Below are 62523 nucleotides of genomic sequence, written 5' to 3'. Positions count from 1 at the left end.
ATGAATGAAAGAAGAAAGAAAAAGCGAATTGGGTTCATGACGATGACTGAACTTGCTTTTTCAAAATGGCTGCTCTTGTTGCTCATGTCATGACGCAACATCCGTACACAACGACAAGTTCTCATTGGTGATTACACAGAGCACATGCACGATGTTCTCAGCTCATTAGTCCTTCAGCTGAGGTCATTTTCAAATAACTGGCACCACACGGAATATTAGAAATGAACTAGCCAGGGGTGTGTGAGCCGATATGTTTAACTTTAGTGAGCAGACGCTTTCATATCTCAGACAGGCTGACTGTAAACATTACTAGGACGAGAGAGAGGCCACTTCAAGGTCTTGAGCAGCAGAAAATAGGAATCGCTCAGAAGATAGAAGAGCTATGCGATAAAAGAGTCCAACATAAATAATCATCATGCGCGCCGGGCCCAGACACAGACCGCCGAGCGGCGACGCATGACGTCTACTGTGCTGCGAGATATCCAGCGTGTGGAAGAATGTGCAGCACAGACTGAATGTGTATGTGTGTGTGTGTGTGTGTGTCTTTTGGCGTTACAATGCATCCCGTCCGACATGGCTGCAGAGCTGATAAGCCCGTCTTATCTCTGTTGCCAAATAACTGCTGCCCCCAGAGTGACTGAGAGGAGAGCAGACAGTAAACACAGCGATGGACCAACACTGAAAATAATGCCTCCATTGTTCCCTCTATTTACACCCTCCTCCTCCTCACACACACACACACACACACACACACACGCACACACACACTTCATAGCACTCCCCTCTGTTTGTTGCTGAGAGTAACCGCAACAGTGTCACCCGTGTTGCTTTCACACTACTCCGTCTTCTTCTCTTTCTCTCAACTTTAAAAGGTGCTATTAATACAGCATATGCCCCCCCACACACACACACACACACTTCAACTCCACAAACTGGCAGCACCTGAGAACCAACCCCCCCCCCCCCTTCTTAGCCTCACACTCCTTTCTCTCATGTACGCCTCTCAGACTTGTGCCATCTTTCTGTCAAGCTGTTACAGGAGCTCAAACCTGGGGGGTGCCAGGGTTAACAGGAGCGTGCCAGCACACATGCAAATCAGCAGCGTGCATGTGTGCAAACATGCAAAAGTACTCTGGGCGCCCGAAATCACTTAAAATGTGGGAACTCCCTCATGGCAGGAGAAGCAAAGGCGGTGTTTGAACACACATACTGTCTTTATTTTTCTAAAACGGAGAAGTCTGAAACTTTTCTTTGACGCGAGACTACGTAACTGTTGAGAGGAACGAATTTAAATTTAAACATTCTTCACTACAATGGTGCCATGTGTAACACTTACATCAGCACTATACTGAGTTTTGCCTTCATTTAAGCGTGGGGCTAACTAACAGCTAGCTTAGGCTACCAGCTAGCTTAGGCTACCATTCCTCTGCCAATTAAAAATTTTGTAAAAACTTTATATACATTTTTTAGACTGATAACATTCAAATGACAACAATGTGGCGGACTTGCTAAAGTTATATAACTCGAAGTATTGCCGCCCCAATAGCACATTTTAACAGATTATTTCGGTATTTATGGGCTACAACTTAACTATTTTGGTTGTTTTAGACACAACAGACCTAAAGTTAGCAGTTAGCGTTAGCTTGTGAACACTGGAGCATTTAGCAGCAAACCAGCCAGATGTTTCCTCAGGAGATTGCGTGGATCAAAATGAATGAAAAAGGAGTTAATATTTCACTCGGTGACCAGAAACACGACACGAAAGAATGCCAATCCCGATCTATGTGAGCTGGGTGCATCATGGTATGTATTATACAGTCCATTTTGGTGCAGCTCTGCGATATTATTGTCTCTTCCGTTTTCCCATGTGATGATACCTCTGAAGGGCTATTGTTAGACAGGGAAGAAAACACTGATGATATTCATAGCGGCGGCACACATTTACAATGCAAATTGTGTTATGGTGGCACACAGTCAAAGACACATGACTCCCTGCGTGGTGATAACAAGGTACCTCTCTTCACGGGACACCCATACGGTATGCATCGTAGTACCGGCTCTGTATGCCAAGCTAGCCATTCATGAAGATGTGAGGAGGCACACGGTCCAGCTACACAACACAAGCATCAAAGCACGGCCAACTGATAAAAGCATCTTCAAATGAAGTGGGATTTTGCATTTTTGATCCATGATAGAAATGAAGAATCCATCTCGAGCATATTTAACAGGGATTTATCCTGCTTTGAGCGTTAGCAGCTGTATAATAGAGCAGTAACTTAGTTTCACTTAGTGTAAAAATGCTCCATTAACTGCTGAAGACGCACATATGACACAGCAACGCCACGGGGTTTGTAAATGGTTTTTATTAGCAAAATAAGGGAGATGAGTCTACAAAGGTTCTCCATCCGCGGAGAACATAAACACACATTGACAATTGTGGCAGTTTCTTTCTATGAACAGATCCAGGACCATTATTTGTCACTCCTCTTGGCAAAGTAGTACTGATCTAAACTCACGGACCAGGCTCGCTTGACCGTCTCAGTTTCCATCACCTGACTGAAAGGCTTCGTGGATCCTCGAGCAGCGCCTCCACTCTCAAACCACAGGACCGGTGTCTGAACCTAAAAAACATTTCAGACCTCATCCTCACAACCATCTCTTCTGTGGTTCACTTTTTCTCTCCTCAACACCAAAATCTTGCCTCCGAATACATTAAAATATACATTAAAATGTGCCTACCCTGGTCTTTGTACTTAAAACACTTGAGCGTATTATGAGCTCAATGCCTAAACGAACCATTTTCCAAATGATTGGGAAGAATGGATATTTTGTACAGTTTAAAAACCAGAACCCCGGATCTGCGGGGCAAATGTAACAATATACATTATCAGTATTGTACTGCGTGATCGGCCAGAGAGGCCTTCCATTGCCATGGCTGGTGGGGGGGATGGGGGTAGGGGACTGTTGGTCGCCATTGAGACCCATGTACCTTCAGACCAGAGGGAAATCTTCCACCTCCGGATAGCTCAGTGGTGTGCACATAGAAGATAGCAGGGACACTAACATATGAAAGCAGTTTACCTCTTTATGTTTAGAACACTTCAGCAGGCAACAGAACAAGCATTGGGACTACGGCCGCAGTAAAAGGCATGCGAAGGCACAAGTACCAACAGACTGGACTCAAAGTTTGACCCCTTTCTTCCCTTTCTGGTTGAAGGGAAGGAAGAAAAGAAGCGTTTCCACCAACAACTAAGTTCCCTTTTTCCAGAGACGGCGGCAGAAGGAACGGCAAAAAACATGAGTTCCTCCACCTCCTGGAGAAGTAAAAAATAAAAACTAAATAGAAGGAATTTTTTTTTTCTTTTTTTAAGTGTGTGGAAAAAATTTTGCGGTGACACTTTAACAATGACACAAACATCTTACACAAATGACGCCCAAGACAAAAAAACATAAATAAAGCTGTTAAAAGTGTCGTATAGTACAGCACTGGTCCGTGACTGGTCCTCCCGACTCTTCTCATCTTCCCCACCAAAGATGCACAATAAACTGGCTCCACCGCCTGAGGAGAGAAGAGTAGAGAGGAAGGAACATTAGGGACGGGAGCGAGTCGTTTCACAGGGAAGTTCGGGAGCGCTCCACCTCGCCTCCATTATTTCACAAACATCTAAATGGAGCAGGAAATGTATTGAAGCCTCAGATGAAAGAAAGCAATGATTTCAGCTGTTTAATTACGCATTCGATGGTGATGGATTCCGCTGCATCTTTGCGGCCAGCTACAGAGTGGTTAAGATTAAGGAGGGACGACGACGATGAGGAGTTCCTTACCAAGAAAAAAGAAAAAGGTCGTCTTCTTTGCCATTATCCTCAGAAGAGGCCGCAGTCTTTCAGGTTGTTCTTGATGATGACGTCGGTGACGGCGTCAAAGACAAACTGCACGTTCTTGGTGTCTGTGGCGCAGGTGAAGTGGGTGTAAATCTCCTTCGTGTCCTTCCGCTTGTTCAGGTCCTCAAACTGACACTGAATGTAGGCCGCCGCTTCCTCGTACGTGTTGGAGCCTGGAGAAAAGACGAGGACCGGGAACACAAAACAGGAAGAGGTGTTTGGAAATTATAAGCACATTTTGAAAACAGTCGTCATTTGCAGGTTCTCCTGTTGTTAAAAATGAAACGACTAAATGGGCCACTCTCAGGGCATTTTTCTGTCAAAGGCTGGTAATCTCACCAGCGTATTCTGGGTAGCAGATGGTGAGAGGACTCCTCTTGATCTTCTCCTCGAACAGGTCCTTCTTGTTGAGGAAGAGGATGATGGAGGTGTCCGTGAACCACTTGTTGTTGCAGATGCTGTCGAACAGCTTCATACTCTCGTGCATCCGGTTCTGAGGGGGGGAAGGAGCGCAGTGTCGATCACTGTGCTCTGGTTCCGGTAAACAGAGGCAGAACACAGAGTGCCTGCTATTATGTGATTCCACGAGTCAGAGGCTGGGAGCACTCACCATCTCCTCGTCCTCAGCCAGCACCAGGTCATAGTCACTGAGGGCCACGCAGAAGATGATGGCGGTCACACCCTCGAAGCAATGGATCCACTTCTTCCTCTCAGACCGCTGACCGCCGACATCAAACATTCTGGAGGGAGGACGGGAGCAACACATGTCGTCGGTGTTACACACATGCACGATACACGCAGTGTCTATGAAACCCCAACGCCAAAGTAAATGCAGCCGAGTCGCTGTGGCTGCTCTGCTCTTGTGTTTAGTCATGACAGAGAGTGATAGAGGGGGAAAGGAAACACAAGTTGGTGATAATCTAAAACTATTTTGATAAACTCTAAGCAGCGCAGCGAATACTCAAGTGAGCAGCAAATACTGACTGTGTAACAGCAGAGCGGGAAACTATTTAGCTCTTGTAAAATATCTTTTTAACGGCAGGACTGGAGGGATTGTTCAAGAAAATGAATGTACAATTGTTGCGCAAAACAAAAGAAGTAATCACATGTAACTCATCAAAGTGTGAGCGGTCAGGCCCGTCACAGAGTCATCAAACTGGAACCAGGGTCAGCCACTGCCGCGTCATTCCTGCATTGAATTGAGCAACTTTACAGAAGAACTGTGATGTGTTGTAATACACAGCTGTGACACGCGTGTCATCACGACGGCGCAGTCAGGCCGCCGTCTGAGTAAACACAGAGACACCAGTGAGGCTTTGTATTTGTGTGTGTTTTTATGGACGCCATAAGAAGCATTTCTCGAGCTTCAACGACACTGAAATTAGCTGCCAAACTTCTGGTGTCATGATATCATCAGGCCTGCTGCCTCCACTTCCTGTTTAAAAAATTACACCGAGGGCCACAACTGACTCATCGCTGATGCGCACAACGTTCACAGCTTGTGTCACAACACACAGCTGTATGTGCACAAAGGGAATTTCTATGGTGAATGAGTCAGCGACAGGAAGGAAAGCCAATTAAGCCATCGTGTAAAAAAAGAAAAGAAAACGCTTTGAGGCTCAGCGAGTTGTCGCAGTGAAGCAGTTCTCACTTGAAGTGCAGGTCCTTGAATGTGAAGTGGGTCTCCACGATGCCGGTGGTTTTGACTCGAGTCCTCAGGACATCCTGCTGGGTCGGGATGTAGGTGGCCTGGGATATCCTGTCCAAATCGTTCAAGTAGCTGAGGGAAGGACACAAGGAAAAGGACATGAGGAGGGCAAACAAGGAAACATCAGGCAGAGAAGAGAGCGAGGAAGACAAGGAGGACAACGGCCAACGCATTCCCAGTGACGAGGCACGCTGGGTTCCATATTTCATTATGATAAATTAGGACAAACGGAAATTGATTTTTTTAATTCACGTTTTTAACGAGTGTGAATCGTTTCAGATTTAAAAGAATGCGTTCTGAACAAATGTTACAACTTTTATATCACATCGTTTGGATTTCCAGACTAAGTTGCCAGACCGGAGCCTGGTCTCAGAGTTTAAATATTTGTTTGTTCGGCCTGCGACGTCATGTTTGCTCTGCTGCAGCAGCACAACAAGGAAACAGTTTTTTTCCCCCTCCTAACAAAACACAGAAGCTGCCTTGTGACGATGTCATTTGTTTCAACGCAGAGGGGCTCTTGCACAATAAAGTAGAAGAGGAGCAGATTTCCTCTGGAGTGATCACTTGTTTTTAGGCATTTCACTCGTGTTCCTGTGTTGAAGTGGAAGGCCAGAGACTAAGTTGTCTTTCTAGCCACCGCTCTCTTCGGGCTTGGTGGAGGAGAGTAAATATTGACAGAGTGAAAGTCCAGACAGATGCATGGCGCCCTGAGCGCTCTGCTCTCTGCACTTTGGTTGGAAGGCTTTGGACAACTTGTGTTTGGCAAGTTGAGGCGGCAGCTTTCTGTGCGCTTGGCGGTAACTTGCGGGCGTCTGGTCGCCTGATGTGACTCGTCATAAATCTTCTCAGCAGATGACTCATGATTTCAGGGAACCGTGCAACCGTTACGTTCGGTTGTTTGTGTGTGTGTGTTTGTGACTCACTATGCCGCCGAGTCGTTGAGCTGATATTCGCGGGAGCGGCGGAAGCAGGCTTGAACGCCTCCGTCCTTCCACAGCCGCTTAATTACACCGGCCAGCTCTCCCGTCATGAAGCCTTCCTCTGCGGAGCCCGCCAGCACAAACAGCTGCCGTGCATCGTCCTGGGAGAGGAGGCGCATCAGTCAATATCATAAATCAGCCGCCGAAGTCACCGGACCGCCATTATCACTGACATGGAGCCTGCGACCAAGCTGCCAGTCACGGGGTTAGAAGGACGTTTTAGAGACGGCTGCTGATCACTACATTCAAGACTTCTACTCTAAACCCACCAAATGACACACACACACACACACACTCCCCCCCCCGTCACTCACAGCTCTTGCGGCATCGCCAAAGTCGATCTTGAGGCGGCCCATGGCTCTGATGATGGCGATGATGGACTGGATGGTGTTGCTGTAGACCACGGCCCTGTACTGCTTACATTCCTCTTCTGAGTAGCCGGCCTCGTGGATGATCCTGCAGAACAAAAAGGGGAAGAAAATAACAAAAACACGGTCAGCAGCCGAGACATTTTCCAGCTCTGCAACCCGAGAAGAAAGCTCCTCTTCTCAGGACACATGATGTCTGCTGAATCATGTCTGCTGCTTTTTCAGATTTCTGAGAAACTATGGATTTTCCTCTTATTAAATATCTCTTTCAATGCTCAAGACTTTTCACGCTCGCTGTAACATTCGCAGAAATATCGTCAGGCCACAATATCCCCGACCGCATGTCTCGCAGCTTGAATTATGGTCATCCGGGGAAAAGCCCAAGACTCTGGATGAAAGCACGAGCTGTAGGCACACACTGTAAAAGGTATTATCTAGGAGTTTATTTGACTTCTTACTATACATAAACATAAATTATATATATATTATGTTAAATGCAATGGTGTGTATAAAACAAAGTGGTTTTGGACAAAATGTGGGTCTTTGGAGCAGAGGAGGAAGTGTTATTGGGCTGCAACTCACACTTATTTTCATTCTGGATTAATCTGCCTATTCTTTCTTAAACTAATCGACTGATTGTTAAAAATAAAAAGATGTCAGAATGATGTCTTTCACAGGAATTGGTGACAATAAGAAAAACACAGAATATCACCAGACGTATGCTGTCAAATGAGAGCCAGCTACGCTGCGTCACGCTACAATACGTATAAATCATTTCCCCAAATCAGACAGATACTGTGCCATAATATCTCTCAGCAGATTTACGACATACTCATTGTGTCGTCAAAGCGGTGCATATCAGTCAAAAACAACAACTTCTCAGCAATATTGTAGCTGAAAAGCTGCTTATGAATGTAAAAGATGAAGTGCACCCGACGCGCGTTTGTTTGCTGATGGATGAGTGTATCCTCGGGGGTGCTTATGAAAATTGTAATTCATAAGTAGGGTGGCGTGCGGATGATGCATCGGCAGAGTTCACACTGATGTATTCTGCTGGGTTGTCGTCACGCTCTACTATGCACGGCACCTGTTTGTAATGCGACTCACAGAGGATGATGTAACCCACAGAGGCGCTGGAAAAGCACGATTGGTGTTTGACACTGTTTGTGTTGTGGAAAATGAATACCCTCTTTCTGTGTGTGCGCCATTATGCATATCTGATGAGACATCGTTGATACACTGGAAGATGAAGGAGAAACGAAAGAGGTTTGTGTGCAGAATGAACTCACTTCATCTGCTTGACAATTGTACTTTTCCCTGATTCTCCAGCACCTGGAAAAGACAAAAGGAGAGGTTTATTAGAGAGTTAGTGTTGCCTGAAACAAGCCTTATGTCACTCAGCTCACTTGCATTTACAATGTTGTTACGCAATGATCTAATGTGGCCAAATGGCACGACGAGCAACCACGAGTATGAAACCTGAGCACAAAGGAGAACTGAGAAAGCTCAAGTGTCCAAGTTACAAAAGAGGTCTTTGAACCTAGAAATGTAAGAGGCGAGACATTCAGACCAACGCGGTCAGAGCGACGGCCATCTTTATGTGCGCCGTTGTGAGCGAGCTAACTTCTGCACAGAACCGACTCGCGTCTTCCAACCGTTCTACTCCTGTTCCGTTTCTACGTTCTCGCCTCCGTACAGCTCCTGATATCCCGATTCGTCAGAAGCACCGAGCTCGGTCAGATGACTTGCTTTGTGATACACCTTGCTCTAGTTTCGTGTTACTGAAAACACCACTGTGTGTTTAAAAAAACAGTGCCATAGCAACTCTTTATATCCGGGACATCTCTAGTGAGGCCACGGTCACCTGAGGAGGCTTTGTGGTTGTGAGCGTGTGTGTGTTTGTTGGCCTCAACTGGGACCATTATGCATGATGCTGCTCTTTTCCCCTCAACTGCAACCAATCACTCGGAAGTGTCCTTTTTATTAACTACCGCTATCTGTTACCTCGTGATACTGTCAGCAGAGACAAGATGGTTTGCTCTTGCAGAATAAATCGTCGGCCTATATCTAGTTCAACTTCCCTTGATGTTGCAAAAAAAAAACAATAGTGACCAATATCTGTCTGCATTACTACAAACTTTCCCTCGGCAGTCAGTCCCAGCTCTTGTCCTTCAGGATAATTGGATGGGATTCACCCCGAGGACGTATTATTTTAATTACGCGTCACCTCTCGGGCCCCGGAGGAGGGCCCTGCGCTCCGAGGTGAATCCCAGTGGGACGAGCGCACACGAGCCATTCCCACAACGCCGCAGCCGCTTCACATACCGACGCAGCTCCTCTGGATGCGGGGGACGGATGGATGTCCACTGAAGGCGGGCTGTGAGCTCACGCTTCAGTTCTAAGTAATACCTTTCAGCTAACTCCAGTTGTGTGACTTTTTTTTTTTTGAATGGCTTGGTTTGCTTAATTTTTTTAAAAAGTTTTACACAAACACCGCAGGAAATACAAAGACGTCACTGCAACGAAAGCAACTGGTCACCGTTTTGATTGTTGATTTATTTTCTGAATCATTTATTTTAGCGGCACAAATTATCTTCTTATCAATGTAGACGGAATATTTCGGACGAGACGAGACATTGGAAGACGTCATCTTGTTGTTGTTTTTTCACCGTATTTTGACATTTCACAGACCAAATGCTCAATGACGTCATTGAGAAAACAATCACGAAATCAATCGATTATGAAAGTACCGGTAACCGTTGCAGCCCTGCTCGCATCAATTCAAAGATGAGTTATGATGCAGTTAAAAGAACATTTCCACTTCATCATCAGCTTCACTGAACTGGCAAAGACATCCAAGATAAAACAACTAAGACTGATGCTGCTTAAATTCAATGAAATAATAATGACCTCGTATTTGATGAATCATTGTGGGGAAACTGCAGTAGCAAGTTGTGTCAGAGAAATCTTCCACCGTCATAGAAACACCAGTTTACAGAAACTAAAACCAGACGCACGACTTCTTTGGTAATTCTAAGCGCCGAGTGGTTACAATTGGACGAATAGCATCGATTCTAGTCGAGTATTCAGAGGAAACAACGAGACGAGAGCTCTGTGCTTCATGTTGGCGACTTCGCTCTGGCCTCTCTACACCAGTGATATCATTCGGGTGTGGATCTCGTCAGAGCCTCTAGGCCTGAGGAATACAAAACACATAGTCATCCTGATTTGGACTCACACACACACACTCACACACTCACACACACAGACCTTTAAGGGTTATATGGCACCACAGGCCTGACCCATCAGTCCTCATGAGTCTTTGATACACCCACCCCAATACAGCTTCAGACTCAAAACCACTGGAGCAGCTGGTTTCTGTTTCTGGCGGTTTAAACTATTTTTAGGAAACTCCAAGCTTACCCCTCCAGTGGAAATGGAGGGTTTTTTCTTCTTCTTCTTCTACAGAGAACAAAGCCGTTTCAATCAGTCAACCTCAAACGCGTCTTTTCTCTCGGAACTTCCCCCGGTCGATCTTCCCAGGGCAGCGAGGACGGGGATTTGAAACAATGGCCGTATGGAGATGAATGTGATTACAAATAGCTACTGTAAATGGACTGTGTGGGAACGATACCACTCTACCATGGACTCAAAACACTGGACAAACGCTAGCTAAGACACAGCTAACTAGCACAACCAGGCCTACCAAGAAACAGGCGGAGAGAGCAGATAATGAATCTTCAAATGGTAGTCCTCCCTGGAACTCTCTCGGTGCAAAGCCGAAGAGAAAATATGTGGGAGGACGACTAACAGGCAGAGTCCAGCGCCCTGAGATTTGTGATGCGACTGGCTGGCCTGCACTAGCACACGGGCAGAACTCCTCCTCAACCCCTGCACCCAGATGGCCAAAGCCAGGGACAGCTGAGGAAAGTAAAACCTGCAAAACACCTCCACAACAACCAAGCCTACAACTTCAAAACAGATTTGCTCCATTGTCGCAGGATCCTAAATCTCCATCTGATGACCTGGATAAGCAGCTATCTCCTCAAAGCAGGGTAAGAACTGAGAGTAAATGTGAGAAAGGGCCGCAGGCAAAGCTAGTGACTGGGCCTGAGACTCTGATTGTTGGTGACTATGCTGTAAAAGAAAACTGCAATTTCCTTTCTATCAACTTGCAGGACAGGAATTGAGACGGCTAGCTGCATACAGGGCCCCGACCTTTCCTGGAGAGAGTCATTGGTGTCATTAGCCATTTGTTCAGTGCAAACAGCAGCCTGCTGAATCCTTCATCTCCTCCTCTGACTGGTGGAAGCGGGCCACTGATAAACACCTCAGCCTTGACAGAGCTGACTGTGTTTAACAGATCAATAAAGTCTCGCTTCAGAACTTCAGACTGTTGTTTCACAATATCACAGCTTCCTGTATGCACCATGATGTTTTCCGCTGTGGGATAGTCAGCCACGATGTCCAGGATTTTGTCTCTCATGTCAGAGACCATATCTTTCGGAAAGCAGAGTATTTTGGTGTTCTTGCTGCACAGTTTTCCTGCAATTTCCTGCATTTTACTGCTGAATTTTATTTCTTACACTGTTTCTTTAATTGTTTTTAAATCTCCTTTTCTTTTGCCTTATGTTTTGATGCTTTTAATGGTTTTATGTGAAGCACTTTGAATTACCTTGTTGAAATGTGCTATACAAATAAACTTGCCTTGCCTCTCGATTAACCACATGTCACAGCTAATTATGGGATGCACAAACTTTATCTTTAACTTAATCTAAGATTAGTTCTCATCAGAGTTTTAAAAAACTAGCTTTGAAAATGACTAAATCCAGATGTTAATTCAGGCAGAGCTTTGTTATACAGTTAAAAATGTCGAGTGTTTAAACCAAAACTAGACAGCGTCTGATCAATATGGACCAAATTAAGATGAATACATTTGCGTGCTGGAAAACTTGTTAGCTGAATTAATGGAGCAATATGGGGTAATAAAAGATAAAACGGACAACAAGTAAACAACTGTTTCCACAGTCAGAAGAGGCCGCCTGTTGGTCCAATCTTCCTGTTCAGCTCTAACGGTTCCCTCGGTGAACCGGTGTCTTGAGAGAAATTCTGCATCATCATCATAAAACTTAATTGGGTGAGTCTGCCCTGAACAACTTGATTATTTTGCCAAATCAATGAAAGAAAGTCGGTCAATTGTCAGTCAAAACATCATCCTCGACTACCACCGCTTAACTTCAACACGGATAACGAATTACAAGAGCTCCTGACCCCGTCGTCTCCGCCAGCAGCTGATCAAATTCAGCACTTTGTAACGGTGCTACCGGCTACACGCGCAGGAGGCAAACTATTACTGAAGCGCTTCTGCGACGATGCCGAGCTGCATCATCGGCCCATCGTCACGTGCTGAAACGCTCCGTCTGGACGGAGACTGTTGTAAAAACCTAGTAGGGTGGAAGTAGGGTTCTTGACTCAATTTCCAATCCACATTAGCAGCATGAGCCCAACCCCATCATCATCAATATCATCTCTCTCTCTGGGTTTTCTCCTATTCCGTCACACACATCCTTCTTCCTCTTTTACATTCTCTCTGTGTCGTACAGTCATTTTCCCATTACGATATATGGCTCCTCACTCACTGTCCACTTCCTCTTTCCCCCCCCCCGGGGGATTTAAGTATGAGTCACTCATGAAGGATTCCAGGAGCCTCGGAGCAGTGTGCTTCCCACTAGAGGAAACGATCAGAGGGATTGATCTACCAACAAGAGGATCGATGGCTAAAAGATTGTCTGTCTGTCGCGCTCTCTCTCTCACACACACCATTATTTCTTAAATTGCCAAATGACGGCAGATGTTAGACAAAGGCAAAAGATTATTAATAAAATCTTCGCACAGTTGCGCGACAGCTATAGAAAGAGTAATTAGGCGGAGGAGATTGTAATCTATTTCAGCACGTGGATATGAGTAGTAGGATAATTAGGTCCGGGAGATGACGGAAATAAAACGAGCCAATTAAAGACGAAGAGCTGAGCGAGAAATGTGTTCGGTCTCTGTTCAAAGACACCTGAGCGCCCGGGAGAGCAGCACACTGACTCACAGAGATCCAAATCATTTTCATGCAAATCACAGAGGTTTATTTTTACGTCACCGTGACGATTTCATGCCGCTCACCGGCCTGCGATTACCTTTTAGGAGAACCAGATGGCGAAAGGCATGAACCTGCCGCTAACGCCGAGGCTTTGCTGCTGCATCGCCAGCCCCGTGCTACCACGCCACATGTTCTGCTGACTTTTAGGTTTATTTATGTTGACAGGGTCTGTTTAGAGAACAGTATACTCCACAGTTTGTTGTCTTTTCAGTGTTTGTATCAGCAAGGTAAACAACTCAAACTCAGCCTCCTCCGTCTCTCTGCAGCAGAGCCTTTCCATTTTTAATGCTTTAGTCATTAGCGGTGTTCTCCTCTTACAGCCTCTCTTTTCCTGGTGACCCAGCCCGCCTGTGTGTGTGTGTGTGTGTGTGTGTGTGTGTGTGTGTGTGTGTGTCACACTTCAGCTCAAACAGTTAGATCAGGGGTCTCAAACTCATTTTCACTCCGGGCCACATCAGCATCATGGTCGCCCACAAAGGGCCGGTTGTAAATGTAACTACTCGAAACATATTGTTAAATAACTCTGCATTCACAGTTTAAAGTAGTCTTCAATGTGCTCACAATACATTTACATGTCAAATGTACAGTAACCAGTCAAAGAGCTGCTTCTAACTGTTTAAGTATCTCATAATTTTGACTTTCTATTTCATAATTTTGACTTTCAATCTCATCTTTTTGACTTTCAATCTCATAATTTAGATTTTCAATCTCATAATATTGACTTTCTATCTCATCTTTTTGACTTTCTATCTCATCTTTTTGACTTTCTATCTCAGAATTATGACTTTCTATCTAATAACTTCGACTTTCTATCTCATAATTTCGACTATGGGGATATTTTTATTATTATTAGTCTACCTTAAAAAAAAACAATAATAATAATTTTCTTTTTTTTACTTTTTTTTTTTTGCTGGCGGATTCGCGGGCCACATAAAATGACGTAGCGGGCCGGATTTGGCCCGCGGGCCGGGAGTTTGAGACCCCTGAGTTAGACGGTGACAACCCGAGGGGGGCCACGCGTGGGGGGGCCCCCACGGGCTGGTGCGCAACTGTCACAAAACACCACTCTTGCAAAAAACAACAACAACCCCACAGAGCGTGGTTAAACTGTTTGTGTCAGTGCGAAAGTATGAAAACTCATAATCCGCCCTCCGGCAGCAGAGCAGAGACTCGCCCCGACTTGCTCGCCTTCAACTCAGCAAGTCCCATCTGGCCCCCGAGCGCCTGAGGAATGCGGTCTACCTGTGGGAAGAAAATACGCAGGTTCTCGTTCCAACAACGCAATACTAACGTCACCCTAATGAATACCAATGAGAACGATAGGAACGGGTGTTGCTGTATTGTATGAGGAAGTATTTATCTTGCTCTGGCTCACAAATCTGTCCACAAAGCCACTAACGGCTCTCCTTCTGGGCCTCCTGTCAGAGGTTTGCCTGATGTTGGTGTTGGCTTCAGTCTTTTGTGTCCTGGTAACCCACATTACCCATGTGTGTGCATGTCAACATTCCCCAAAGCTGGACACCTCGGGGCTTGATGGAAAAGTTTCTCACCTACTCTCTCGGTTTACAAGGATAACAGTGTTTCCCCGACGCGCGAGTAACGCCGCGAAATTCTGCACATGTGCTGTGTTTTCTAAATGCAAAGCAGTTCACGTAGCTGTTCCTGAATGCAGGAAAGTACACTTAGGAAATATAAGAGACTTCATTCAACTGTGCCGTTCATAAATCATTCTCGTGTTTCAATGTCAGGATTCTAACTAAATTACACTTCTTTTTCAGAAGTCTGTGTTTCTTATTATTGAACTTGCGCGGAGAACAAGACAAGGCCACAAGGCTTCCAAACATATGGAAACTGTAGAGAAATGCTGCAAGAGAAAGAAAGAAATGCAACCCCTCATTAGGCTCAACAGGACCGTTAAACACCCTACTGGACCCTCCAAAGTTTTCAGTCACAGGCACTCAGGCCTGGGCCCCTGATGTGCCACACAGGCCTATTTAAACTGCACCAGAGGAAATGAGCCATTGTTGAACGGATTTGGGTGAAACAAATGGTCCACACAAGCTGAATGGAACTAATGCCAGCAGCAGGGAAATAGGAAAGAATAAAACGTGCAGACATTTTTGAATTAAACTGATTTAAACACTAATTGGAGATGGTGTTTTATATATTGGGTAGTAACTTCAAGTATTTGTTGTTTTTCTGTTTGGAGAAAACGTTATGTTGCATTCAGTGACACACGGTGAAGTTATCTCCCCCCCCCCTCCCCCTTCCTTACCCAGCAGCAGCAGCTTGACCTCCCTGGCTGCCTTCTCGCCGTCGTCCCGCAGATTCCTGTCGATCATTTTGCTGCGCTCCACCGCCGCCTTGTCCTCCGTGCTCAGTGTGCATCCCATCCTCGACCGTGTCCTTCAGACCCAGATGGTGTTTTTAAAAAAAACAAACAATATGTCTAAAACACCATATATACCCACATTAAGTGAAAAATATACACGCCCTTTTTTTTTTCTTCTTAAATGACAGCTAATCGATGTGTTTCTGACGGAAATGAAGGGATTCGACTTTTCCCAAAAAACGGCGTGTCGCTTCTTCTGCCCGCTGGTTGAAATCCTCCGCGCATCCGAATGAAAGATATTTAGACAGCGAAACAGTTCGTTAACGACGTCTCTTCCACCCGTTCGCCTCCATTCGTTGCGGCGGCGACTGCTAGTATTGTATTTTGCTGCTTCTAGTGGAGAGAGAGAGCTGCTCGGCGTGTTCCGTATAGAGACAATCATCTTCCGGTCTCATCCTTCAAAATAAAGGTGCAATTTCTACAAACCTAATACTAACAAAAAGACTAATATTTGCAAACATTCTCTCCAATATTTCCCATTTTCTTCTCTAAAACTGAACATTTTAATATATAGAATATAAAATATAAAATACTAACTAATATTAAGAACATATGTAAACTGTGCACAGAGCAAATACATGACTTTGATTTGTTTCAGTGTAATTTTTTCAGTATATTATGTTCAGTTCATAGGTTCTCATGGGTAAAAAAAACATACTATTCTGAGGCCTTTATTTTGTAGGTAGACCCCTAAACCGGAAACGTCTCGACAACGGGACGCTAATCAATACATGGGGTTAGATGAAACATCAATATTTAGACGGTCATTTATTTATTCAGTCCTATGAATAGAAAATGTGGCATATCGTCTTTTGTGTACTCGGTGATCTTTCCGAATGAAGAAACAGGATTGTTAAACACACATCTAACATGTAGGGGCAGAGATACAGGAAATAGTTTCATTTTTCAAAACATTACTTCACATGAAACACATGAAAACACAGACTAAAAATGACAATCCACATTTTTTAAAACCCCCAAATTAAGCACAAGGAATTGGAAACAGTTAATTCTGTTTGTAAATAATGGTGGTCAAAAGAACAGAGTGTTAGATGGTGTAAAATAACCTCACAAGTATCATTCATCATTACGTGTTTTCAATAAAGACAATAAATAAAGAAACTGAAGGTGTATGTTTAGTATCTGCCCACACAAAGTAAAATCCAATCCAAATGTTGTAGTTGGACTTGTAAGATCAACAATAAAATCAGTCAGGTGATCTTCAAACTGTTTTGACAAAGAATGTTGATTTGAATAGACAGAGACGTGTCTTTGGCAGAGAGACTGAGTGGGACACACCACATGGACAGACCTTCTGTTCTCAACATGCAGTCAGTGTTGATGGAGTGCTGGTGCTGCTCTCCAGTGGCGATAACATGCAACTTCACAGTGCTGCAGAGCTGCGTATGTGGGCTGTTTGATCAACCCCAGAGCAGTGTTGTGTTTTTAAAAGGTTCCCATGTTAAAGGTTCCCATGTTAAACCCCTGAGGATGTCATAATAATAATAATGATGATAATTATAACAATAACAAATACTTTAGTGTAATAAATCAACACGCAAACAAGAAAATAAATAAACAAATAATTAAATATCTCATTGACTTTGAGTAGCACTTTTTAAACCTGGAAGTACAAAGTGATTTCCATGGACAGCATAAAATGAGAAAAAAACAAACAACCAAACAAATAGAGAAGAAAACTCAGCAGAATACAAGCACAGGGTTAATAAACTGTGTGAAAGATATTTGCTGATGAATCATATGAAAAGGTCGGACGAGTGAAACTATTAAAACATGTAAAGCCGTGTACAAAATAAATGGAGATGTGAGAGGAGTGTTTGGACTTCAGAAGGCTGGATGCAGAGCAAAACGTTTTGTGCCATGCATTCTCTCAGCCATGCAGCTGCACTGTTGCCATCTTTTTGCATTCAGAGGGTTCGATTATTTTGTGAACTTACTGCCAACACAGTTGTGGTTTCTGGGAAATCTAACTCGATGGCAAAAAGCTCTCATCGGTGCACATTCAACATCCCATTTGGACGCCATTGATTGTCAGGGCTTCCATTTGGGATAAACTCTGCGTCAGAGGTTATTGAAGCAGGTTATTGAAGGACTTGATGGTGTGGGAACAAACATCGATGACTTTAAAGATCACCACAGAACACGAAAAACGAAGCCGAAACAAGTTTTGGAGCAAGCCAGAGACTGAGAGACTGAATGAGGTTCAGACAGAGGAATGCAGTTGAGTTGTATGGGAAGGTGATTGTGCAGGAGGCAGTGCTGACGGAGAGAAGTGAAGAACTGATCCTTGATATGCCACATGTTGTCTGTGCAGTTGAGGAGTTAAATGAATCAATTGAGATAGAGAGCAATTTTTTTGTTATCCCTCATGAAACCACGAATTCAGATAAGCCTCATTTATTGTTTAACAGTCTTGGTGCTATGAGGAAATACTTAATCATTTATATGTTCCTCCTTTTCTGTCTCTTGTAAGCTCGGAGCAGAAAGTGCAGAGCAGACAAGTGATGAATAGATGGAGAAGGACGGATAAGAAACAGAGCAGGAAAGTTTCGGCTTAATCCTACGAGTGCTAGATGTTGAATGAAACAAAACTAAAATAGCATGGCTCCATAGGAGCAGAAAATAGCTTTATTTCATGCCCGACCTTTGCATGTGCAAAGGTCTTTCAACCTTTCTCCCCAGCCTGTTGTGGCTGTTATCACCTGCTGAGATAGTCCCTGATACCGGGGACACAACTCTCATCTCAACCTCGAATCTTTATTGTCGTTATGTCACTTACATTTCTAGGAGGTCCATGGGCGGCTGCCAGAGGTGTCTGTGCCTTTACCTGGCCTCTGCTGCTCCGTCAGCTCGTCTGTTGCAGCCCGTCTGCTGCTACTGGTGCTGGTGCTGCTGCTGCTGGGACACAAACACAGAGAAGCTGCACATACTAGCGCCCACCACGAACACAGAGACAGAAGGAGAACAGGCTGCAAGGCAGACAGACGGACGCACACAGTGACGGAGGGAAGCGCACACCACCATGGGCTGCTGTAACAGGAGGTGTGGGCTGATAGCCGGAGCTGTGTTTGGGGCGGTGGTAGCCATCCTGGGTGGTGTCCTCATCCCAGTGGGGAACAGCATCATTCAGGGGACAGTGGAGAAGGTATGTTGCCGAGTTTCACCCAGGGGGGTGGGAGAATAGGGGACTGACAAGTGTGTGTGTACGCGGAGATCAAGGTGAATCAGGAGAAATGAGAGGGAAGAGGAAAGCTGCTTGAAATGGTAAACAAGAAGCTGTGCAGAAAGCCATGTGTGTTTTCATCCTTTGAAAGATCAGCGTCTGGGATGTTAAGAAGAGACTGTGGAGACAATTTTTGCAGTTTTAGACCTTTTTTCTTTTTAAAAGTAACAGAGCATCCACCCTTTATGTGTATCAGTGGGGGCAGTTGGCCTGCTGGCAGTCTTGAGGTTTGTTAAAAATAGTCTGTTTGTCTTCGGGGGTTTAGGAAGCCGTCATTGAGCCTGGAACGACAGCTTATGGCAACTGGATTGCTGCAGCACCAGGGGTGTACAGGCAGTTCTGGTTCTTTGACGTGCAAAACGCCCAGGAGATTGTGCAGAACGGAGCAACTCCAGTGGTGGTGGAAAAAGGACCTTACACATACAAGTAAGGTGGATTTATTGACCTCTTTCATAACATTTTGATGAAAGGCTAAAGGATTTACAGTATAGAAACAAATGTCCCCTCTTACAAAACCGAATATCGAAGTGAGACCTTCTTCCCCTTTTCAGGACAAGATATCTTGCCAAAGAGAACATCACTTTTAACTCGAATCACACTGCCTCCTTCCTGCTGCCCGTGGGCGCCATCTTTGAGCCATCCATGTCAGTGGGATCGGAGGAGGACAAAGTCACCTCCCTCAACTTGGCTGTGGCTGTAAGTGAGTGTCACCTCGCCGTGCGGTGATTCCTGACTCGACTCAGCTCTGCTGTGGTGGGTTGCTTTTTGGCGTGTGACCCTCTCTGATAGGTTGAGTGGCTTCCCAGGTTGTTCCTTTGAATGTTTTTTCTATAGCTTAGGGCTGAAAACTATCCAGAATTTCACAAGAAAACAAGGATGAGAGAATATTTTGGCACTTAATGTAAAAGAAAAGCAGTATGTTTCTTCTTTCGATCCTGTTAATCTGTGCCCACTCAGTATTTAAATGAAGGGTCCGGACCCCCAGGTTGGTAAACAGTGCGCTACCTCATAAAGAGTTGTTTCAGAAGGAAATAAAATGAAATGGCTGGGGGAATCTAAGGTTTATAGTGACTCGGCGCTTTAACAGTGTCGAGACAATATCTGAGTTTCCCGTGCTGTTTTCAATACTTAAACTGAGAAATATTTACATGTTTTTCGGCAAAACTATTGAAATGCTGAATAAAAGTATTTTTCAACCCAGGTTTTACTCTCACAGCATAACTCACTCGATGAATAGGCAGCTAGCTTTGTTAACCGGCAAGTTTCCACAGATGTATGCGGTAAACTACAATAGCGTACTTTTTACTTGGACGACTCAGCATGTTATTCATGATTAGCCAGCTAGCCAGCAAGTTGCCCCGGAAGTTAGCCAGGCTACAATATCTAATGTCGGATGCTAATTCATTTTGACCACTCCAAGAATGTTATTCATGAGTAGCCAGCTAGCTTGGTTAGCCAACAGGTTGCCCCAGTTAGCTCCAATAGCTAATACAGCATGGTCATTTCTTTAATTACTGTTAGCTCTGTCAGCATGTTTGCCATTATTAGCATTGTTTGTGCTGTTAGCACTGTTAGCTGCAAGCTGCCGGCTCAGCCATAGCCGGCAGCGTTTAGAGGCAATAGAATTGTTCCAAATCTCTTATAAAGCACCTTGAAAAAGCTTCTGAATGCAGATGATGTTTGCCGCAATATACTCTGCTTTGAAGGAGTCTGTGTTTTCTCCAATGGAGGTGGCAACTGCAAATGTAGCATGACCCACATTCACAAAAGCCACAATTTCTAAAAAATAACCAGGTTGAAAAATACTAGAATCTGTTGTCCAAACACAAGCGAGAACGTAACAAAAAACCATATCTCTGCACCACAAAAAAACCAACAGCTTACGAATCTGAACAAGTATTGGTATGTAGATTTACCCAGCTCAATGGTGACTGGCGGTGTAAGAAGACCCGAAGTGAACATTAACATTGGTGCAAAGATGCTGTCGTGTTGGAGCTTTGTAATTAGGAACAACCGGGAAGTCATAATTTTAAAATGGGAGTTTGTTAAGGTACAGCGCTTTCTCTTCAATCTTTGATAAGGCTCAAATGACGAGCACTATCAATTTCAATACATCAGTTTGTAAGTAAATATGCGGTATCACAGTCATAAAAGAGGGTTATGGTACGGCTTATCTCCAGAGGCAACCGCAGCAGTTGTGTGCACAGCAGTTTTGCTCGTGCATCAAGATGGAACCATACTGTTGCCAAAATATAAAAGATGAATGTTCGATTTTTCTTTTTTTTAGGCATCTTACTCACTGATTCCCAAAGTGTTTCATGGTGGGCTGGAGAAGCTGATAAATACAAGCAACTCCTCCTTGTTCCAGTACCGTACAGTCAACGAATTGCTGTGGGGTTACACCGACCCCATGTTGAAAGTAAAGCTGGGCCTATTTCCCACTGTAAGTAAAGAGATATTGCAGCCTTACGCTTACACATAGTAAAACACAGAATAGACGGAATCTACCCAGTAACACACAATTTGTATGAATATATTGAATCAAATGTGTTTTCCGCAGGACAATGGCACAGATGAAGGAATCTACAACATCTACACTGGAAAGGACGACATCTCCAAAGTGGGAATAATTGACAGGTGGCGAGGAGAGAGGTGAGTCTGATTGTGAACAAAGTGAAGGAGGTATTGAGTCTGGTTTTGAGGCCTTGATCTTTTAAAATCAGGTGCTACATTTTGACAAGAAGCCAGTTTGAAAAAAACTAAATTGGGATATTTTAGGCTGTTGAATCAAATCAGGTTCATCAAATTGTACGGATTCTGAAGTGAGAATTCAGCTTTTCTTGTAACCTTTAAGGCTGTTCAATCAAATTGTTTGTCTGACAAATTGAATTCTGTTCAACAGGAGCCTTCGTTTCTGGGACGACAAGTACTGTGACATGATCAACGGGACAGGTGTGGCTCACGCAGCCCCCCCCCCCTCATAACTTCACACTCCTGCAGCTCTAAATGCAGATGAGTCACCTCTCTGACCTCATTTCTTCCCTCTTTCTCAGATGCGTCTTCATTCGCTCCCTTTGTGGACAAGAAGACGCCGCTCTATTTCTTCTCATCAGACATCTGCAGGTGAGGAAGAGTTTCATTTTGGGGGATCAATGTCATCTGATGCAGTCTGACGGCTGTGCTATGTCGGGCAGATTTGCCATCTTACTTTAAGAACTGCAGCCACTTGGACTTTCCCCTCAGTAACCACTAGAGGTCAGAGCTTTCCAATGCCAAAACCACAGTCATGTACTGGATGCTGCATTAAGTTGCACAAAGGATTACTGGGTACACGATGTTCAGGGTCTGGAAGGCTTTTGAACTGATCTCCTTGTTGTTTCAGGTCTGTGTCAGCTAGCTATGAGGAGACCAAAGATCTGAAAGGGATTGAAGTGTATCGCTTCACCCTCCAGGCAGACACCCTGGCCTCCCCAACGGTCAACCCAGACAACAGCTGTTTCTGCAGAGACCCAACTACCTCCAAGAATTGCACCCTGGCTGGAGCCCTGGACATCAGCTCCTGTCAAGATGGTCGGTTTGTATTTGCTTCGTTGAGCTCAACATAATCAACGCCCGCCAGAACTTTCTGCTGCCGTGTTATCGTTCTGCTCAGCAGCTTTTTGAATTGTCTGTTTCTTTGCCATCTGAACAGGGACACCCATCTTCATCTCTCTGCCCCACTTCCTCCATGGCAGTCCGTACCTACGAGATGCCGTAAAGGGCCTCAATCCCAGCGTGGAGCACCACGTCACCTTCCTGGACGTGGAACCTGTAAGAGCTTTTTATTTTTGTGGTTTGTGACTTCCAGGGGCAGCAACTCTGATGCTATTTTTTTGTGTGGTATTTATTCTACTAGACAACCGGGTTCACCTTGAGGTTTGCCAAGAGAATTCAAGTGAACATGATGTACGGACCATCAAATGTCATCACGTAAGTTCTGCTTCACCTTTTTAAAAGGGAAAGGTTTGTGGGGAATATCTTTATTCTCTTTCTTAACGCTCATAAAGAAAGAGAATACTGGTGAGTGGTAATTTTCCAAAATTGTAAACTATTCCTTTAAGAAAGTTTGAGTTTGCATGTCATCCGCCTCTCTCTCTCTCTGCATTTCCTGTCTTCTTCTGTCACGTCAAATGAAGGCAAAAAGTTTGAGACACCTTGCCGCACTGAATACCAAGTAATGAACTCTTTCCGTGCAGGGTGCTTCAGAAAGTCAAGGATTATACCATCTTCCCTCTTGTTTGGATGAACGAGGTGAGATCAAACGTGGAGCCCTGCAGTCATGAAGTGTGAAGTCTGTTAGCTTTGGGATGCATGATACTCAGTCACTCTCTCTCTCTCTCTCTCTCTCTCTCTCTATCCACGTCACCAGACGGCTTCGTTGGATGACGAAACGGCGGCGATGATTAAGGAGGAGCTGTTCTCCCGTATCGAGATGTTGGCGATAGTATGGAAAGCCCTGCTGGGCTCAGGTGTGGTCATCTTCGCACTGTGTTCCATCGCCTACTGTATGGTGAAGAGGAAGTGACCAAAGCAAGCTTGTGTGCACGGATGACGCAGCATCATTCGTTGTGTGTGAGCTGCAGGGCAAAGTGCATTGAAGCTGCTACGGGACATCAAACCTTTTGATATAGAGTTGCACTTTTTTTGTAATTTCAGTGTTATTAACAATGTCATACTTCCTTTGATCCCAGCGGGGAGTAAGACTGTGATTTTGTGAAGCTCAAGATCTTTGCTCAGCATTATTTCAATTGAAAACACTAACAATAACTGAATCAGGGATCTTCAGAGAGAGAGAGAGAGAGAGAGCAGACGGAGAACCCTCTTAACTGTGAACCGGTGTCTTTAAAATCAATAAAAGTTGAAAGAGAGTTTTCTCATTGGGTGTTCTATTGTCATTATTGGATTGTTCCAACACGGCAACACAGTCTATCAAAATTGGTCGACAATCCCCCTCGGCCCAAACCACAGCAGAGGCTGAAACAAACCTCTGCATTGTTCACGCTGCAGCAAACTGGGTTTTCTTTTTAAATCAAAAAGAGTATTAAAATGGACTGGGGGATGATCATACGGGGCTCTTGAATGGTTCTTGGGTTTGATTGTTGAGAAAGCAGTGTTTCTGACCAGCAGGAGGCCTCTCTTTGGTTTTTATGGGTTTTAAATGACCCTCTGCAGCCTACGGGGCGACTTTAATTCTACTGTTACGGTCTGAATCCTACATGTCACACATATACCAGAGGGTTTATTGGGATGCAAATTTAGGACAGTTTTAGTTTGAAAAGCTCTTAAACGTCTGCGTAGTATCATACCGATTCCTCTTCCAGAATGCCAAATGTCTTCATGTGATAACGTTTTAAGGAATAAATACTTTTTTGTCAGGAGTTAGAGCAGACGATCCCTTTCTGAACGGTGATTGGTTACCTTCAGACCAGAGCCAGGGTAGCGGTTTCTAGTCTTTGTGCTAAGCTAAGCTAACCAGCTGTGGGTGTGGCTTCATATTTACAGTACAGACATGAGTGGTGTTGATCTTTTCATCGAACTCTCTGCCAGTCAGCAAATACGTGTATTTCCCAAAATTGTGTGACGACAGCGAAGACTGTTCCTTTGAAGCAACATAATAGGCGATCACCGTAGGCCAAAGAATCTATTTAGAGGACAGAGGGACGATAAAGTGGCTGCTAACAGAAGTATTAAGTTCACATATTTGAATTATACTCATAAAAATATCTGACAATAAAAGGCACGATCTTCCTGTAATATTGAGATTCATCGGAACAGATTTATTCAGGCTATCACGACATTAATAAATAGAAATACATATGATTCATAACACTGAAGTTACACCAAGTTGAAGTTGACATGATGCCGGTCGCACAGCTTTATTAAACGCGGAGCAGAGATCTGTTCAGAGGGTACAACGATAGAAAGTCTTTTCTCAAAATGAAAATAATACTGTAACATATCTGCAATTTGCAGATACAGTCATAGCTGGTGAATCACGTTGAAGTTATGTACACAAACATCTGCACAACATTAAATTAAAAAGGATGAAACAAAGAAAATATACTATGTACACGAGCAACGATTAATCTCTATCTACATTAACTACGTCTCTGACAAAAAAAAAAAGTCGATTCACAGAAGTCAATTAATTACCATTTCTGCATTAAAACGGTCCACTTTGCTGTCGATGATGTGGAACAAATATTGTCAGCATCTACCTTCAGATGTAAACTATGCCGTGAACCTAAAATATGCAAATCTGCTCGTTACTCAAATCCAGGCCAGAGTGAAGATGCCTCGACATTACTGGTGCATTTCTATAAACATGCTTCTGAAACGAGAGAAGTATGATACGATATGCAGCTGAATTACAGTGAGGCAGATTCTTGTACATGTACGTCTGAGTAATAGTAATAAATACAGGAGAGATCACGCAGAATTTGACATGCTGCTCTGTATTGTACCACTATTTCTGTTTGGGTAGCATCAGGATGTTAAGTTTGGCCTTTGAACGAATTCCCTTTTCAACATTCACAGCGCTGTAATGTGACACTTTTTACTGGAACCACTTTCCATCTGTGCTTTGTATGAACTGTGCTATTATAGACTGTCTGAGAGGCAGTCAACCCATGAGAAACATGACTGTTTATTGCCCCATGTTTGCCCACGAAGCCATTTCAGTCATTTCACTGAACAGAGACACATTTGTTAGTTTAAAGTAAACACAGAAATGTGAGTAGAATCTAATAAAATACTAATATTATACTTTGAGAAGGCGCTCACTCTCAAGCATGCATCCGTCTCCCTTTTGCCCCCTTTTCAATCTCCTCTATTAACTATGTTCACTTCAAATTACCGCCTCTTTTTGTGAACAAAGAAACAAATCCATTGTGGGCTAATATCCGGCCAGTCTAGTTTCCCCTCTAATATCGAAAATATGATAAGATCATCGGCCACAGCTGCGTCTCGAGGTGTATTACCGTAAGCAATATCAGCTCAGACCGCAGTTCATCAGTGCCACTCACAACAGGGCCACCTCAGCCCGGGTTGCGACTGCGACAGCAAATGAATTGCTCGTGGGTGCCTGTGGGTGTGTATTAGTGGATGTCACAGCCATCTGGTCACAGTACCTCATGCAAGAAAAGGAGATATTGCCGAAAAACAACTCCCCACACCCACCTCACAGTGCAGCTCTGCAGTTTGAGATGAGAGTTGGAAAAATGAAGGTCTGGGTCGGGGAAACAGAGGGAGGTGTTTGTGTCAGTTGCTGCACCTCCCTGTGTCAGACCTCTGGGAGGTGATTGCGCCGGTTGCGGCTCTTCCTCCGGTCCAGCAGGGGCTTCAGTTTGGCCAGGTCCCCCCTGAGAGGTCCAGGTAGCTGAGGCTGCTGCTGCTGCTGCTGCTTCTTCTGCTGGAGGTTCTGGAGCTGCTTCCTCTCTTTGCAGTACTGCTGCACAGCCAGGCTCTCTGCTGGACTGAAGGCTGACAACAGGGTCTTGGGGTGCAACGAGGTGGCCCAGGCCCACGGCGACTGCTGTTTGTCCGTCAGCACGCTCACCATGGCGTCGCTCAGCACTCGCAGGCGGATCTTGGCGACGGTGCGTTTGAAGCTGTTCTCGGTGGTCAGGCAGTAGTAGAGGCCCTGGTCGGACAGCTGGACGGAGCGGATGAGGAGGCCGTGCTCCGTGGAGACGACGCGGTCGCTCAGCTTCACCTGTGGTCGGCACAATTATGTTCTGTCATAATAACACCATGGTTCGTAGTGGAGATGTTGATTATGAATAAATACATATATATCTATCTCATTACGCTATGCCCTTTGAGAGATCTGTGTGCTCATCCCTCCAGTGTAGTTACATGTGATGTTGATTGGAATAAAGGAATGATGGACTCTGGATTTCGACACATTTTCTGGAGAACCTTGATGGACAATTTGCAGATGAAACATTGCAAATTGTTGAAACACTGAAAGAAGTTGAAGTGGCAGTGAATGTGGAGGTGCTGAACGAACCCTCCTTCGTCGCCATCAATCTGAAAACAACGAGACTAAACTGATGCTGACACTCTAAATGAAACACTTTATTCCTTTTCCACCGACTACTTTAAAACCAGCTCGGCCTCGGTTTGGAAAAGACTCCACTGATTACACGCCATAAAACTAAAGTGATTTATTTCAAGGCCAACTTCTATTCTCATGGGGAAACGGCTATAAAACGGCCATTACTCTGTGTCAACTCCGCAGAGGCGAGAGCTTCATCCATAAAAGATTTCTATGCGGACGCACTCTTGCCCGGCATTATTTAATCTTTCGCAGCCTTTCAAGGGGTTAAAGAGGCGTCAAATATTTGTAAAACGTTCCACCGCTGAGAATCCAGCCATTAGTCAAGGTCCACATCATGTTTGACCTGTATCACCGCTCATTACGGCGCTGCGTCTTTGCCGTGTCACTCCTCAGGCGATACAAGCGCGTGAGCTCATCTGATTGCTTTGACATGTTTGACATTCCATATAATGTTTAACAATGTGACCGAAACACCGGCGCAAGGAAAGGACCTTTAATCAGTTTTATCTCAAAGAGATTTTCCATCGGTGCCACGCCAACTTGTTGCAATTTGTTGACCTTTGACCCCTCCAAATGTCAAACTGACCTCTTTCCTCCTGTCATTGTCCCTGTGAATGAGCCAGCGAATGGACGCCTGAGGAGACTTGGGAAGGCACTCCAGGAAGGTGGTGTTGTTTTTCACGCCGTACTGCGTCATCTCCACTGCGTTTCTGTAGGCTGACGCGCACACACACACGCGCACACACACACACACACACACACACACACACACACACACACACACACACACACACACACACACACACACACACACACACACACACACACACACACACACACACACACACACACACACACACACACACACACACAGAGAGAGAGAGAGAGAGAGTCAGGGGAGTCACGTCAGACGTCACTTGCTGACAGACACAAACCCCACAGATGGACTCAAATCTGTCTCAAGTCCCAACTGCGAGAGGGAAATGTTGACACAGAGCTTAGTGCGACACCTGCAGCACGACCGACCGATCCCCCCCCCCCCACACCCAGACTCTCAGTTTCTACAGCCTGACAAAATCTCCGCCAATGCATCGGAGCAACTCAGTTTCGTCTCATTTACCGTGTAGTTTTTGTTGTTGCAGCTAAATGGTTCATCACTCAGCCATGACAGGGTTGCGACTAATTAGCGGTAATGGCCGTATGGCTGGTTCCCCAAGCTCGTTTTAATTTAGAGATGTAAACCGTTCACGGAAATGGGACACTCTGGGGAGCGAATCCTCTCCACTCATTAAAGGAAAGCCTGCCATTACTACTGGGTGAATTTTCGTGATGGATGTTGAGCGGCACCTGGACACACAAAAACATACAGTAGCTGCAGCTCCTGCTCCAACGTACAATCGCTTTGTTTTGGTTGCATTTGGTTGCCATCAAATGTGGATTTTTGTGTCAATGTCTGTGTAAATGTGAATCAGTTGTGGAAGTAGAGTAATTGATTTGAGAAAACAAGCTGAAAACACAACATTGACATATTATCACCTTGTAAATGTATGATCTTATCCTGCTTACACGTAGCAGCATCGGCGTTCATTTGATGTTTCGCTCCACCTGATGAAGGTGTTTTGCCTCCTGAGAAAAATATCTGCCTTTATAGCTGCTTTTTTTTTTGTCAGCTACTTGCTATTTTCGTCTGCAGTCTGGTGCTAGGCAGGTAACTTATGGTGCGTTTATCAGAGCTGAACAACTGCCTGCTGTTGTGAGGTTGACGACGGTGTAATTTGTGGGCCGTAACATCTTAACATCGAGCAAAAAGAGGCTTAAGCTCTGTCGAGCTGAGGGAAAATGCAAAGACGAGTAAAAGAATGCTCTGTGGTTTTGTCCCAATGAGCGACACCTTTCACACAACAGTCATTTCATCATTTGACGTAAAAATATGGATCAGTGCAGCTTTAATTACCTTTTAGATTGAAACCTCTGCATTGAGTGAGTGGATTTCCATGCATGATGTCCTGCCTTCTGCTTCTCCTAAAAAAAAAAAAAGAGGAAAGGAAAACAGCAGTGAGTATAAATACACTACAGCTAAATACAGAACGAATACACAACCTTCCTCCTCACATGTCCGTCTCGTTAAAACCGTGGGTGTAGCTGTCAGTGCCAAAACAATGAGGAGAATCGGACTGTTATTCCTCTCAGCGGCGCACACTGATATAGAACAGCTTGAGGAAAGGAGCACGTAAACAGCTGACGCATTTCACACACGTTGTCCTGCAGGACAACAGGCCGCTCTCTCGTCCTGCGACCGCACCACACCCGACCTGCGTCTGACGGGAATGTCAAGAGACAACGCAGACGCACGCCTCAGAAGAGAACAGAGCGGTATCGGTTCACGAGCGAGGTGTCTGCGTTACGTCTAGACGGACGGAGGGGAACAACAAAAGGCAGGATTAGTGACAGACTTACGCTGAAGTGTTCACTGAAGGATTCCAGTCGTGTGATCTTCTTGGCCTCACACGTTGTGAGCAGCTCTGTTCTGTTCTTGTTCAACATGTTGTCGCACATCATCTGTTTCCCACATTCAGTATGGCTTGATTGATTTCATATTTGTTGCATAACTGATGAAAACTACTTCGGTTGTCTGTTGGACGCCCACAAGCTCACTGGGTTCTCATGGCAAATTGGGAAAAAAAACCGCAGTTAGGAACCCTGAAGCTGTAAATCTTTGCGTACCTTTTGCCGGTGGGATAGAAGCGCGAGCAGCTGAGCCCGTCCCAGGCGCAGTAGGGGTCTCTGGCCAGGCAGCAGTCAGCGCAAGCAGAGCCGTAAGCGTGACAGCGGTGCAGGGAGACCTGCGAGACCCCGAACTCCGAGCTGACGTACAGCTGTTGCTGTAAAGTAAACAGTTCAAATATCAGCCGCCCTGTTTGTCTTCATAAGTGGCCGGCTGACAGGAAAATGAGGCAGAGCGCCGAAACAATTAGGCTTATTATTTCCTGGCCTTTGGGAGGCTTATCGTGCACAGGAGAGTTCTGTTTCGTGCATTACATAGTAGCCACAGACAACGAACAACACATTAAAACAATAAAACTGCACTTAACAAATGAGGTAAGTAGCTTACTTTTTTTGAGGATATTCTCAAGTTTGTAACAGGAGCTTGATTCTGAAAGAAATAGCACATACAAGAACCGGGTTAAGAGCTTTTAGAGTGCACAGTGTTTTCTATCACATTGTTAAAGGAATAGTTGGGAACATGTTGGGCAGAGAACAGCTCATCAGACTTTTATTTTATAGAAAACAAAGCAGCCATCTCGGATCACCTTTTCGCCAGATGTATCTTTTTGAAAACTATTTTGGGAATAAATGTCCTGATTGATGGGCCGCTATGGTGCAGTGGAGGATCAAAGCAGCCGAGGCCTTTACATCTGATCACAGGTTGATCACACTTTCAGTGATGCAAGAAGATAAAAGAGCATGTGCGGAGGTTCACTCGGGGCAACGAACAGACTCCCGCAGTATGTTAGGACGCTGCAGAACATCCATCTCCAAAATGCCACCTTGTTTCTGTCCGTCTGCCCCTGGCCTTTGTGTTGGGGCCAAGCGCCCCCCCGCCCGCCTTTGATTTTAGGGGATGAAAGTAAGAACATCATGAAAGAAAGCGGAGAAAAACAGACAGCTGACCTTAAACACTTCCAGCTCCTCCAGGATCAGATCGGCATGCAGGGATTGATTGGTTGGCAGCACAATCACCTTCTGTACTGCACCTTTGTCTGGGGGCAGAAAGCAGACATGGCTTGAGTTGTAACTACACGCACGCGTTAAACCGCCATGTGAAACAGATATGGGCTACTCAGCCCAGACGGTGAAACTAGAATGCGACGCTTGTGAAAAACAAACAAACTCCAAGTCTGTTTTCCACGGGACAGTTTGTAGCAAAACCAACTGCAGGGGTGAGAATGGAAGCTCTTAAGCCCACGCAAGGGAGGACAAGGGGCAAGCAAAGGGGCAAAATTCAACACAACTATCATCAATAAGGTTGTTTTTTTTGTCCAGGGAGTTGGATCAGCGGAGCAGGGAGAAGGAGTAACAGCTCCTGGAAACTGATAAGATAAGAGCCTGATAAGAGCGTCTCTCCCCTCATCCTTGAGACAAGGCAACATTTACGGCGCTCAGATATGGTGAGACAGCTCTGGCCTCACTTCGGGAATCCATGCGGGAGAAACAGAATGGGGAGGCTGCCTGATAAACACAAGCAGCTGAGAGAGAGAGAGAGAGAGAGAGAGAGAGAGAGAGAGAGAGAGAGAGAGAGCTGCTTTGTACGCAAGCACACGCATAATATTCCGTTTAACCACCATTTTGTGAGAACAGAAACAAGAGATAGAATATGTTCTACACTTGTGCTCTCAGGAACATTTAATCTCATAATCAGTCTTACATAATAAAACCATGCAAGGAGAAAGCGCTCTCTGAAAGTACCACGTCTTATCACACTGTCTATGACCTCTTTATAATACCCACACCCACAGCATACTATGCCCTCTGTTATCTGTTTTTTCTGACTTCCAGCTGTGGCGAAAGGACTGCCCCCCCCCCCCCTCTGACAATCATTCACTTATTTAACACCTGACGAGAGAGGTTGTGTTTTATTGCTACTTTCCTTCAATTCACTGTAGATTAGTTTCCTTATAATAGCCTGGTTACAGCTCCATAACATGCTTATTAGAGCTAGAATAAAAAATGATAAGAGCCAATATTACCTCATATCAGATGCATCTGCGAATAACTTAGCTGACAAGGAAAAAGAAAAAGCAGTAGAAAAACTGCAAAGATAAAAGATAAAAATGCTGCTTGGTACATATTTTGGTGTGGGAAAGGTAATTGTATATATATATTTCAATATAAAACATAGTATAGATAATGTGGCCATAAGAAATTATCTCCACAAAAAGCTCACATTGCTTAACCCCCCCCCCCCCAAGTTGGCTGTACTTTGCTAGAATCTGCCAGACCCGTCTACATTCATACCTGTGCCCAGGAAGAGCACCTGGTAGTTGCCGTCGGCGGCCATGACCTGGTCCACGGCCACCGATGTGTATTTGTAGTCAGCGTTGGTCCGTACCACCAGAGGTCTCCGTCCCACTGGGTAGATGGGGTTGAACATGACTGGGTGGTTTCGTACAAAGGTCACCACGTCGTCTGGGAACTCCTTTGTTGTGTGAATGTCAGGTGTGAAGGATCCACCAGGACACTGGAGAAACAAAGGGGAGTGTAATGTCTCTCACTGACAAAGGTTTGTGCATGTGCATATTAAGATAATGTTAAAACAATATGTACAGATGATAATAATAACAATAAATAATAATACATTTTATGTATACGGCGCTTTTCATGACACTCAGACACTTTACATTAAAATCATCATATATAAAAACAATACACTAAAAACAAAGTACACAATAATAGTCAGTTTACATGGAGTCCCACAAGGGTCTATTTTGGGGCCTTTGTTATTTTATGTATTTGTTACGTACATAAATGTGTGCAGTGCCAGGAATGTTGCAGTTTCTTATGATTGCAGATGGCAAACAAATATTTTCCTTTTCTTTTGGTAATGTTATGAAATTCACTAACGGGCTGATAATACAAGACTTGTTTCAGGCTTGAAATGTTTAAGGAGGTATGGTTTAGATGGATATTTTACGAGACATTTAGTTGTAGATGATTCCAAATTATGATTGAATGAATGGCCCAGAAATGAACTTACAGTTCCGGGCCTTGGGTAAGGGATGCGTCCTTGGAAGGCCACCCATTGGAAGTTGGGCCCCTCTCTGTGAGCGAAGGGCCCGTTGAAGACGGTGAGGATGTCGGCCATGTTGTACACACACACTGCTGAGCCTTTAAACACGGAGCTGAGGAAATGAGACGCATACTTTCAATGAAACGCAACAGTGGGAACCGGCTAAGCCCACAACCTCGAGACCCACCCAGCTAAAGTATTCTGCACTTGTTTATTAAGATCTCTGTTTCTAAGGGTGTGCAAGTTATGGAGTCTGGGTGGAGCCAAAGCCACTCTCCGGTGGGGACAGCTCACCTACACTCCCCTCATTGATCTGATGCGGCTTGGCTAAGTCATTTAAAACCACACTTCTTCACACATAAAAGAGTCTTTGTTGAAAAGGAGAACAGGAGCATATTGTGTGAAGTGGAGACGGAGGAAGAATCAATGTGGCGAAAGGAATAACATCGAGGTAAGAGACCTCAAGGACCTCGCTGTTTGGTTTGGCTGTGTTCTTTGAGCCAGGATACTCTACTGTAACCTTTCTATGATCCTGAGCTAACAAGTGGATCGAGGGCCTGTGGCAGGATCGGGATCAAGTGACCATTCCTTTAAAACTCATAATTTGCCGTGCAACCCTGCTGACTGTGACTTTCGGCTAATCGAGAGACGTTAAATCGGTTTATTCAGTGTGGTTGTTTTCAATTACCACAGCGGCTTAGTCGGCATGGGGTGAACTTTTCCTTCCTAATTTTCTTATGTCAAAGATTTACTGAGGTAGGAGAGTTTAAGAATTGAATTTTGATTAAATGTCCCTAATTGGGTTGAGAAAATACTCATATAATATCAGAATCTCCACGAACAAGGACTGTAATGCGGAGGCAAGAGGGCATTTAAAGCCGAGTTAAAAATACAATAAAACCAAAAAGAGAAAACGGGGGCACAAACAATCACAAAACATGTGTGTTGTATTTGTCTCTTTCTCTTTTACTGGAACTGGAACTGGTTGGTCTAAAGTGTTTCAGGATCATTTTAAACGCGGCATACATACAATACTTATTAAATACTATTCTAAGATGCGATTAAAAAGAGAAAGGTGACCATGTTCCTTCTTGTTTTCTCTGAAACCTGACAAACAAGGCTCATGTTTCCCCCATCTGGAAAATGCAATAATGAAATTCTCTCTGCACTCTAAACGTCCTGCTGTGTAGTATTACTCCATCCTACAATATGTACCATGTAACATAATCTCTATCAGTGCGTACTGTAAATATATCGCTTTCAGCATGATAATGCACTGCTGCTTACAATCACGAGGACAAAAAAATCTAAACGAAGGCCATATGGTGGCGCCACCACGACGCTGTAACTGATAGTTCATCATCTGAATAAGCTGCTCTGCAACATGACACATGACGTCTTCATACAACAGGCTCTTTGACAAGCACATCCCCTCCCACTGATATCCAGTCAGTAATTAACATAACCACTGAGGCCTGCAGGAATGTTACACTTGGCTTCATCGCCGTCGGCCTTACCTTGTGGATGTGAAGACTCCAAACACCAACAGGCCCTTGGGCTGATCGGTTTCCAGCAAAAACACATTTTCTGTAAGGGAAAACACACACGTGTAATACTAATAATGCCTACAACAAATTCCCTATATCCCAGATCACCTCATCCTGCAGGTGAGATTGCCAAAAAAAGTGATGAATGCATGAATTAATAACTGCACATGTTGACAGATTCACTGGTCTGATGAGCTAAATGGAAAAGCAGCTTAATGTGCTCATAAACCAATACAAGGTAACCGAAAACAACAGAACAATTGTTATGAAAGTTGATAAAGGGTTACAGCCGTAATCCAGACCAAACAAAGGAAGTTCCACGGATTGTTTATGGAGAAAGCACTCGCTGGAAATCTTGGAACTAAAATAGCGAGCTTTCGGGAATTAGGATGGTCTCGAGTTTTCTAAAACACAAAGTTTGTTTTAAACTTGTTTAATGGACCATGGAAATAAAATGGAGCATGGAAGTCACGCAACCAATAGAGGCCATATATAACCTGTAAAAAACAACACAATGGCGTTCCTGTTCCTTCACGCTACTCACCCAGTTCGTCAAAGTGAGTTTCGGTGCCGTCGTCCTCCAGAACTGAACACACCATCCTGGCCTTGAGGAAGGTGGTCCATTTGTTCACCAGGCTCCGCTGTCCTCCGATGTCACTCTGTAGACAAAAGCTGCACATAGCAAACTCGAATCCACCAAACATGCATAGCCCATCGACTTAGGCACACGCAAAGGCACTCACCGGACACACTCTGGCCACCATGGTGTGGATGTTCTTAATATTTCCACTGTTGTCCGTCAGCCTCTCACGGAAGAAAAAATACAATTTGGCATCATTGGGGTCTGTTCCGTCTGGTATCAGGTGGGCATCGATGAAGATCGGCTCTGAATGTAAAAAAAAAGGAATACATGGAGACTTTAACAATTAAGAAATAAATGGAAAAAACACGTGTAAATTCATCAATGTATTTATGCATATAAATCCAAAATCACTAGAGAACGTTTGCTCTCACCACTCAGCCACTTGGAGTTGTGCTGGTCTGTTCGCACTGCATTTCTCTTGGTCAGGCTCCTGAAGATGGCAGCATCTGTCCCCATGAAGTCAATATACATGCCCGAGAACAGCTCCTGGTCTGGAAGAAACACACAGCAAGTCAACGATATGCTCACCTATTTTGCAGAACCAAAAAAAAAACAATAATATAATATGGATAGAATACAGCAATATTTGTTTCTTTGACGGATAAATATGTTCTATGAATGGGTTTACAGTCGGTGTGTGTTCTGCTGCTGATGAAATACTCTGTTCTATCCTTTACTCTCACTTCATCATCCATCAGGTCTGGAATATATGTACGGAGGATGTGGGGCAAATTGGGGAAGGATTAAAGGAATGTGGCCCGCATCCAAGCTGGCTCGCTAAGGAGGGAGCGTTGACAGCACAGATGGCCACAGAGGGTCCAAAACATGCAGATGGGGAGACGAAGTGCAGATCTTATCGAGTCCAGACAACACCTCTGATTCTCTGAGGCTCGGAGAAGCCGCATCACTGCTTCACCAGCCTTTCCCTTCTGACCTCGACTCCATTTGGCAGAGCACCTTCCTTCCTGCCCCTCTTGGTTATTCCACCCTCCCTCCCGGGCTTCTCTGAAGGAGATCACTAGCTGGCAAAAGCTGCTGCTGACACGGCCGTGCTCAGGTGACAGAAAGCAGAGCTGAGGCCGTAATGCGTCGCCGAGTGTTAAGCCGTGTCAACAGCAACCCGACACTCCTCGACCAATCAGAGAGAGGAGGACAGAGAGGGCGCGGCCTGGCCTGAAGGAGAGGGTGCTTTGGTGGATTGTGTTTGATGTGTATTGAAGTCGCCTCCTCACTTTTCATTAACTATTATGATACAAACTGACATTTGATGGCTGGGGTTGCTAAGAGGCTGACTACTGACTGGGGCAGATACTGAACCAATGAAATTACAGTGCCAACAGTGTCACTCGGAACCAAAACACAAACAAATGGGCCCTTGCTACTGTAGAATAACAAACAAAACTTAAATTAGTTTTTGGTACGACCGACTTTTCAGGGTTGGTGAAAAGGTGGCGGTAGGAAACACCTACTGATCATGACGGAGACTGTGTTCACTTTCGGGTTGAAGGAGCACCTCCCTTTTCCAGATTCGGTCCTGGAGTCGATGTGAAATACTTGTTCCTGTGACGGAGAAAAGAGGAAGTCAGAGACGGTGGAGACAGTTTTATATGATAAGCCATTCCGTCCAGTAGCTTCGACCACAATACAACTGCAAGTAGGAGCAGACCATGAACGTCCCACTAGGTAGCCCTGCTCACGTTCCCCTCCCTTTTGGTTCTAAGCACAGGATTGGTCCTGCATGAACTGGCCCATGTGGAGCCGTAAAAAAACAGAACATTCCATTTGGAAGGAATTTTCCTGCAAACGTGTTGGATCTCTTCGTCTCAGGTGGAACGGCTGCCAAGTTTAAACCCCTTCCTTGTGGCGGACTGGACGGTCCAAACACCTTTTACAGTAACACTTGGGCAAATTACAGATCGATCCTGTCCCATCCTATGCAGGTCTGGTGGTTTTGCTTCCTTGAATGAAGATGAGCCGACGTCAGCCGAGGAGAATTTTCCAAGAAAATGTGTCTGCTCGCCAAGAGGTTCTGGAGGTGGACTGACCATGTCATTAACCTCTACACTACAAGTTGATGTTGTAATGAACCTTTAAAGCCCCATGCACTCAAACATGTGCTTATTGTTGGTTCACTTCGATGTTTTACCTTTTTTCTTTGAAAGTATGTGCAGAACTTGATGCTAAAAGTCTGTTTTCACATAGATCTAAAGGGATCACACCCTATACAAGATTTAAAGACGACACAAAAGACTACTTAATTCAGTAAGATGGGCATTTATTGCTGTGCATCATTAACTACGCATCTAAGGAGCACGTTTGAAAAACAAGACACAAAAACTGTGACAAATGTAAATAACCTGTTTTCCTGTTGCAGCCACTCCATCCAGTCTAAAAAACAAAAACATAATAGTCTCGGGCACGTTCTCACGGGGCAGCTTGTTACACTTAACAGATCCCTTTTCTTGAGACATGTTTGAGCTCACACGTTGCAAACAGAGCAGTCTGCCTTTCAAACAAAAGCCCCAAATGACAAAAGGCACCGCGGTTGGGCCTGGTTGGGGGCTCACCCGCTCTGACTGTTAGCGCTTGGCAGCAGTCGGCAGTCTTGTGGCTAAATGCAGCGCCCAGAAATCAGCCATCAACCTTCTGTCCCTGACACAAGAGCTCCATTTTCACCCTCTTATCCCGAGCATCTCCTCTCAACTTTGCTCGTATAAAGTTATGGAGTCTATCGTTTCATGTGGTGACACTTCCAAACTCCTCGTAGTACAGTAAACAAATACGCTATTGTTAGATACAATCGCTATCTGACGCCGGCATGAATTTAATTTCAGGCAAAGATAAACTGAGGAGATTATTGCGAGTTTATATGCACATGGTCGTCATCGACTGCATACATTTTCATTTCTTGGGGACTCAGAATTATGGCAATGGTGTACTCCTTCCAGTATCGAGTGCTGTAAAGACATTCTATTTCATATTTTGTTTGGAATCCCTAAATAATTAGTCAATATCTGATTCTTCAAAAAATGAGAAAAGAGAATTTTACAAGTACTTAATCTCTCTCAGAAGACTTTTTGTGCTGACTTGCTCTGGGTGGCAGTATTCTCACTACTCTTTATTACGCATTCAGGGCTGTGACATAAACAGTAAACACTATTTTTTAGGGAATAACAAAGAAAACGAGTTACGAAATATCGTCTCAACGGAGCAGTGAGCACATAAATTACACTAACTCAATTATGGTAACGTAATTAGGTTTACTGTTAAATAACCACAGGGGAATCACTGCATGTTCTTCTGCTCATTATTTCGAGCTTTACAAAACCCACCAAACCCCCTCCACAGTTTGTTTTTTTAATTTAAGGATAAATACTAAGATTTAAGGACCAGATGTTTTTATTTTAACACTCTGAAGATCATGTTAGTGTTGTAGTATCATTCAGCAGCCTGCAGCATATCCTATAGTCAAACACATGGAGCGTTTTGGTTGAGTTGAGTAATGGCTGTGTTGACCACCATGGCCAATGTCCCCAGAAACATGGTTTACGCCGTCAAGAGTTTGTATACATATCGTGAAGTGAATCCGTCAACGTGCTCCCACCTCTGGTCTGCGGCCCCTGTTGATGTACACACAGACGGGACTGTACGCTCCGCTGCCACACATGAACAGATGAGTTCTGTTGAACGGCTGCACCACCCGGATGAAGTTCCCACAGCCATGCTGGAAAGCACCGATAAACAAAGAGAGGCACGTCAAACGACGATAAAAATGTCCAACACAGAGTCGACTTCGGGACATTTCTTCATTTGAGGTGCTGTTCCAAGCATTTCAGTTGTACTTGTCACGGTTCAGCAAACATCAGAATTGCTTTCATGTTATTCAACCTTGAATAATCATTTCATACAATAACAATATAAATAGCAGTTGACATGCACTCTAAAATATAATGACTTTCATATTTTCTTGATCTAGGCTGTGACGCAACACGCTGAATCAGACATAACAGGGGATAAGGTCTACTTCCTGGTGTACAGCCAAGGTGAATACCGAACCCAGAGCTTGTTTATCTCTGCTGAAGTATCCTATTCCATATGAGGGAGTGATTCAAACTTTATCTCACTTCTTGTGATGGGTATACAATCACATGCTGCACAATCAAACAGTCCCACAGCTCACTGGTCTGGTATTAAGGCCAGTGGAAAAAGAGTGTCAGTGGTATATGTCATATATCTAGTTAAAGGCAGATCACTGATCCATTTCTGCTTTCGCTGACTCAAACACGAAGGGCAGCAGCGGTAGCGCTGGACTTTGTGGCTAATTAAGCCTGAGCTTGCAGAAAACGAGCGGAGAAAGGAAGGGAGAGAAGAATGGAGTGGGGAGGAGAGGGGAAAAAACACATCCAGGGAGCCGTCAGGAACTTGGCCACGGCTGCAGGAATGGCAGCTGCTGCAGCTCTCGGTCGGTGCGCGGCTCCAATGGGAGCCATCGACGGAAAACAAGGGAATTGTCACCGTCACACGCCCATCCCTGTTATTTATGTTCTTCCTCTTTATCTCTCCCCAGTTGTCTTACTTTATCCTCACTTTTATCACCCATTCAACTCATCACACTCTGCTCCAACCCTCGCGCGCCCACCGGGCCTGCACCCACACTCAGTTTAAAGTGGAGGCTTCTGAGCCAGCAGCAAACTGACTTAATCAACCTGGTTGGTGCATTTTTCTCCTTCTGTGGCACCCCCCAAACAACGTGCGGTCGCTCTCTGGAGCCCCTCTTGACCGCAGATTGTATCGGAGAAGAGTAACTTAATATATACAGATGTTTAGCGTAAGAGATGCGGCGATGAGAAACCGATGAGAAAGAAGAGCGGCGTCTTGGAGGGAGAGAAAAGGAAATATGTACTGCGGTCGGGAAGAAACCGAGGGTCGGAAAAAGTGACCAAGGACGGTGGAAGAAACAGAAAGCCGAAAGAGAAAGTTTTAGAAGAGAAACTGGCAGAGTTGTGAGTTTAATCAAAAAAAGGGGATGACAGAAGGGAGAAGGGGCCACTGACTGGCTCCACACAAAGATGGCTCCACACAAATATTTGTGGGAACCTGTCTGCAGCGGGTGGGCTGTGACTCAGAGCAGCAAAAATCACTCAGTGGCTGGAAACAGCTTTTTCTCTATTTCTGCAACAGCATGTCGTACGAAAGCCTGGCTCCATGACTTCAGCTGCTGCCAGGGGACGGAGAGATGGTGGAGAATGTGGGACAAACGGGCAGCGCTGATGCTTTTTATGGTAACTTGTACTGTTACTTTGAAAATTAGGGTTTCAATTGATGAAGTTGCACGGGAGATTTCGTCTTTAAAAATACTTCTCCACTCTGCACTGCAGTGTCTATAGGCAACTGTGCGTGTACTGATTCCAGAGCAACCCAATTAGCGGAAAACAGAGGCGGAGGAGGAATCACTCTTCTGAGTCCGACCGCATGCCTTCATTACATGTTGTTGCAGCGAACAAGTGCTGCTCAGAATCAAGCCGGGTTATGAAATCTCAGAGTCAATGAGCTGCGTCCCATTTGCGAGCTTTGCCTCTGGTTTGTTTTTCTACGGCGCTCCCGTGGATCCTCCCACGCCTCGCTCTGGTTCCTGATGCCAGGAGGACTCTGGGGCCAGTGCGTGACCCTGTGGACATCTGCTGCCTGCTACACACATGTGGTTGGGCCTGAAACAAGCTCGCAGATGGGAGAGGGAGGGGGGGAATCCCAGGAGGCGGCACGCACTGTGTCACAGTAGACCCACTTGGGGGAACGGATCTGGGAACAGCTGACGAGACCTTTCGTCTAGATCTTGTTCATCAGCAACTTCACCATTTACAGTACAGGGTCCAAAAGGGACGCTGGTGTGCTGCAGCCAGATGTTCCAGCCCTCTAGTTGAAGGTGCTGGTGATCCTTATTTTTTACTTTTTAAGTCTAAAAAGGCCGAGGGAAATCCAAGAGGAGGGTTTTGAAATGTTGAGGATTCTTACCGTGGGGTCCTTTCCTGCCATTTGGCATTCCTCTATCTTGATCGTGGACGCAGGCCAAAACACCTGGCGGGAAGAAGAAAAAACAGCACATCATTCAAAGTAGTGACAAGTGGGGGAATTGAGTCCAGGAAGCCAGTAACAGATTGAGAGAGACAAGCTGAGGTTTGATCATATCCCATTTAATCACAGGGAAAATCTGCGGGAAATTAACAAAGCAAAAAAAAATGGTTCAGTTTCGATATAAGTTCCTGTGTCAGTGTTTGGAGGCAGCTACAGTCAGTGGAAAATGTGAGAGTTGTCAAACCCGCGAGAGGTGCTTGAAGGTCTGGCTCGATGAATATATCAAGCAATTTACTCCGGGAGAAATGGATGCGGTGCAGTGCTCCCAGGGGGAACCTAAATGCTCTCCCATCTGTTTATGCACTTCATGCCTGTCAATTACACTGACAATAACTCCTTCACTGCATACAGAATCAGCTATCAGAGAGCTCGGGCATGTTTATGCCTCGTTTGAATAACCCTAAAATGGTTGTGATCGAGGCAAATGTATGGTAATTTGCATGTTCCGACACTGTTCAATTTACCAAACATGGTATTTTCTCCTTGCCAGCATTGTATTAAAACAAAACGTCAATCATAGATCCTGATAATAAGCATCTGCTGACCTTAATCGTGCCATGGGTGATGTTGTTCATGTCCATGGAGAGGACATTGTCTTTGCAGCCCACGTACATCCTGTCCTGGTCCTCGTCCATCTGCAGGATCCTGTAGTCCATGGCCTTCTCTGATATACTGTAGTGTTCAAAGGACTGGGAGGCCTGCAGGTCTGAGAGACACACAGATACAAATAAGCATGTTTCCACACTGAGATGAGAGAACTTTTCTCCTGCTTCTACTAAATTTAACTCAAGAGAAAAAGCTACGCTCGAGACCACGTTAGGCTCTCCGAATGAAGTCTCAAGTTTCAAGAGAGATCTCAGAAGAAAACTCAATAAGACTGAATGTTAGGATTTGGATGCTGCGCTTTAATGACGTCAGTTCACACACGCTCTTGTTGCAATTTCATATTGAGGGAAACTGAAGTTTCCCTCAATATGAATATTTAGCTGCTTTTGTTAAGTGAAAATGAAATTCTTCCACTTTCTTAGGATTAGGACTGAATTGTGGTTGTCGCCACACACGGCCAGTTTGTAATACTGCACATGCAAACAATCTCATCAGTGGGCCAGCAATCCTCAACAGCTCATTCGGCAATAGTGACTTAACAGACATTTATTTAAAAGGAAAGCAGTCGAGATTATTACTTCAGCTTTCATCCAGTCATAAAAGAGACGCTATGACTACGGAGTTGTTGAGGGGACATTCAGTATGAAAACAGTCTCTCCTACTCATTAAAAGCGCATATTGTTCGCACACAAACAATTCTCAGACGGTTATTTTCAGCCTATTTGCTCCAGAGATAGAGAACTCTCAACCACACCATCAAAGGCCCTGTTGAAGCTGAACTCATGCATATTTATCACTTTTCCAATCTTTGCTAAGAGCAGGGGGGGGGGGGCAACGTAGATCTACACCCTCCATTTCCTCCGTTGACCCTCCCACAGCTCTCTTTGTACTCCCTCCTCTAATCAACAAACAGGTTGCCTGCGCTTTGCCTCCATGCCTTTGGGCGAAAGTCACATTTTCATTAGTGTGTGACGTACGCAATTGAGGCGGGGGGGGGGGGGGCTTTTACTTGAAGGAAAGTGGCTTTTCTGTGGCACCCCTCACTCTGATCACAGGCTGTTGTTTGGGGCGTTCGCCTCGTAAAAGACTGAAGTGTTTAACTTGAAATAAAGACGAGTTAACCACTTCACTCCCAGGAGAGTTTTTCCCACGATTCTTCACTCTCTACATCCACCGTGTTTACCTAAGTTGCCTTATACGGTTTAAGTCTTGAACTGAGAGCAGGTTTTTGAACATTGTATCATCCGAAGGCTAAAGCATCATGTGGCGCCTAATGAAGAACATGCACACAAGCACGACTGTTTTTACCCGACTTGCCAGGAACAAAATGATATTGTGAATGCGTCCTGTAAAGCAGATGTGTGTTAAATAAAAAGAAACGATCACATCGGCCTCACGCTTCAAAGCTGAGGAGATAGCATCTCAGATAGCTTCACACAGAGAGATCTGTGTAGAGGCAATGTTTTCCGACCGCTGAAAGGGTTTAAGATGATACGCGCCTTGCTCCGCCAGAGTGACAGCTACCAAGGGTGAAAGACTCACCAGCAGCTAATTAAAAACATGCAAAGCTCAGAAAATTTATCTTCCCAATGTACGGCCTTTGAGGGGATTCAGGAAAACCTTTCAGACCACAATACTTTACCGCATATTTACACAAGGAGGTAAGTCTTAATTCAAACAGTCTTCCAGCGGATTCTTCTGGTGCCTGAAGATTGGCAAATGTCATAAAGCGGACAGATGTTTACAATGGACGGTCTGTGCAGGAGTTTTACAATCGTACATTGTATAGCCTATTGCCTACAGGCTCAGTGGTTGAGTTACCTCACTGGGTAGAAGACAAAGAAAACACAGCTTTCTAAAATATGTGATTGGGGTGAAGAAAAAGGCAAGAGGTGAAAGAAGACGCATCTGTTGTGAAGCATTCGCTCTAATAATTATAAAATAGTCGTATGGCCAAGCCTCTTTCTCTTTGCTCAGCCATACTTTAGTTGGTATACGAGGAGTAAATGTCAGCCGTCTGTGGTTTACGTTAGCTGAAGCTTTAACTAGCTAACGTTAGCTCAGCTAGACGCATGAAACTAGAGCTAGTTTAGCTGTAGCTATTTAAGCTAGATTAGTGACTTACGTGTTTGTTGGTCAAACTATTTCCAAAGTCAATTTACTTGATGCTCAATAGTTCATTAAAATTATTGTTGTATAATTATTAATATCATAAAACATCAAATGCAAATTTAGGAATAGTGGCTGACAAAAATAACCAGGCTATGGGCCTTTGCACACCAAGTCTTTGACCAAAATTGTTGCAATAATTATGACCTGACCGGTTAACCACGTTTACACACCGGCTCCCAAGCTTTTGTCCATCATTGTCTTTTTTTTCAGTTTTTCTCACATCCATCAGAGGTGTTTGAACCCTCAGAGCCAACGTAAATGCAAACATCATCATCCAAAATAGCATCTGATAAGTCGATTGATGTCAGTCATTGCACCCACATTATTGATTCAGTTGTGTTTCGTATTGCGACATTTTGGATGGATTAAAAAACTGTGCTTAATGTTGAACTTAAAGCTGAAGCTCAGTTTATTAACTGTATTTCTAAAGGCCAAAGTTTCCTTTTTTCAAGTTAAATTCTTGCTCTCCAAAATAAAGATGACCGAACAACCCCCACTGTTAATTGACTCGGCCATCATGGTTCACTCCTGTCTTTTTATCTCCACTTCTGACAGCGACCCTCCAGAACATTCCACAAGGGGAACAAAGTGTTCAGAGGGGTGTGGTGAAATGACGGTTTAATATCGTGGTGACCTTTGTATTGTTTTCACAGCGGGGGGGAAATAGGAGACTTTCATTTTTTCGTGAAGGTGGAAGGCCAGTGAAGCCCGGTGCTTGTGATGGGACGCAGCAGGGGTGCGCCACATGGATCCAACTGAGAGACGAACCGAAACCCTCTGGAGCCCAACATACCGTTGGATCCGGTGTCTTCTCAGTGCTCTGCTTTCACTCTCATACAAACATACGAGTCATGCCTACACTGCTGCAGCATTGAAGACCAACATCACAAGTTCATATTGCCAGATGGTGCACCTGCTCCATCAGGGAGAGGGTGGGTTGCTCTCAACAATCGTCAAGGTTTTTCAGCGTCATTAAATATTTGCATGGGGACCATCTGTTTACAGAATCAATGCCAGCTCACAAGCTTCAAATGAGGTCTTTGACCGAAACTGCTACGAGTTAAATTCACTCTATCTGTGGCATCTTATCAAGTTTTAAAAAACAACAACAGAAAACAAGAGTTGGAGCACATTGATTTTTGTTTTTGCGTCAGTGCTGAAGAATTTCTCTGGACCACATGCAGTTAGTTAGTCTGGAGTTCATAGGCATTCCTCATTGTTGAGATCACACAACTTCCCCTGACGGAGGAGTGTCACAAGTGTGTGTGGACATCGTTACTCAGCCAAGCAGCATGTTGTGGACAGTGTTGTTTTGTGGTTTCGTGGATGCTGACGGACAGAACAACAGTTAACAGAATAACGTCCGCCTTTACGAAAGGAACAATTATCTGCAGGGTTGATATTTAGCGTAAAGATACAAAGGAGGGGGCCGCACACTTGATAGTAGGATTAGGAAAAGCTGAGGTAATGACAGTGATAAAATGTCTGTTGTTTTGTATTTCTTGCTGCTGTCGTCATTGCGGGTGGACAGAGAAAGAAACTGGAAAGAGAGAGAGATACGAAGCAAGGGTTGCCTTGACAGTTGGTGGGTTTTCTATTATGTATGTGGGCAGGTGGGCCTTGCAGCTCCCTGCGGACCTCACAACAGTCCCCGGTGTCCTGCCTTTGACTTTGAGCTTTGACCCATACTGCCCCAGTGGTCAGATGGCAGACCGATGGTGATACAATGCACCCTAATCCCTGCGATGGACAGTGGGGTTAGCGGAAAGGGCAAGGTGGCGGCTGGAGAGCTGAGATTCCCTCTCTTTGATGTGCTTTTTTTGTGTGTGAAGTGGTCAAGCGGAAGCAGCACAAAAGCCTTTTGTTGGGCAGGGAAACGACAGCCATCATTCAATACTAAACAGCAGGTTGCTTTCTGTGACGCAGACGAGATGCTATTAGCCGAAAACTTTCCTCCTCACATGTTGGAGGATGGGCTGTAATGCTAATGTAGAAAAAAGAGCTCGTAGATCAATGTTTCCTGAAACGATTCGATGATTAATTGATAAAATGATCGAAAAAACCCCAGCTATTTTAATATTGCAAGCTTTCTTTAAAAAAAGAAAATCCTATTGACAACATCAGGTTTATTTTATTAGACTTTTCCTTATGGGGTACAAAAGAAATCATGAAAATGTTCACAGAATAAACTGGACTTTTTGTGTAAAATTGGTGGACTGCCCATTCAACTCAAGCAGAAAATGTCACAATAGTCCCCATTTTCAGCTTCGCAAATTAATTTACAATCATATGAATCAAAGAAAATCAGCAAATCCTTGGAGAGCGTCACAACAAGGTCCATTAGTGGCTGTTCTGGAGCTTTCAATTGTTTCCCCTGACCTTCCTCAGTAGATGGAGTTTGTCCAGTTGTAAGGGAATTGTAGACGGCTTAAACATTTAGATTTGTCAATGTTGTTGGTCGGACAAAAACAACTGAAATGGTAATTTAATCAATACTGAAATCGATCAATGGTTGCAGCCTGAGGTCAGATCTGCAAAGATGTTATGACAGGTGATGAATGCATACTCGTCTTTAAACATGTATGCCGTGTCAATTGATCCCCGACTGACATCCTTTTTTGGAGTTTCAAAATGAAATGCGGTCACTACAGCCTTGAAGAAAAGATATCTGAAGAAACTACAAGCTGTGATCACGTCGGTGGGTAATTCAGTCTTCTGTAAACCGTAGAGGAATCGATTGTGAATGGGCACAGACTCCAGGGTAATAACCCAGAGAAGCAACAGGCCATAGATACTCACAGATAAAATAACAACATCATGCTCTTTCATGTGATTGTGGTGAAAAGAATGAATAGAAAGAAATGTGGGCAAAAGAAAGGGACCTGTTTTTGTGTCCCCTGTTTGTCTGCCAGCAATTAAAGGAGATTGCAGTGCTCTGTTGTGAAGATATAGCAGAGAACCACACCACAGGGAAGCTTCCTTCAGGTTTTCAACCCATAAGACTTTCTGACAGACTTGGCTTTTTCGATCACGCAAACAATCTTTGAGGCAAAGTTCTCCAGCAATGCCTCCAGCAGTAAACAACGCTTCCATGGTTCTGGTTTGGGATGTCCATACAAGGAGTGGTTTGTTGTAAACGCTGCGTCGTAAAAAATTTGAGATCCACTGTCACTGGAAAGTATGTGGGATCTTTATGAGAGAGGACACTGTATCGTTTTGGACCGCCCAGGACTGAGGTTTTGGGAGTTGGCGCCTGACTGACTGAGCTGGTGTCACTTCCGCAGCCTTAGGCTCTTCTGCCAACTTGATGGGAGATAACAAGAGGTGGAAGAACACGAGAGGAAACAGTGTCGCATTGCGGTTCATTTTGTAGGAAACTGAATAAAATCAGCATGGGGCAACAATATGGTATTATTTAGTCAGAACATCCGCTCAGCCCTTGTGAAGCAGGGACCAGCAGCATTAAACAAATCGCCTGGTTGTCTGGAGTGTTGGGTTTTTTGATTAACACCAGTGTCTGAACACAAGCCAAAAGGTCCCTGCACCTAATTAACACTTCAGGGTTGGACAGTGGACCAATTACAAACCAACCTTGGTGTCTCCCCAGGCAAATGCAGCCCTCATCCATTGGCTTTGTACCTGAAAGGCTGGCATGAATAAATTAACTCCATGCTAATGGTGCTTTGCTTTCCATTCAGTTCAAGGAGAACCAGCACTGTGGTTGTCAGGGGCAGCCGGTGGGAGGACCCCCATCACCCGTCTTGATAAATATTGAAGCAGGGGCTTATACCGCCCCCTTGCAATTCATCTCTCCTCACAAGATGGACTGGGTTTCATCACGGAGGCCTGACTTCAAACCTGGTGCCAAATACCATTGCTCTTTGTCCCGGACAATACTAAGGGCTCTTCTGGTTCAGTTCTGGATGGCTGCACTTACCTAACGCAGTGCTGGCCCGCTCACACATACTGCACCAGTAAAAGGCTTTATCCTGGCAACTGACGGGCCCCTCCAGTATAAGTAATGGCTGTTGCCCGAACGAGACGGCCATCCATTCTCCTTGGGGACCAGCCTGATGGTATACAGTAATGACTGGTGGTGTATACATATAGCAGAGGGGACCTTAAGGTGTCTTTCCAGTGCGTGGAGACCACCCAGGGCGTCTGGCTGACAGAGTCGTCCGATTGTCTGTCCAACAGACATATTCCACATTCTCAGGCAGGCACTCAGCACTCTAAATGGAAACAGCATGCACTAACTTACTGTACTGCAACTACTTGTGGACAGAAGCCAGTGTTGGCTTTATATCTACGACATCTCATTCATTTTCCAATTGTTGTCTGTCGCCAATTATCTATATCCAGACATTTTAATGGGAATCATATGGCTGCACAGAATGCCTGAGCTCTTATGTATCCCTTCTCTCACGTTGGCTTCCCAAAGCAGACGCCGCATCTAAATATGACATGAGAGCCAGGAGTGTATTTTCTCCCTTGGCTAAGTGTGCGTGCGTTCGTGCGGAGTGATGTTATCCAGCACCGATGTCAACTGCTGGTTTCATTGCACGGCTGACCTGCTGAGGTGTTGGCTAATTTTCCATGTAGGAGCCGAAACTTGAGATGACAACCTGTCCGTCACGCTGCCCCGCCAGCCAGCTAGTTTGCGTTCCCAATGCTCCAATTAGCACCTGGCCTTCCCTTCACATGTCACCGGCGACCTCTCATTCGCACAGTACCACCAGCCGCCTCGCCTCATGGCCGTGACCTCTCACCTGCCTCTGGTTACTGCTCACCTCCAGCAGACAGTAAATCTCTGTGATTTTACAGTCAGGGAGGCTCTGGCAAAGACTCTCAGAGCAAGGGGGAGGCTTCCAGGAGATACGGGTGAGAGGATTCTCAGAGTTGATGTGTTTACTAGCCAGAGGCAAATGGAAAAAAAAGCTTGACCAGGTGGGACACCTCTCTGCCATCTTGAAGGGTGAAACTGTGTCCCATTGAAAAAGTTACATTTCCCCAGAGACATGATGTCGCTGAGGTCCAGAGGTTGTTTTTGTGGTGTTGAGTGAAGGTAAATGTTTGCTGTAAGGGCAACAGTGACAAATGCACCTGTTAAAGCTTCATCAGTTGGCTGTAGACTCCAAGAAAAAAGGAAAAGGAATCCATCTCAAGCCTATTTTAATATCTTTTCTTTTACATCTAAAACGTTAAGCACTGCACAGCCGATCGAAAAAGCTTCAATAAGTTACTGAACAATCAAATAACATAAGCTTAAAAAAATACACGAGACACGCATGCATAAATAGTTTCACGACAATAGGTCATTGATTTGTGATAATGCCAGCCTACGACTCAAGCATATTTCCAGTTGACCTCGGCTATCCTTGAAGAGACACCGTCTTTGTTGGCAGCGATGGCCATTGATTACCTTTCAACATGTTTTGTCGGGGGAATAATAAAACATTCAACGGGGCAAGCAAGGTCAGACGCAGGAATGGCTAAACAGAGAGAGACGGGCAGAGAAAGGACTGACGGGCTCACAGAGGAGCTGTCAAACATCTCACACGCCGTCAGCCCCGGGGCGGTGTAAGCTGGATCTCAACGCACTCAACGCACTCCCTTACACCCCTGCAGAAAATGTCCATGCTGCAAGACATGATTCGGGGGGGGGGGGGGGACGTTCATTCAGAGGCGAAGAAATAGCTCCCTTCATGCCATGTAAACACAAGTATTCAGGAGGAGACGCACACATGAGCCGCTAACCTATAGCTATTTGTAGCATGCCTCTGTTGCCGACAGATTGGACAGGCCTGTGCTTTGCCCCGCCAGACGTCGACTATAATCACAGAGCATCGCTGATTTCCCTTCACAGGCTTTATTATGTTCACCGCGGGGAAGTGGAGATGCTAATGTGCAGGTCTAATGTGAAACAGAGACAGGAAGCTGTCTTAGCAAAGGATGAACCTTTAGGCACAGACGTACACATCCCGGCCTGCTTCTGGCTACTTGTCAGCATTGATCTTTGACATTTTGACCTTTTGTTGACCCCAAGAGACGACACATGCAGTTATCTGAATTAAGGGTTGTGTTTAACTCGAATTTAAGAGACTTTACTTCTTGTTCTACCGAATTTTGCTACAATGAGATGACTGAACAGAGCTACCAGACAGAGTTTAGCGGTGGTGACATGAAGTCACGTGACCACGGTGTTGTTTCTTTATCGTCTAACTTTTCACTTCTGCTGATTGTATTTACGCTGAGAAAGAAACCAAGTTGGTGCTAATTTGTGAAGATTATCTTGCTGATCAATAAATCTCATAAACTTGTGTTTATTTTCTGCAATAACCAGTGCGAAGAACATTCGGGTTGGCCGACCAAAATCCGTCCTCCCTACAGCACTCTATACTTGCAGTCGATGGTCGGTCGGCACGCCACCAGTTTGGATGGGAGCAGCAACAAAACTTACTTTAGCTCACCAAAAAAAAAGTCAATATCAGTAAGTGTACGCTATATATAGAACATGTTCACCGCTATATCTTGCTGTCAGACAGCACTTTCCAAAGGGGGAACTGAACTGAAATGGAAACTCTCATCAAAGCCAGAAGACTCCATTAACAAAACCAGTATAAATAAGCTTCCCTTTCAGTTCTCCATCAGCAAGTATTCTAAATATAGCATACACTTAAACTTTCTTTTAGGTGTCTAAAATGTGTTTTACTGCTGCCCCAGTCTGCAGGAGTATATTTGCTTTAGTCCTGTGCTGGTACTTTAGTCTGCTTTTTCAAGCTGGGTGCCTGTTGCCCGCCTACTGCTCGTAATACACCGACGATGGTTAAGCACATCGAACAACCCCACTTATAACAATCTGAGCTATCCCTTTACACCTCAGGCAAAAGAAGTCCCTGAGCCTCAAATTATACTTCCTTCAACTCATATTGGATTTAAATCTGACACATTAGCCTTCTTTACAAGAGGTTACTGTAATGCAGGCTCAGAGCGCTCAGGCTGATCGTCTCTCGAATGGATTCAGAAAGCACAGTACTGTTCACACTGATGAAAGCCTCAAAATAGTCCTCGGGTTTCTAGTATTTAAAGGTATCCACTTCGCTACATAGCCGTTCATAACTTGCAAAGCTGGGAAACCACACGGTTTTAACAATGATTCAGCAGAACGTTTTGCCACAGAAATCCAATAAAGTCGAAGGAATGCACATCCAGGCACTTACCACGGACAAACACACACTCTTTCTCCAACGGAGCCACGCACACTCGCTCCTGCGAACCCTCACCACCAAGTAAACATCCTCCACAGACCGACATCCACCTATACAGTGCGTGAACCGACTCATTGTATGAATAATGGCGGGGACGAGAGGAGGTGGTAATGAGGCATGATAAAAGCGAGGAGTAATCTGTGGAGGCAGCGGGATCTGGTGTGTCTGATGCCTGGTTCCTGATCTCCAAACCTGGTTCTGTTCAGGCTGTGACTGAAGCCCATGTGGCTCGTACCGGTGTGAGGGAGCGCTCATTAACCTTCCGACATCATCTTAATCAATCTGCCCTACGTCTCTGCCGGGCTCTCTGCCAAACATTTGTGCAAAATCGACATTATCCACACGAAAGCATGCGCAGGCCCGCTCACTTTCAAATAAACATCTTTCATGGGTTCTAAGTTAACACTGTATTGAACACCGGAGTTTTGCCAGAACAGAGCGAGACCGCTGATGAGGTTAAATGATCCTGATCATATAGACTCAGACCACTACACAAGCTGCCAGCTAGAGAGGGAAATGAGGCCGAATTTTTCATCCCACCATTCCTGGAATGGCATTTTGGCAACAGCAGGGCCAACCTCTGATACAGTAGCAGAACCAATAAGCAACATATCAAACCTGCTGTGTTTCTATAAGCTCTTCGTGTTTATTATCTGAGGCACGGAAGAGAATAGCTCCGCTTGAGGGTTTATTATTTGGGTTCGCTGAATTTTTCCCTATTTATTCTGCGGTTTTAATTGTGGTCTGGCTGTGTTTGCCCGAGGAACACACGAGTAAGCAGGCTGAGGGAGAGAGGAATGTCAGAGACGGCAACTTCTCCGCAGGACCCGAGTCAACGCCGGGAGTCCCGTGAACTTGCCTCACCCCTGGATTGTATTTCAGCAGTGACATGAGGAGGAAAAAGGGGAAAGACATCCAAGCGTCCATATCTCTGTACAACCCGAACACCTCACTCATTGGTTGATTTTCCAGATTCAGTTTGTTCCAGCTTACAATCATTGACAGATCTTCACATCTGGGAGCAGAAGAATCCAGACTAACCTTTTGGCCAACAAGCAGGTGCCAAACCACCTGCGCCTTCTTCCCCACCGACACACCTCTCCTCTGGTCTTCTTCTCTTCATTTAGCTGTCTGGCTGCTTTGGATGGAGCCCAAACTCCCTAAATTTCTCCCCTCTCTGAGGGCTTCCAGTGTTTATGGGTGAAAGGAGCCTCCAACTTCAGCCATAAGAGTCTCCCTACATCTGGTGCTTACCCCTACAGCTGAGAGGGAGCTGTGACCCTCATCCTCCTTTGTACAAAATGATTTCTTGTAAAAAAGCAAAAGGTGCATCTACTCTTAGGACTCTGTTGTTTTAAGCTCAGGTGCTAAATCAAAGCTGGAATGTAAATTCACACCTAAGGTTGGCGGCCTAGCTTTGAACAAACGTCCTCCTTAATATATCCCAGGGTAAATTATAGCACAGGGAATGCACACATATAAACATTAAGAATTAGTGCAATGCAAAGTCAAAGCTCTCCATTTATGGTCGTCCTTGCGACGAACACAACTAAAGTGACAACACAAATCACATCTAATCCGCACGGTGAGAGGGAATCGAGCGCTGCAGGATTACAGGGATTAGCTCATGTCACCTCTGACATTTGAAGCCGGCTATTTGGAAACACTGGAGGTTTGAGGGGCGAATGAATAATGTGGAATAATGTGGTCAAAAGACAGTGATTGTGACGCTCCCCCCCCCCGTATTCCGTTTTTTTTTAACCTGACTGCCATATTTAACTCAGAAAATACGCAGAGCAGAAATAGACTGAAAACTGGTTCAGATATTTGGAATGGAACAACAATGAGTGAAACCAGAAAGCGCGAAAGGAAAGAAAGACAGAGAAGGAATGAGAGTGAAAGATGTGAGGAAAGAATGAAACCAAATTGGGAAAAGATGTGGCACAAGTGAGGCAAATTTAGCCCGAGAGAGAGAGAGAGAAAGAAAACACCTGCCTTGGCCTCACACTGTACGGCTGTATTAACTCAGTCCGAGTGTAGAGACGGACAGAGTGTAGAGCTGACGGACAGCCTCAGCTGCTCTGTGCTGCCCAATCCACAGCGAGAGGTCGTGAAAGGTGATCAGACGTCTCCTTCAGCCCCTCAACAGTATCCAGCCACCGCGGAAAGGTTACTGCGCCGCTCATAGCTCGGTCAGCTCATCTGCACTCACTCACGCGAGCATGCACACACACACACACACACACACAAAGCTGAACTGGCCTCTCCTTTCAAGGGAGCATCAACAATTCATACAATAATCTATGTCAAGGAAATGAAATAAAACAAAATAGAGGCAGCAGCAATGCCCACAAGGCTGCAGCCTGGAGGAGAGTGATTCAAGTCAAAGAGATTCATGGTACGTCTTGACGAGCAGTGCTTGTTATTTCTTCTTACCTTCAAAGGAGAGGAAGACTCTTGGCAGCGGCTGTGGGAGGCTGGAGACCCCCGTGGAGACGAGAGAGAGAGCCAGGAGCGCCAAAGCGAACAGCAGAGGTGGCCTGGCCGACCCCTCCGGCCTGCCCATGGCTGCAGGAACCCCGACCACTCGCCACTGCCTGTTGGTGTTTGAAAAAGAAGAAGATTTTGAGTTTTTCTTTATATTTGGAAGCTTAAGAGATTTTTACCGTTTTGTTCTACGACATAAAATACATCAGTAAATACCCCTCTCGTGAATTTTGAAGCTTTTATATGTTGCACAAACTACGACGAATGAAGACATGGGTGAGAGCACAACATGTCAGTTCAATCCCATCACTTACTGTATCCTTGCAGATGTGCATCTCTTAAATATGGATGAGTTAAATCTGCACTAAAGAGCTGCTGGGGAAACGCTCCCCTTAGCCTCCGCTTGTTCCCTTTCCATGACGGGACAAGAGCAGCTCAGTTGTTGAGAGAGGTACTGTACTGACACAAACTCCTGCAATGCAAAACTCTGCTGCTGTGAGAAAGACTCGGCCGTTTTAACCACCACAACTGGATGTTACACGATACCTGTGTGCTCAAAACACATTGCACGAGATAAAGAGGATGTCCGTCTTACATGCAGAAAAGAAAACACAAGTGGGTGGATCTCTGCTCTCATGGCTTATAGATGAATGCAATGAAAAATTGATAGCTGGTAGCTGCATGATTGCTGTGAAAATTTCAGTTTGGGGGGTAGTGAACAAATAGGTTGAAATATGTGCGGTGGAATGAAGCGTGACTGATACGAAGTCCGAGGTGGAGTTCCACCGCGCAGGTGCAGAAGGATAACAGATGGAAAGCTGCAGAGGAATGAGATGTCTTTGGCTGCACTGGAGAGAAATGAAACAGCGTGGAGCCTCACAGTCAGCCCCGGTCGCTGTGCTGCAGCCCCTCTCCTGCTGCATCACCCACTCCCTCCCTCCCTCCCTCCCTCCCTCCCTCCCTCTGCCTCAATTTCTGCCTCAATCTCAATACAATGTAGGGAAATGGAATTGGCAGTGTGAGAGTAAAAGTCTCATTCAGAAAACGAGTCAACTGCAAGACTTTCAAGTCTCTGAATGTTGACGATAAAAACTACATTTTCCTTTAGAATCTGTGTAAATAACTGAGGCGATGTTCAAGCTACGTGCCTTTGCACGATCCTCAGGACTAAACCGGCTCCAAACTCGAGGCCGATGTTTTTGATTTCCTCCTTTTTGTGATTTAAGTCAAAGCGCTCAGCTTTGTGAAAAGGGAGAACGTAGTTTCAATGTATACTGCGGATGTCTGTGGATCATCCACATTCATGGGGACATTTTGTAAGTGTGAAAACCAACAAAATTCTATTTGTATTTGGGCGAGGGAAGCAAATAACAAGACACCCAGCCCCAGGATCTGATATTGTGTAATTCCACATCCTGACATTGTTCAGTGCCAACGCAGGAAGTATTAAGTCTTTTCTGGGTGTGGAGCTTCGGGAGGTAGAACATCTTACGTCACAGACCAATTAACAAATGCCTTTTTATGAGCCTTTAACGTCAACACCTTCCCCTCCCTGCGTGCTCAGAGAGATGGGTGATCTGCAGGGAGAGGCTCTGGTTTGGAAATGTTGGGTCTCACAGCTGCTAAACTCATCGTCGGGGGAGTTTGTCTCCTTCCGATCGTCCTATGACATCCCAGCAGGTCAGGTTAAGACACTTCCTTCCCTTCCTCCTTTGATCATCATCACTGCTCTTGAGACATGAACGAGCTCACCAAACAGCAGCCTCGCTCGCACTTGTGGAGCACCGTAAACGCTCGCCTGGATTAATGGGCCTCCCAATGAAAAGAGTGCATGAGTGTTTGTTGCCATGAAGAAAAATTAAGAAATACTTCAATTAATTATGTCGAGCTCTTCAACGTCCAGAGATTCCAGTGCCGAGTCTCTGCCGGGAATCTCTGCGACGGCAATTAAACGTCTCCACAAAAGGAGGTCAGGCCGAGTGAGCGGAGAGTTATATTTCCAGTGGGGTGTCATGATAATTGTGTTTATGGTGCGTTCCTTGGCTGACGGCCCAATGAATTTTCCATCTCACTATTTCAGAGGCACTGCTGAAAAACGAATATTGGTGACAACAGAAAAATACGTAGCTGTATAAGAACATTTTTCCAAACTGGGTCTGTGATTGTTTGGCTCCCATCTGGTCCTGTTAATGCTTTGAACACATGCTATTTAACTACGAGGAATTGAGGGTTTACATTTGATAGATTCAATTATTCAGCATTTTGCTCTATTTTTTCTTTTCCCCCCGACTGGAGAACAAGAATTGAAATTGAAATGGTAAACAACTTGCAAGTTGTTCCGCCTGTCCCGGCTCTAACAGGACGGTGTGTGTTCATACCACACCCTGTCATTCGGTTGTCAGCGGCTCGGTTACGACCACGTGTTCCTTCACGCACGTGACTCGCAGGCACAGCTATGAACAGCACAATGTGTTCATTTCAAGTATTTAAACTTTGGACGTACCGATTAAATAGCACGTGCATCGTGTAAACAGCAGCATTCAGACCCTGTGATTCTGGACAGTGTCATATCAGAGATTCTTTCTTGAAATAATAATAGTTGAAGAAAACCGGAAACCTTGTCTGGTTTAATAAAGTTATACAGAAATACGAACTGAACCAAATAACCATTTAAAAACACTCAATTCGATCAGCTTCAGGGTAAAACGGCAATCGCAAAACAAAGTCATGACTCATGTCTTGGAAATGTATATATACTGTATCTAAACTAGACAGGACATCTAAAGCGTGTGAATGAAATAAAGCATGCCACAGTAGTCTGATGTAACACTACGCAAGATTTAGAAGGCGCAGCAAGTTGACTCGAACAGTCAGATTGAGTTGACTTCCAGCTTTTGTCCCCGGTGGGACTCTGCACCTGTTAGCCTCCATGCCCACCGCCTCCTCTCTGCATCCATTGTGTGATCTGCTCCACTACAGCCTGGTGCAGTACAGCAGGTAGACCCTCTACCTACAGAGACGGGACCCGGATCGGTCCCTGCTCCAGGAACTCACCTTTCAGGAGCTTCCTCCAGTGCTGGTCCCACTTGAACAAGCCGGGTATCAAACCAGATCTTAGTTGCCCCCCTTTAAAACGCCTTCCAGTTTCCACCAGTGGCACCAAAGAGGGAAAATGCTGCTATTCCATCTAAGAGCTCACAGAGTAGGCTTGACTGAGAGAGCACAGGAGAGAGGAGAGGAGAGAGGGAGGAGAGCGAAAAGAGAGAGAGGGCTGGTGTCCTATTACACACTCTCCACTGAAGTCCCCCTCCCCCTTACCCCGTCCTCCTCCTCCTCCTCCTCCTCCTCACCACCCGTCCCTTCCACGATCTTCCCCCTCTCCTCCCTTTATTAACCAGACAGCAAACTTTAACCTGTACAGCTCAACACATCAGAGACGTGGAGGACTCGTACCTCACACGGCGAGAGGGCGAAGCCGGGAAAAGGTCAGACACATTCGGAACTGAAGCTGCTTTCAATTTAGCCGTGAGAACAAATATCACATTTTCCCTCCGCGATATGAACCAAAACAGACATTTTCCCTTTTTCTTCCGTCTGCATATTAAATATCAGTGTTTCCACAATTATGAATCGGTTCATAAGTATTTGATGACACCAGGTCACGTCACACTTTGAGAAGAAATTATAACTCAGACGCGGAGAGTCGTACTGAAAATAGTTTGGCTTCATTGGTACCAAATCGGGCGTGGCGGCGGTGTGCGAGTGTCATTTAAAATTGAAATGACCCTTTTGTGTGGCGTGATGTTGTGTGATCTTTGACCCCGCAAGAAGAACAACCCTTCAACACGGTACAACGCCAACGTCCTTCTTCCTGTGGTCGTCTTTCGATCTGATCGCCGGTTACGTGATGACGTCGGGTTGCATTTCTCCAAAAGTTGATTATGTTTCAAATTTTTGCCGTGGAAGGGCCGCTGCATTTTTTTTTTCTTTTTTTTTCACAGATTGGTAGCTTCAACACAAGCCCAAACCAGAGGAGTCAGGAGTCTAGAAAGACTCGGATAGGTTAGCCACAAGCAACATGCGTTTGATTTGACGATATCCATACTGAGGGAAAATATGCAAGGTTTGCATTTTCATGAATGGATGCAATTGTGTTGCTCCCGAGTGTCACTTCACTGCAGGTATGAGCCAGGATGTGAAGGATTTCACAATTTACCTCTTTAGGCTTTGAGGTAGAATTAGAGCTCATTGCTAAAATCACAGCTCAGGAAAGAAATGAAAGGGTGTGTGTGTGTGTGTGTGTGTGTGTGTGTGTGTGTGTGTGTGTGCCCGGGGGAGGAAAAGAGGGGGGGGGGGGGGGTCGCTGGTAGCTGAGACAGGAGGAAATAATTACCCTTCTCCCTGACAATGGAGCCTGATTTACACCTCTCAAATTAAAACGTCAGGATAGCCCACTAGAGCCACGCAGGTTTTTCATTGGGCCCCGACTGCACGCCCATCATTGGTGGAGAAGAAGAAGAATGGAAAGGGGTGGGCGAGAGCATCATAGAGATGAGGCGTATCCTTTACTATCCCCACGACAGAGATTCAGCCGTAAATTTACTTAATGAGTGCGATGAGCCAAACACGCAGGCGTAACGTGTGACATGAGACTTGATTAAAAGGGAACTACTGTCTTACAGTAAGTGAAACGGTTTGTTCCACAGATGACGAGACATCGCAGCTCACAAATACAGTCACGCAACATCCCTGTTACACAATTTGCAGGTGGCGAGGCTTATGGCGTTGGCGGGGTGCTGCATGCAATGCTCCTCTCTTGCTTCATCTCTTGGCACACACACACACACACACACACACACACACACCTACACACACGCACACACACACACGCTCCTTGTTAGCACGGCAGGTGTTACGCATTTGTCACGCTGGCGTTAAATGCGCAGGCCGAGGTCAGGGCGGGCCCTCCCGTGATGCTCGCCGTGTCACCAGCACATGTATGCACTTGGTGAGATCACATGCTAATACGCTGTCACCACTGCTGTAAGAGTTCCTTATAGGTCGCCGCTTCCTTTAGGGGTTTGCTCTTTCCTGTGCAGCCAAGACTGTGAGAAACACGATGAGATGAACAAGGAAATCCATCTATTTCCTATAAAGCTGAAAACCAGGAGAACTCTCACATTGTTTGGCCAAGAAAAGTGTCCTTCTGTGGTTTGCGTGTTTCTTAGATTTCCAATGACTTATTTTCTTCCTTCTAAATATTTTCTGAAAATTGGGATTTAAAGATTTTGTGGGGTTGAAACCATTTTTATTGACTATAAAATGTCAGAAAACAGCATAAAATCCCAATTTCCCAGAGCACAAAACAAAGTCCTCTTTAAAATAAATCAAATCAAAAGACTTCTTTAGCCGTTTGACGATTGATTCTTGAAATATCAAGGAGACAAGCAGCTTGTCATTTTCCAACCTCCAACTGATTACTGTGCTGCACATATTGTTTCGAGATATAAATCCAGACCATTCCCATCGGGGCAGCTGATCTGATTTGACATCATGTGCAGCCGGTCTATGCTTGTGGCTGACACTTCCGTAAGCCCACGACAGTGTAGAAAAACAAAAAAGGCAGTGACGTGAATAACGGGATCGCTTATTAGCTGCTGGGCTACAAAGGGCAGATCTGATTAATGCTGAAGAGGAATAGGCAGCGGCCTTCACTTTCAAGAGGGCAGACAAAGCTGTTGATGAGCCACAGAAGGGAAACAATTAGTGAACCCATCACAGTGATTCACTTGTCTTCAAAAACGAAACGCAGCCAGATCCACGTTATCGCTATGAACCTGGATCTAAACCTAGTTAATGAGGATGTAAGGTAACATGTGGCTGAAGAGTAGTGGGTCAGACATCCGTCTTTACCATTTTCCAGTCTCGACTATACAATTGCCAAACAATTGACCCATAGATTCTCATGAAATGGTTTCAAGATTTTCTTCAGTTTCGGGGATAAAGGAAACATTGAGAGCACCTGGAGGATCATTCGAGCTTCGTCCAAATCAAAGGAAATAAGAAACCAAAAAACAAAACGCAGAATCACAAATCATTACCGTACAACTAATTTTGCCACTGTGAATTCTTTGAAACCAACAAATATGTTCTGATGTTACACCCCTAAACATGCAGCACTGTGCCGCCGTCTTTAGCAGAGAGGAAGAGCATTTTTGACAAGATAATCAAATGCCGCGGTTCGAAAATGGCCGGTGAGGAGCCCATCTGTCCCCGTTTCACCTGACGCACTACACCGGTGAGCTCGCGTGCGTGTCTCCTCTACCATCACTGCACATCATTTCCTGTCCTCTTCACTTCCATCTCAGTTGGTGGGCGACATAATAAATCAAATGAAAAGTTCTCCACTGGAGGCATTGACTGCCACAGGGGAACTAATGGAATCTGGTTATGATTTATCCCACCTTCTGCTCCACACTTACTGCTTGATAGATTTAATAGAGAACGCAATCCACAAGTTTATTAGTCTGTCTAATAAACTTAATGAACTTACACGTAAAACAGCCACTGTTACAGTAGTTGGGCTTTTCAGAGGCAGCTTTACGAGCCTGTTGGATTTATACGTTGTTCACTGGTTTCTAAGCATATTTCCAGATATCAAAATCTCAGTTTTGGGAGAGAGCAGTGTTCTGTGTTGATTGTTTCTTGATGCATGCTTCTGATTTCCTGCCACAGACATTGTAATACTTTAAGTCATACTCATTTGTGTTCAGGGATCAATAAGATTACTTCCAAAAGATTACATCCAACCGCATGAGTTTTTAGTTTCCCTTAAAGGAGCTTCCTGTTTTTCACATGAAGAATACATCTTGGTGTCTTGTACACGTGTTTGCTGCAGTTCAGTGTGCAATATATGGTGTTTTTTGGAAACTTTGGGATCCAGCCCGGAGTGGAAAATGAAGTTCTTTAAGTGTTTGAATTGTAGAACAGCTGATAAATCTGGGGAAGAGTTTCTTCTTCTCAGTAACAAACCTACAAATCTCATAATTGGACAACTGACCCAAGTTCCCAACTTCAAAGTAGGACTGACATGAAACTATCTTCCACAGTTTGAGAGATGAATTGTAACAGAATATACAAATGAATGTGCAAAACATAAGGATATCAGACAGTGGGAAGAGTTTTTGATCAATGCACAATGAAAGAGGAAGTTACTAAATTGAACCTGCAACAAGAAGTAAAACATGAAACATGGCTTCTGAAATGGCTGGACAACGTTCAAATGTGTAACACAATGACAGGCCTGGTTGGCAGTGGATTTTTTTTTTTTAGAAACAATATATTGAGAAGACTGTCGAGTATGTGGATATTTGGCTCTTGGATGATCATTTTGGGATTAGAATGAGACAACCGGCTCCAGAGACTCTGGTTTTTGGATGAAGCGGTTGCATTCGGGCGAGTGACAGCTGCTGGGAGGAGAGTCCTGGAAGCAGAATCCTGGAATAATGGACTTGCTGGAGGGAGGTGAGGTTGTAAGGATGATAGGTTTGGGAGTGCTGTTGGCCACCGAGCTGGACTGTAGTGTGTTGGGGATCTCACGCCAGAGAAATCGGATGCTTGGAAGGCTGACGGTGTTGGATACCATTCAGTCTCTGAAGTGAAGAGCGGGTCTGAGGAGGAGAGCTGAGATAAGAGCTTGGAAAGGACTGAGTGCAGAGAGGGGTTTTAATAAGAAGTGGGCAGCGGATATGGATATTGGTCTCGGTTGGTGGTGCAATTTGGTCCAGTTTTGAATGTTATCAGCCGATTGAATGGAAGCAACATGGACTATGGGAGGCTCTCGTAGAATCGAAGCTACCACACCAAAGGATAACGTCGTAGATGGAAAACAGGAAGCAGTAACTCTGTATTTGCGGCGCCCAAAAAGTCAGCTTGAAGTGGAGCGTCTTAGCAGAAAGGAGGCAGGTATACTGTAGGTCTAAAGGTCGCTCACCCCCATCTTAAACACCTGGTCCATCCAGTTGATGTGTTCATCCAGATAGTCAACTCAAGTCAAGATTTGAAGACATGAAGGAGACGACGGGAGCATTTTTTCTCTCCATGTTGTTATGATAGATCGTGAGGCCTTTTAGGATTTCTTGAGCAGCCGGCAAGGAGTTGAAATGAGAGAACAGCTTTGGAATCAGTGAAATGAGGTCCAGCAGGTCTGTGATCGGTTCAGTTGACAGACTGCGTTAAAAAAAGCTCCCTCATTCAAACTTGAGAAAAATGTAGACTGATTACACAAGTGTTTCTGGCACGTTTATTTTGTATCTCCAAATCTGTGAACTCATTTGAAATCACTCTATCCTCCCATGCGCCTCATAATGAAAGACATTCACAGTGTGAACACAGAGCCGCTCAGCAGATGATATCAGCTAAATAAGTTATTTTAATGATGAGCATGCCGGATAGACAAAGACGGACCTGAAGACTGAGCAGCATAAGACGGTACATTATGCTGCGCATAAAATGCCTCCACCCGTCGGAGCTACATTCTCATTCAACATCATCATCGCAGAGGCAAATCCATGCTGGCCTGTCAGCTCCAGCTCATTAACTTGCCATGCCAGTTCCCATCTTGTTACCGGGCCTTCTGCTGCATTTTTATTGAATTTCACCCCTCATTTCCCTGAATTGTCACTGCGTCCGTCTTCTTTTTTTTTTTTGTATTACAATGAAAATACTATCAGACATTGATCCTACAACTGCAAATTGTTTGGGATGCAACACATGCGTGTATTCTGTCTCGTACTCGAGAAGAAGTCACAACAAAAACGAGTAACAGATGCTTGGAAAAGCTTATAAATCGGTCAATCTAATATCTCACGGTTTGACCCTCCAAAAATAGCTTTGAGCCAAATCGACTGACAGGAAAAGTTATTTTGCTGATCAGTTGATTTTCCTTTCTCTGGCGTCAGGAACATGTTGGTTTAACCTCCAGTTAAACTCTCAGATCGGCGGAGCGGCTGATTTACCCGAACTTTGACAAGATCTACTGTTAGTACTTTGACAGTA

At 44.9% G+C, this 62523-nt stretch overlaps 3 protein-coding genes across 3 annotated transcripts; 1 reads left to right on the top strand and 2 right to left on the bottom strand.

Moving 5' to 3' along the window:
• Positions 1-2347: 2347 nt before the first annotated feature.
• gnai1 (guanine nucleotide binding protein (G protein), alpha inhibiting activity polypeptide 1) lies at positions 2348-15790 on the bottom strand. The gene is made up of 9 exons (XM_079294965.1): positions 15362-15790; positions 8228-8270; positions 6885-7026; positions 6514-6671; positions 5534-5662; positions 4493-4622; positions 4222-4375; positions 3826-4055; positions 2348-3559 (listed from the first exon to the last, which is right to left on the bottom strand). The coding sequence occupies exons 1-8, from the start codon at positions 15477-15479 to the stop codon at positions 3865-3867; spliced, it is 1065 nt and encodes a 354-aa protein (XP_079151091.1). The 5' UTR covers positions 15480-15790; the 3' UTR covers positions 2348-3559; positions 3826-3864.
• A 2731-nt stretch (positions 15791-18521) lies between these two features.
• Positions 18522-23286, top strand: cd36 (CD36 molecule (CD36 blood group); the record flags this gene model as incomplete). Its single annotated transcript, XM_079294852.1, has 12 exons — positions 18522-18644; positions 18988-19148; positions 19274-19418; positions 21010-21165; positions 21283-21374; positions 21625-21674; positions 21776-21845; positions 22105-22292; positions 22414-22532; positions 22618-22691; positions 22958-23012; positions 23131-23286. 12 exons carry the CDS (start codon positions 18522-18524, stop codon positions 23284-23286), a joined length of 1389 nt encoding a protein of 462 aa, XP_079150978.1.
• Positions 23287-24606: 1320 nt separating this feature from the next.
• sema3c (sema domain, immunoglobulin domain (Ig), short basic domain, secreted, (semaphorin) 3C) lies at positions 24607-56661 on the bottom strand. Its single transcript, XM_079294248.1, has 18 exons — positions 56521-56661; positions 53416-53576; positions 41479-41639; positions 40814-40876; positions 38406-38525; positions 36271-36361; positions 35173-35292; positions 34902-35044; positions 34703-34817; positions 34129-34198; positions 32579-32723; positions 31840-32062; positions 30496-30584; positions 29936-29977; positions 29548-29705; positions 28778-28845; positions 27410-27540; positions 24607-26475 (listed from the first exon to the last, which is right to left on the bottom strand). Exons 2-18 carry the CDS (start codon positions 53543-53545, stop codon positions 26044-26046), a joined length of 2301 nt encoding a protein of 766 aa, XP_079150374.1. The 5' UTR covers positions 53546-53576; positions 56521-56661; the 3' UTR covers positions 24607-26043.
• Between the last annotated feature and the right edge of the window lie 5862 nt (positions 56662-62523).

The sequence above is a fragment of the Melanostigma gelatinosum genome (assembly GCF_949748355.1).
Source record: "Melanostigma gelatinosum genome assembly, chromosome: 22".
NCBI lineage: Eukaryota > Metazoa > Chordata > Actinopteri > Perciformes > Zoarcidae > Melanostigma > Melanostigma gelatinosum.
This window is presented reverse-complemented; position numbering and strand designations above follow the sequence as displayed.

What these genes read in the sequence shown, in the direction of transcription:
- gnai1 (XM_079294965.1), bottom strand. Translation starts at nt 15,479, where the DNA reads ATGGGATGCACACTGAGCACGGAGGACAAGGCGGCGGTGGAGCGCAGC. An exon ending in GGTCAAGCTGCTGCTGCTGG is followed by an intron (nt 8,271 to 15,361) that starts GTAAGGAAGGGG and finishes TGTCTTTTCCAG; the next exon opens with GTGCTGGAGAATCAGGGAAA. An exon ending in CTGCTACCCAGAATACGCTG is followed by an intron (nt 4,056 to 4,221) that starts GTGAGATTACCA and finishes TCTTTTCTCCAG; the next exon opens with GCTCCAACACGTACGAGGAA.
- sema3c (XM_079294248.1), bottom strand. Translation starts at nt 53,545, where the DNA reads ATGGGCAGGCCGGAGGGGTCGGCCAGGCCACCTCTGCTGTTCGCTTTG. An exon ending in CACAGTCTCCGTCATGATCA is followed by an intron (nt 35,293 to 36,270) that starts GTAGGTGTTTCC and finishes TGTTTCTTCCAG; the next exon opens with ACCAGGAGCTGTTCTCGGGC. An exon ending in TGAGAATATCCTCAAAAAAA is followed by an intron (nt 29,706 to 29,935) that starts GTAAGCTACTTA and finishes TTTACTTTACAG; the next exon opens with CAACAGCTGTACGTCAGCTC.